At 42.3% G+C, this 70,104-nt stretch overlaps 7 protein-coding genes across 12 annotated transcripts in view; 3 read left to right on the forward strand and 4 right to left on the reverse strand.

Moving 5' to 3' along the window:
* LOC310803241 (sodium-dependent neutral amino acid transporter SLC6A17-like) overlaps positions 1-942 on the forward strand; it is a gene marked incomplete at both ends in the record, with an annotated part of 10,935 nt that extends 9,993 nt beyond the window's left edge. The window contains 2 exons of the mRNA XM_083667941.1: positions 19-181; positions 550-942. Coding sequence (XP_083524067.1) covers positions 19-181; positions 550-942 — 556 coding nt within the window. The remainder of the gene's footprint in view (positions 1-18; positions 182-549) is intronic.
* Positions 943-2,700: 1,758 nt separating this feature from the next.
* On the reverse strand, positions 2,701-9,069 carry LOC310803246 (tripartite motif-containing protein 16-like protein). Its single transcript, XM_083667948.1, has 7 exons — positions 8,741-9,069; positions 7,519-7,614; positions 7,059-7,292; positions 6,392-6,551; positions 6,238-6,300; positions 5,970-6,029; positions 2,701-5,688 (listed from the first exon to the last, which is right to left on the reverse strand). The coding sequence occupies exons 1-7, from the start codon at positions 8,945-8,947 to the stop codon at positions 5,129-5,131; spliced, it is 1,380 nt and encodes a 459-aa protein (XP_083524074.1). The 5' UTR covers positions 8,948-9,069; the 3' UTR covers positions 2,701-5,128.
* A 2,342-nt stretch (positions 9,070-11,411) lies between these two features.
* strip1 (striatin interacting protein 1) lies at positions 11,412-19,407 on the reverse strand (the record flags this gene model as incomplete). The annotated part of the gene is made up of 21 exons (XM_083667938.1): positions 11,412-13,015; positions 13,189-13,393; positions 13,582-13,686; positions 13,922-13,988; positions 14,195-14,295; positions 14,562-14,688; positions 14,902-14,999; positions 15,502-15,576; positions 15,745-15,816; positions 15,931-15,994; positions 16,104-16,169; positions 16,311-16,531; positions 16,832-17,014; positions 17,309-17,436; positions 17,520-17,626; positions 17,723-17,791; positions 17,944-18,064; positions 18,216-18,350; positions 18,625-18,699; positions 18,824-18,893; positions 19,306-19,407. The coding sequence occupies 21 exons, from the start codon at positions 19,405-19,407 to the stop codon at positions 12,768-12,770; spliced, it is 2,439 nt and encodes an 812-aa protein (XP_083524064.1). The 3' UTR covers positions 11,412-12,767.
* A 4,337-nt stretch (positions 19,408-23,744) lies between these two features.
* Positions 23,745-46,106, reverse strand: LOC310803244 (S-adenosylhomocysteine hydrolase-like protein 1). 3 transcript variants are annotated; one of them, XM_083667945.1, is made up of 17 exons: positions 45,653-46,106; positions 36,340-36,451; positions 36,105-36,233; positions 34,868-34,968; positions 34,262-34,364; positions 31,926-32,020; positions 31,257-31,363; positions 31,032-31,148; positions 30,387-30,450; positions 29,975-30,063; positions 29,557-29,627; positions 29,232-29,326; positions 28,913-29,011; positions 28,646-28,714; positions 27,075-27,153; positions 26,619-26,739; positions 23,745-26,419 (listed from the first exon to the last, which is right to left on the reverse strand). In XM_083667945.1, the coding sequence occupies exons 1-17, from the start codon at positions 45,833-45,835 to the stop codon at positions 26,413-26,415; spliced, it is 1,641 nt and encodes a 546-aa protein (XP_083524071.1). In that variant the 5' UTR covers positions 45,836-46,106; the 3' UTR covers positions 23,745-26,412. The 3 variants fall into 3 exon arrangements, with proteins under 3 accessions (XP_083524071.1, XP_083524070.1, XP_083524072.1); XM_083667944.1 differs by having other exon boundaries at positions 36,105-36,248; XM_083667946.1 differs by lacking the exon at positions 45,653-46,106 and adding an exon at positions 40,532-40,603 and having other exon boundaries at positions 36,105-36,248.
* A 401-nt stretch (positions 46,107-46,507) lies between these two features.
* On the reverse strand, positions 46,508-52,976 carry LOC310803251 (nuclear transcription factor Y subunit alpha-like). The gene is made up of 10 exons (XM_083667953.1): positions 52,837-52,976; positions 51,891-52,003; positions 50,690-50,833; positions 50,399-50,536; positions 50,180-50,288; positions 49,815-49,972; positions 49,534-49,707; positions 49,176-49,283; positions 48,576-48,605; positions 46,508-47,705 (listed from the first exon to the last, which is right to left on the reverse strand). Exons 2-9 carry the CDS (start codon positions 51,966-51,968, stop codon positions 48,594-48,596), a joined length of 921 nt encoding a protein of 306 aa, XP_083524079.1. The 5' UTR covers positions 51,969-52,003; positions 52,837-52,976; the 3' UTR covers positions 46,508-47,705; positions 48,576-48,593.
* A 1,796-nt stretch (positions 52,977-54,772) lies between these two features.
* srsf3b (serine and arginine rich splicing factor 3b) lies at positions 54,773-60,104 on the forward strand. Of its 3 annotated transcripts, none has more exons than XM_083667956.1 (7): positions 54,783-54,906; positions 55,890-55,953; positions 56,244-56,454; positions 56,704-56,847; positions 58,718-58,756; positions 59,094-59,180; positions 59,401-60,104. In XM_083667956.1, the coding sequence occupies exons 2-7, from the start codon at positions 55,947-55,949 to the stop codon at positions 59,426-59,428; spliced, it is 516 nt and encodes a 171-aa protein (XP_083524082.1). In that variant the 5' UTR covers positions 54,783-54,906; positions 55,890-55,946; the 3' UTR covers positions 59,429-60,104. The 3 variants fall into 3 exon arrangements, with proteins under 3 accessions (XP_083524084.1, XP_083524082.1, XP_083524083.1); XM_083667957.1 differs by having other exon boundaries at positions 54,835-54,916; XM_083667958.1 differs by lacking the exon at positions 55,890-55,953 and having other exon boundaries at positions 54,773-54,906.
* A 4,528-nt stretch (positions 60,105-64,632) lies between these two features.
* cdkn1a (cyclin dependent kinase inhibitor 1A) overlaps positions 64,633-70,104 on the forward strand; it is a 6,246-nt gene continuing 774 nt past the window's right edge. The window contains exons 1-3 of one of the 2 annotated variants that reach the window (XM_083667960.1): positions 64,633-64,744; positions 68,635-69,067; positions 69,222-70,104. The exon at positions 69,222-70,104 is cut by the window's right edge and continues 774 nt beyond it. In XM_083667960.1, coding sequence (XP_083524086.1) covers positions 68,644-69,067; positions 69,222-69,277 — 480 coding nt within the window. In that variant the 5' untranslated portion in view covers positions 64,633-64,744; positions 68,635-68,643 and the 3' untranslated portion in view covers positions 69,278-70,104. Of the gene's footprint in view, positions 64,745-67,654; positions 67,723-68,634; positions 69,068-69,221 lie in introns of those variants that run through there. The other variant, XM_083667959.1, reaches the window with a different exon arrangement.

Below are 70,104 nucleotides of genomic sequence, written 5' to 3' on the forward strand. Positions count from 1 at the left end.
CTTCCGTATGTGTCTCAGGTTTATGCAGGACCTGGAGGACATGCTAGGTTTCCGTCCACACATGTATTATTTCTACACGTGGAAGTACATCTCCCCTATCTGTCTCATCGTGCTCATCTCAGCCACAGTTATCGAGATGACTATTAGCCCGCCAGGATACAACGCCTGGGTCGAGGAACTGGTCAGTGATCTTGTGTCTTTGTCTGTGTGTGCGTGCGAGCGTGTGTGTGTGTGTGTGTGTGTGTGTGTGTGTGTGTGTGTGTGTGTGTGTGAGTGTGTGTGTATGTGTGTGTGTGTGTGTGTGTGTGTGTGTGTGTGTGTGTGTGTGTGTGTGTGTGTGAGCGTGTGTGTGTGTGTGTGTGTGTGTGTGTGTGTGTGTGTGTGTGTGTGTGTGTGTTTGTGTGTGTGTGTGTGTGTGTGTCTGTGTTTGAAATGTATATACTGTAAGCCATACAGGAGCATTTCTCTTTCACTTAAAACTCCTCATCTTCTCTCTGTGTATCTCTCCCCCCCTCCTCTCTCTCTCTCTCTCTCTCTCTCTCCCTCCAGGCTCAGGAGCGTTTCCAGAGCTACCCACCCTGGGCACTGGCCATGTGCTTTGCTCTCATCGTCGTGGCCATGCTTCCTCTTCCCATTGTCTTCATCTGCCGGCATTTCAACCTGCTGTCGGACGGCTCCAATAAGCTGTCCGTCTCCTACCGCAAGGGCTGCATGATGAAGGACATGTCCAACCTGGAGGAGCAGGACGAGTCACGTTTCATCCTCGGCGGCAAGAACCCCGGTGATACGCCCTCGCCCAATCCTGCCAACCGCAACTACCTGGGCCCCAGCCCCCTGGCGGACCCCAACTCCCTGTCCCCCAACAGCTGCTACCAGAGCTACCAGAACGCCATCAGCCCGACCACCCCGACCACCCCCACCACCCCAGAGTCCGACTCATGATCACCGTCTATCCTCTGTCTTTGTCCCCCCCCCTTCCCCAACCCTTAACCCCCCCTCCACCCCGCTCTCTCCCTCCCACAGGCCATCTCACCCATCAACCCTACAGAGTCTCTCCACCACCACCATCACCACCACCACCATCACCACCAGGGGGCTGTGCAGTGCTGCCTGAAACGCCACCACCGCCACCCTCGCCCACGCCTACGTTCTCAGTGACCTCATCACAGGACACAAACCCCCCCCTCAGCCCCGGAGGTCAGAGTTCACCGTGGCAGAGGAATGCTACACAAGCCCTCTGCTTAGACAAGTCATCACCTGTTACGGTGTCTGATATGTTGCAGTGGAGTGTCCCCCTATGAGGGGTATACAATGCTGGACATGAGTGTTTGGTCTGTATGTTTTTAGACTGGTAGGAGAAGAGACTCCATAGGAATGGATCCAAGCGAGAAGAATTAGTCTTAGTTTGTTTTTTATTTCTCACACATATTGATAGGTAACCATAACTAATACTATACAGTATGAGATTGACCATAACATGATAACAGGTAAACATTTCCACAGTCTTTCGCCATTTGGGAGTATTCTGTGGTCTGCTTTTCATTGCCTTAGCACAGGGACCCTCTGACAGGAACACTGACTTGAATTGCAGAGGCCCAGCAGTATACTTGTCCTGCTCTGTTCAGTGACACTAGAGGAATGTACAGTATAGGAAGCGAAATAACAACATATTATTATTTACAGTGATGTTAAAAAGCCACACTGAATGTGAGAATATGTTTTAGGGCAGGTTTGAAACTTTTGCTTTGCAGTCGTCCATAGCCATCCTCCTTATGAAATATTATAGCCATAAAGTGTGGTGATGCTTTTCCGAGATTTTGTGTGGAAAATTTCCTAGCAATGTAATGTGCGTGAGTCACTGAGTCAACCACTGCTCTTGATTACGCTTCCTTTAGCTTTGATAAGAGTGTGTTTTCGCAACAGGAGGCACCACCCCATATTGTTTGGCTTTGTTTTCAATGTCAACAGTCCAGAGGTCATTGTATATTTTAAAACGCTATGCTCAAGGCTGCTGTAAAGACACTGCCTGTGTTAGACGTTAACTAGCATTCACTCTAGGACATCCACATTAGCTAGCATTCACGCTAGGACATCCACATTAGCTGCCCTCACCAGGTGTCAGTCTCCTACTGTGTGTTTCGCCAATTCTTGTTCATAATGTAAGAGTTATATAATGTGATGCTACAGAAGATGTATATTATTGTGTCTGTAAGAGAGAGGGGGTCTAGTCACCTCCTTTGTACAGTATGTCCTTGTTAAACTATGCCGTAGGCCGCACATACAGTAGCTGGTGTCATAGACGCTCATCAACTTCAGTACCTCCACCAAAGAGTGAAAACTACATCATGAGCAAAAGCACATCTTCTTAGATTGTTGTTGACAACATCCTGTACATGCACCATAGAAAGGAATGAACTGATCACAATCACTGTCAGTAATCCAGGAAGAAAACACTCCAGTATGCTGCTCATAGATGTTGTGTAGAGGCTAGAATACTGCTCCAATAACAGAGGGCACAGATGAAGTACCTCCCTAACAAAAAACTTGATTAAAGTGTGAAATATTACACAATACATCTGATCAAATTAAAACTTATTGTTACAGTTTTTGCAATTAATTACTTTCAAGCACATGAAACAATTTAAAGATAGAATTGTGATACCCCAGTTGAAAATAATTTATTCGCACTTAAAAGGCACAGTTTGAGGTGGCATTTATATGTTTGTAAAAACTTTTTAATTGTATGGGAACAAATGTAAATCATGTTAGCGCAAGTAGGAACATATCGGGCACAAATACAGTTGTAAGGGCACAAGAGGCTTGTTTGGTCACAAATAGGTTTGTAATACAGAAAATATGATAATAAAGGCACAAACTAGGGTTGAAGCACAGTAATAATTCTGGGGCTCACAGCAAAATGTACAGTACACTTAAAATGCACCCCTTTAAGCACAACTGAAAGATCATATACAGAAAATACTTCCTCCTGTTATCCTCACCCTGAATCAATTAATTATGGACCAAACGATTTGGCAATCACTTTTGGAGCAAACATTCCAAATGTGATTGTTTAAAATTAAAGGATTTGTACCTTATATATTAATAAACCCATGCATTATTAACCTTGCAATGCTTAATCCAGATGTATTGATGCTTTCTATATAAGCAGCACAACAATGCTAACCATGTATGTCTTGATTTTAAAAAAGTCAAAACTAATCAAACCAGATGAAGAATTTTGATAAACAATCTGAAAGGATAAAGAAAGGAAAACATGATTCCTCAAACATGAGCCACTTTCATGAAACTTCACTTGGCCTGTCACATTTTATCTTATGATTTACACTGAGCTGTAAAGTCAAATTGATTCCATTTTAGCTGACTTTATTTTTTGAAGAGGATTCCTTCATTTATTTTTTTATCGCAATGTTCAAAGCCATGGTGTCAACGATTAAATGGACTATATTTATATTACTGTATACTATTCTATCTGTGTATGTATGGTGTACATTCTGTTTAATGACTTAATGAAGAAATATCTGTAAAGGTGACCAGGTGTATTCATCCTGTGTGATGTATATTTAATTGTATATTTGAAGATGTATCTATTTTGTAGTTGGTGTACCTTATCAATGATTACTGAAACGCGAAGGGAGTGGAGGAAGGGGAGGGTGGGGGGGTATGTTGACTGTGTTGTGTGATCCTAGTGTAGCCTCGTTTTGTGGTGTGTTACTCTCTCAGCTGCTTAAAGGGATGTCCCTCCTGAACAGAACGTATGGATAAGCGTCTCCATAGGTTAAGTGCACTATCCCACATGTCCATGTTTTAGGTTCTCTAGTCTAGTTTTGTTTTGGTTGTAGTCTTTGGCTCAGAGCCAGCCCCTCTTGTGATCGTACCATGTTGAAAATCCTTCTATCTAGAAATCTGTAAATATTCTTGTGTCTGTAAGATTCTACAACCAATGATGAAATTATCCTAAAGATAGAGCAAACGTGTGAAATATATACATGTCTTAACACTGCAGAACTGTTTTGAACATTTCATGTGGGAGAAATTACTTATTGAATGTGAATATGAATGCACTTTTTCACTTGAACTCCAAAAGAGTATTGTTTTTGTTTTTGTTTTGTTGTCTACATATTGGTAAGCTCAATGTTTGCCCTCGCTTGGGTTCAGTCTGTGTTGAAGCAATATCTTATTATATAAACTGCTGCAGCTACCTGTACAGTAGCTGGACGGGAGGCTAACATCTCTATAGGAAATATGAATAGTGGTTAGGAACTGCCCCTTGTAGCTAAAGTGTTGTACTGTAGTTACTCCTTAGACATGATACATGAGTGCACGCGTGTATGTATGTGTTTTTGTCTGTATGAGTGTGTGTGATAGTGAGTTTGTAGATTCCTTCTGATTATGTGTGGGTGCAGGGCCTTAACAAGCACAAGTTTCAAGCACTGTCTCATCATTGAAACGGAGGCACAACCAGATCTTCTCTATATATCCATCACAATAATGAGAAGTTCTCTCTCTGTCATAATGATTGTTCAGTATTGAAGCTTCATGTTAAAAGAATAATTATGAATTGTGGATATCACCAAAAATATCAATAAAGAATAAACAACCTGTCATGTGATTTCTCTTTTAACTTTTAGGACATTCAGCTCTCATGATAACAGCATTTGAGACAGGACACTGCCCTCTGGTGTATATATGGAGGAAAGAGTCAAAAACAGTCAGACATTATAAACAGTGGATAATGAACAACACATAATACAAAATGAATAAATATACTTGTTATTATCATGATCTGAGGAGCTTAAATAATTTCACAAGAGTTATGGATATCTCATGGTTTTGAGTTTTCCAGAGTAAATGCTCTTGTCCATTCAAATACTGACAGTTGACTAATGTCAAATACGGAGCCAGTGAAAATACACAAGGTAAGACTTTACTCACTTCATTTTTGTAAAAAGAAATAAACATTAGTTATAAAAATATTCTAATAAAGCATGTTTAATACAATACAAGTACACTGTAAAAATGTGGAGAAGGGAAACTTGAAAAGTCAATAAACCAAGATTTTCCCAAAACTAAAAGCAAGATGTTATAACAATAATAACGTTATTTTGACTCACTGTAAGGCCTGTTTCTCATGTCTCAGATCACATAGTCTGATGTAACTCTTCTCCCCAAGCCAAAACCCTGGATAGAGGGGCTCTGAGAATGTGGTCTGCTGAGTTTTATAGAGAAACTTCATGTTGTCCGAGACTTCGTAGAATGTCAGAGTTCCCTCCTTGAATTTGAGGTACACCCCTATTCTGCTCTGGCTGGGCCTTGCTTCGAGTAGAACACTTTGACTGTGGTGGGACACAGAATAGCCTTTGGAACGGTCCAGGCTCCAGGATATTTTATTGCCCCCAAAAGCGGACGATTCCATCTTTGATTTTCTTTTTATTCTTTTGTAGGTCAGGGCGATCTCAGCCTTGTCCCCGACCACTTCTACCTCCCAGTAACAGTGCTCAGCCTGAAGCCCCTCCTTACACAACACTTGGCGGCGTTGGGTGAACCTCTCGGGGTGAGGTAGGACAGAGTCCTTCAGTTTCTTAGGGTCCCGTCTCACCATCGTGTCCTCCTCTGAGAGAGAGAGGTCCTCATGGGCAGTGTTGGGGTCCAGAGTCAGCTCACAGGCATCTATAGACCACAATGGAAATAAGACTTTTGAGTAGTGTCCTTGATTATTTTATTCATGTACTGTACATGTAGGTTTTTTATGTGTGCTTTAAAAATGGTTGAATAAACTACACTAAAGAGGATGACAAAAACAGGGTTAATGATGATCAAATGACTGGTGATTGGTTCAGCCCCCTTTCATCTTTTAAATAGTCATCAACATCTCTTTAGTTTGTGTTGTTTTATTTAGATGTGTCACAAGTTTGCGAACAGAGGATATAGAAATAGGAAGTTTAACTCACATTGTAGAAACTCTGGTCTGGTTTTAGGCTCTGGGTTCAGTGCAGCATCATTGTTGTTATCTTTAAAGGAGAAAGATGCACAGACATTATATGTGTCGTGCTACTCATTACTGCAATAGGAATCTAATAGGAATGTGCTATGTAATAGTTTTAGCCACTATATCACCAAGAAATGAATAAAAATAAAGTATAACACCCAACTTAAGAAAGCTTGATGATAATGGGATATCATAAACCATAAATACATTTACTGTACTGTATGACTCACTTGAAACCTGCTTGGATCTGACCCGATATTCTGAAGAATGGGGGGGACTTCCAATGTTAGTCTCTGTTGAGACACACCATGAAAATATTAATACATGTGTAGTGTGTATGTGTAAAAAAACAAAAATCAAAATGTATCTGTGTGTTTCACTGACCAATTAGAGAGATGTTGATGATTTCCTCCTTACAGAAGGCCTCTAGTTTCTCAACCAAGTCTTTGACGGCTCTCTTTATGACCATATATGGAAGATGTGGATCCTCTGGGGTCGTAGACAAGTCATCGGCCTCAGAGAATGAAGATAGGGAATTCCATCTCTAAAGTTGGTGAGGAAATAACATGAGAGACGGATGGAGAGAGACATGAAATTGTCATGATTTTAAGTCATGGTTCATCATGTCATCACTTCTACAGTCGTACCTCTAAAGCCTGTAATACACAACTACCAGTGGGTGCTGGTGGAGTTAAAAATCTGAGGACAGACTTATTGTAATGCATGGAATGTGTAGAAGAAAATGCAGCTGGTCAAGGAGGGCCTCATGAGTGACAGTCTCTCCAAATTCCAAGGTGCACTCTCAGACAGAGAGGTCCTGTTAGTTAGATCATTCCAGTGAACATGGTATACAATTAACACTTGTGAGGTAAGTAATTGTGAGGTAGTATATCGTGATTAAGAATAGCAGCATAAACATGGAAATAAAATACAAGTGATTAGACACAAATAATAATAAGTGATTATTTCTTTCATTTACTTCCACAAATGGAATGAGAAATGGTATCAAACATGTGTACCTCCACCAGCCTCCACTGACAACTACATATACCTGGAGGAAGTGTTCATTATCGTCTGTGAGTGAGAGCTGGTCCAGCTCAGCATCTCTCTTCATCAGCCTAGTCAGGCCAAGCTCCAGCCTATCCAGGCAGCTCTCTGCCCGACCCACGGCTGCCCTCTCCTGAGCCCTGATCACCTCTCTCACTGTGGAGTAGCTATTCTGGAGGGAGTCTATCAGCATAGCCACGATGCCTTCACAGTGCTCATCAGCAGCCTTACTACCTGCCTACACACACACACACACACACACACACACACACACACACACACACACACACACACACACACACACACACACACACACACACACACATAGATGTAGGAGGTGAACATGACCAATAACTGGTTAAACCTTTCCCAACAACTTGGTTACAAAGCTAATTCTCTGCTTATAGAATTATTAAATAATATCAGGTTAAATACAGCATATTTATCAGGGAGTATATACTCACCCTGATCTCTTTGATGTTCTCCAACAGGTCCTTCTGATCGTTCTTTATTTTCTGGATCCTCTGTTTGTATTTCGTCCTCCTGTCCTGCAGCTCCTTCTGTGGAAGGACACATACAGTGCCCTGCATTAGTAATGGGACATGTCGAAAAATATGGACCTCCCTCAACCTGCAACGCCACCTGAAGTCCCTCGGCTGAGGGCACGGTGCTCCGGATTCATGGAGCTGGGCTGATAGAGGAACCAAAAGTATTCGACGGGATGCTGGACGGGGCCTCTCTAAATGTATATGAAGTCAGTTAGAGTAGGGATAGGGGTAAGGTTTTATTTCTTTTAATTTAATTTCTAATTTATTGAATTGCCATGCTGTAACGCTTAAAGCTCTAAATAAAGTATAAATATAGAGACAGACAGTGAAGCATTTTTTCTTCTTTTGGCTATACACTCCAAAAAGCAAACAATTTAAAGCAAAGAAATCATATAAGGTTTTAGGGTAATTTTAGATTACCCAAAAGTAATGGTACAATTGGCTTGACAGGTGTTTCTGGTAAGTCAGGTGTGTTCCGTCACATCATTTGGGCAGGCATAAGAGAGCTGACAATGTGCAGCATTGATTCTAGGTTTTGCATTTGCTTTTGGAGTTTGCTTTTGGTGTCTGTCAACATGAGGACCAACAAGGTGTCAATGACAGTCAAGGAAACCTGAACAATCAGAAACATAGCCATAACCTTAGGCTTGCAACATCAGCTTGGAACATCATTAAACTTTTTTTTTTAAATGAATTTCAGTTGAATCACTCTGTGATTAAAACGGAAGTCTGGGATTAAAAAAACAACAAAGCAGAAGTGCTGAGGGATGAGCCTGGAGAAATGTAACCATTCAAATTCATAGATGTAGCTATGGATGCAACGACTGACCATTCATGAGATCAAAATCACATGTTTTGAAGCTATACAGTGTTTGTTTACAATTACATTGTTTACAAACAATGGAGTAAAACAAGCTTATATTTTTGGTTCTGATGAGGTAAGATAGTTGAACTAAGCTGAGGAGGCATTTCTAAGTTATGTTCTTCAATAATCAATGGCTATATCATTAATTTGAAAGTAAAAAAAAAAAAAAAAAACTATTCCAGATTGGCCCTTTTAACTTTGCATAATTAACGCATCCACATACTGTAGCATACTTGCTGCTACAATTAAGTCCTGTACTAATTTACTCTTTACCTGGTACTTGTTCTGTGCCTCTCCTGCTAACATAGATTTGAAGCCGTAACTCTCCAGTGTTCTCCAGTGTGCTGTTGGGGTTCCAGTGATTCTGAGTCTCTTCATGGGAGTGGCCCAACCCTGAGCCTGACTGCTAGAAGCTGGCCTCCGCTTCCCCTCAGCACCAGTCCCATTTCCAGAAGTGGAGGTCTTTATACCCTTAATCATATCCGCCAGAATGATGTTTGGGGTCGGAGAAGGTCTTAGGGAGAAGGTTTCATTGCATGTAGGGCTTGGACAGCTGTAGAAAATACCATTCTGGGTTTCTTCCTTATTCCAGAAGTCCTGGATGCAACACTTGCAGTAGCTGTGCCCACAGGGAATAGTGACCGGATCCCTGAGCACTTTGAGGCATTTAGGACAGCTGAGGTGATCCTTCAAGGATCTACGAGACGATGCCATAACTGAGGACAGATAATGAGCGGATTGGCAAGTGTTTCTGGGTTGCGCCATCAGCAGAACAGTTTCGGTTCTCTGAAAGGGGGAGGAGGCACTTTATGTGGTTTCTGGGCAGAGTACATGGGGAGGGCTTAAGAAAGTTTTACGAGGTTTTTGTTGTGTGTTGTCTGTAACTAGCCCCACATAGGGCTCATCTAACGTGGATGCAGCAGCCGTGCTACTCGGTAGCGCTACTTGGTCACTGTCCTGGCGCCCCGCTGATGGGACGAGCTTCCCACTGCTGTCATGACTGCAGAGTCACTACCTATCTTCCACCGTAGACTGAAGACCATCTCTTTAGGCTACATCTTAACTGTCCCTCCTAAAGACCTCTTCATCCCAGCTACTCCTCTGTACAAGTTTCTCTCCTGTAAATAATGACTGTCAATACTTTTTCTTATGATGATATGGTAAATTTCGATAGAAAATAAAGATTCCTAATTCTACAAAGGAAATTTAGAGAGAGAATTAAGACCAGGATGGCCAGTGGTTGATTTGTGAGGGGAGAGTAGTGGAGATGTTTTAAAGGTTACGAGGAGGGAGCAAAGGTTGGAGAAAACAGATGACCAGGGCATGGGACAGTAGGATATGGTAAACAGAAAAGACTAGCGGATATACATTTTACCAGTTGTGAACATGACAGGACAAACAAGCTGAGAGCAGAACATGGAAATAAGATACACTTATTCCGTGAGAAAAACAGGATAAGGGAGTGAGGGTGTGAAGATTTATTAAAACCCTAATAAACACTGCGATTGAATCACAGGACTAAACACAATGAGCTCATCACCAACGTCAGGTAAGGTGAGATCTTTAGGAATGGGAGGAATGGGAATGGGAAACCAGGCCGTGACGAGATGTAGGAATTGAATATTATTGGTGGATGCAGCTGGGAAGTATGAATGATTTGCATTGGAGGGAGGTAACCTATTTGAAATGATAAAACGGTTGACTGAAAGAACAGCTTTTATTACTTGTGAATAAAAGTCTCTCGATAATCAGCTCTGGTTATTGGTATTTTTATTTCAAAGTATTTTAACTTGGAATTCCACCACAATGACTAATGGATAAATAATTCACTTCGTCAAATGTATTTGTTGTAAGTCGCTTTGGATAAAGGCGTCTGCTAAAGGCCATAAATGTAAATATAAATGTAATAATGAGAATTGCTGTACCTTAATGAGTTGATCTAATAACGAATAGGTATCTCTGGTTATTCACACCCTGAGGAAGGCTGTAATGGAAAAACCAGTATGTGTAATAATAATAGATTATGATCATTGATTGTGTTAGCATATATTTCTTTACTAATTGTATTGTGTGATTCTTTCTTTCAAGTAGTACTAGAACATTCCAAATTTTAACCCTCTAAACTGTGACATGATCCTGTGGCACCCTGGGGGATATCCTGTGCAAGCCTCCTAATCCATTGGGACCAGTAAACTTGAGCTCCTGCCCCAGGATACGACCCTATGACCAGGCCAGAGGGCAGTTACCCTGTCAACAGATTGCAAACTCTAATTTAGTGTGACGTTATATTTATATATATTATATATAGTCTGTAAAATGGAATTGACCAACCTCCCCAAATTAGTGACAGGAGCAGTTGAGAAAACACATTAGTGTCTTCTCAAAAGTTCAGACTGCCCCTAAGAGATAAAAACGTAAGACTTCTAACTACAGGACCATTGTTCTCCAGAGCTGCCCCCAGGATATTATCTAGGACTGCTGTAGATCATGCCACCTGTTTTCAAGGTTGTATATTGATATATGCCCATGTGAAAACCCCACCCTATCATCAGACCGTCTTAGGGGTATAAGGGGCTCTCTGTTCTTTAGGTGCAGAGTGCTATGCTTGCAACCATTATTAAAACCTACTAAACAGATATTGTGTTTGTGCATTTTTGCAAAGTCTCACTGAAATCGTTCTTGTGGTAAATCCCCTAGACAAAGATTTCCACCACAAGGCTATTGAGCAGAACTGTTAATGAATTAGTGGCAATGAGAGAAGAGTGTGTGACTTTAATTTTTCATTCACTTCGACCTATGTTCCATTAGTTATGTTCCTCACCCACTTCTCCTTGGGTGTGCGCTTTTCAGTCATGTTATCCCTGGTTACGACCATGTACTAGTTACGACCATATACTAGTTACTACCATATACTGCAGCAATAAAGACATGACAACAGACAGAGCAAGAGGGAGCATTGATTTAATACAGTTATAAAGTCATACAATTTAAAACAGATTGACAAAAGCCTTGATAAATAAGGGGTTTCCCCAACATCCAAACAGCATTGGATGTTTTCATTTTATTTAGCCATTTCGATATTCTTTCTTAACCATTGTAACAAAAACACAAAAGAAATAATACAAGCTGCAAAATAGTAAAAGCTCAAGAGATTGATTGAATGATCTTACAACCAAGGACATTTCGAGTGGGCAAAATTATTCCCTTGAGTAAAAAAACACCAGGTAAGCTGTGAGAACAACACATCTAGAACATGAGGCTCACTGTTTCTCTCACCCATTCACTCTGAGACATACCAACACCTACTGTGTGTTACACATACAACCACACACACACACACACACACGATTAAGGTTAATGTTCCCATTAGCACATTTCCCTGTTAAAACATTAGGCTGTAGTCTAATGACTGTTTGTATTTGACCGTCTCAACATCACACTACAGTACATGGTATCTAACCTGGGTAGAAACAGGTGTGACACACAAACAAGCCAATCAGCACTAAGTGAAAGTAACAGTGGGTGAAATGGCAATGCACCACAAGAGGAGAAGCCTGGTCAACAGGAAGTTAAAGCAGTAACCATAATACACATACATACTAAACACTCACACAACCCATCACTATCGCTCACACACAACACTCTATTTATTTTGCACTTGTTCCTAAGTAGTCCCTTGACATGAAGGGTGAATAAATGGTACTGTAGTGCTTGATGGTTAATGTACAATGGCAGGATGGGTGTTTGTGTCAGGGGTCAACGGAAAAAGTGGATTACAAAAGGTAGAGGTCCCTAGGGGAGGTTCAGATCTCTCTCTTTTACAAGGATAAGCATTAAATTAATTTATGTGATATATGTACATTAACCCTAAATAACTAAATGGGTTCAATCAAGGCCATGATTGTATAAATCACTTAGCTTGGTGCCTTGGTCCAGATAAACAGTACTATACTTGGTCCAACTGTGCTGGGGTAATTTGCCAGGTCAACACTTTGATGTTGAAATCCCTATGGGAGTGTTATTTGAACCCTAAGGGGTTTCACTCCTCTCCGTAAGTGACAACAAGGACAACACTTCGCCATTTGGACCTTGTCTGACAACTTCTCAAAACGAAATGCAGAATTCTACGGTTCGCTTGAATCTTCTCTTAAGTGTTGTTGGCCAAACGTACATGTATGGAGCTGTGAGGACATAGACAGTTGTTGCCCCCTGGCATGTTAGTTACAGTAGATCTGTTACTAGGACAGCTCCCCTATACCACCCCCACACCCAACCAACCAACCCCTGCCCCATCCATCTCTCATTGCAGTAGCTCCTCCCAGGATATGGGCTTGGAGAAGACCTCCCTCTCCAGCCAGAGGTCATAGTTCATCTGGAAGTCCTCGGGCAGATCAACCCGCTGTCCCAGCACACTCTGTAGGCAGTTGTCCACAGGCAGGAAATCTGGGTTGGTCTGGTTCTTGTCGTAGCGGCGGCTGTTAAAACGCTCAATGTTGGCCCGCAGAGCACACTCCTCTGCTTGGAAGTCCCAAGGTCGCGCATCCAGGTCTGCTGTCAAAAAACAACATGGAGCGCTCATGACTTGGTTCCTCTTTAAAACTTGTAAAGTGGATTGAACACATCCAAAGACCAGGTCTCTCATCTCAATGAGACTAACCTGGATAAATAAAGGTTCAATTCCAAAAAAAAACTAGACTGTTTTGTTGGCAGCGGCGACTCACCGTTACCGTAGGCCCAGTCGTCGTTGAGGCGATGGCGGACCTTCTGGTAGATGGCCGACATGGTCTTCATGTTGCTCTTCCTCCACTGGCGCCCCAGGTATTTGGTCTGCACCTTGAGCAACTTCAGGACGTATAGCTGCATCATGGCCTGTTTGACCTTCAGCGCCCTCTTCAGGATGGGGGCCGATTTAAAAACAACCAGCATCTGAGAGAGAGAGAGAAAGCCAAGGTAGAGGTAGGAAATACAATGAGTTACAGGATTCATAAGGAGTACACCGACCACAGCCCTCATGGATAACACATGCGTTGTAGTCTAAACATCCCTGATTAATTTCCCTCTCATGGTAAACATTAGTTTCACTCTTCTTTGTGGTTTGATCTCGGATCTCTCACCATGGTTCTGGAGTGTTTCCACTTGGTCAGCTTGTTGAGGATCCGCAGGAGGTTGATACAGGAGAACAGGTTCCTCCAACAGAACTGGTTGGTGTCTCCAGCCTCCTGCAGAGCACAGACACCCACTGATTTAGCACCAATATATGACCTCTTACTTTGGCTACTGTCCAATGTAATTAGTCAACCGGGAGTTTTTACCGCAGGCGGTGTATGTATATGTATATGTATATATACACACACACAATGTGTTCAGCCAGATAGCAGCTGCTATTGCTATCCATAATTCTTTGATACTTCCATATATAGTTCTGAAATTAAGATGGGAGAGCATGCCACTTACCAAACTCTCTGCAGTCAGCTCTGGGAGCTCATGCACCACACAGTAGGGGAAGTCCAGCACAGAAATACTGCAAGTGAGTGAGTGAGAGTGAGAGAGAGAGAGAAAGAGAGAGAGAGATGTTTACTGCACATTCAGTGCAGCTACAGCTAACAGGTATTTCCTATAAGTGGTGAGGTCATATTTGCAACATACAGGCAAGGAAGGTCATCGATGTTCTTAATAGGGTTAGCTGGGCCATGAAATTGATGAAAAAAACAAACCAACAGAACCTACCTGTTCTTGGCAGTGATGTAAGACATGATGTTCTGGTTGAAGAACTTAAGAATGAGTGGGATACAGTTGGCAAACACCAGGTGTTGGGCCATGTACTCAAACTGGAGAGAAGAAAGAGAAGAGGGTAAGGCAACACATTGGTGTGTGTGTGTGTGTGTGTGTGTGTGTGTGTGTGTGTGTGTGTGTGTGTGTGTGTGCGCACGGTGTATGAGACACAGACACAGAGAGAGAGCGAGAAAGAGAAAGAGAGAGAAAAAGTGAACTGGCAGATCCTTGGTTAAATGGTTATATCTGTGCTTGGTAGATACTGCAGGTTAAATGTGTCTGTGTCTGGGGGATGTGGTTGAGTGTGTGTTGTTGCCAGTACCTGGTAGATGTGGTTGAGTTTGAAGTGTTTGAGGAGCAGCAACAGGATGGCAGAGATGGCTTTCACAATTATCTCTTTGTGGCGGTTGACGTCCACACCAAGCTTCATGCTCTGCAACACTGTGGTCCTGCAGAGACAGACACAACAGAGGGCTTATTGACAAAGAGACACAACAAGGCTTTTTAGTATCAATAAAAAACCCTTATAAACTACAGCTCACTTTCCCTAGCCAGTGTTGCTATTGATCTAGTCATTGAGGATTCTGCCCTGGGTCTTTGACAGTTAAGCCTGTGAAAGCCAAGGGTGTGTACAAATCAAACTGTGTCGTTAGTGGACTCACGGCATCTCCTCAGGCAGCACGTCTGCCAGGATGTTGATGGAGTCGGTCTTGGCCTTGGAGGTTGGAGCTGCTGCCAGCAGGATCTTCAGCAAGGCAATCTGAGAGACAGATTGAGGGAGACCAGCAGAAAGATTAACTCTCTGTTGACAAATAAGGTCTGAAGGAAAACAAAACTGGAGACACTCATAATTCTTAGAGACAAGCTTCAGCATTAGGATTACTAGCAAAAGTAATCCAAGCGCTAACTAATTAACGGTAAATTTGTGTAAATACTGAATTTTCCTTACCTGGAAAGCTAAGTAAATCTTGGAGCAAAGCAGATCATTTTTACCGTTAGTCAGCTACTACGATTTACTTTTGCTATTAATCCGCACGCTGACGCTTGTTTTAAAAAATGACCATAGTGTCTCCAGTTATGTTACTTTCTGCAGCTTCAGACATATGGATTTTCATACAGTAGCTTATGGTGAGAAAGCTGATGTGTGCGTGTGTGGGAGAGAGGAACAGCTCTGTGGTGGACAGTTCCAGTTCATAAGTCATAGAAATGGTTGTGTGCTGTGAGAGTATATCAGTGTTACATAAGTAGAACAGGACACTCACCATGTACTGAGGCAAGCTGGGGAGAATGCCCTGGTATAGCAGCTCAGTGGAGCCCATCTCCACATCCTCTTCCCCCTGGCAACACACACACACACACACACACACACACACACACAGCAATCAATTCTCATCTTCCGATTGCTGGCCAGCCTCTCTAACCTCCAGGCCACCCACCCACCCACAAAACTTGTTGAAAAGCCCCTTCTCTGCAGACAGATTTCTTGGTATTCTTTCGGCACTCACCCCTGACAAAGGAGTTTTCTGAAACTCCTCCTCTTTGGAAATCTGAATTTCTGCTATAGAGATGTACTTATGCTGCAAGAAAAGACAGACAAAACTCAAATTGAAATGACACTTATATTTCACAACGCTTTCTTTTAGAACAAGTAGATGAACTGGCTAAGGTAACGACATGCAACAGTATGATACCTGTTTCAAGGTCCTGATGCTTTCATGGATCGGCCTGGGTAGGCCAACAACCGTATCTGTGTCACTGCAATAGCAACACAACAATAACCATGAGATCTAGGTCAGGGCTCACTTGTCGTATCTACTCCATCATGCAGTGCATCTGAATAAAACAAAACCCATTGAGAACTTACTTTCCAAGTGTATACCCGATGAATTTGCTTCTACTTGATTCCAGGAAATTTTCAATGTCCTTTTCCCTGTAATAGCATTAACCGAAACAAAAATCTAGTGTTATAGGAAAAACAAACAATAGAACAGCAGCAGTATAAAATGTTCTGTAGCGATAGAAGTGTATAGCGCCTCTTTTCGAATGGTACCGTTGGGTTACAAATGTGTACCTGACTTTGGGGGCCCAGGGCAGCCCCCTGGGGAAAGACACCCTCTCTGAGGGGGGATGTGGGATAGGGGGAGGCATGACCTCGTCCCTCTCCATTGGGAAAGGCTCCGCCTCCAAAGAGTTGTCATTGTCATCGTTGTCATCCTCATCCTCGCGTGGGTCGTCCGCCTTGTAGGGATCCTTCTCATTGAAGGCGTCCAGGTTGTCCTGTTTGATCAGGGCCTGTTTTGGAGAGAAGGGTTGAAAAATTGGTCTGAGATATGGGCAAAATCTCAGTCTTTCCTTGATTCATTTCTCCTTCTCAAAATGCATTGGAGGAGAATATTCAAGGGGAGGAACCTCAGGCCTTCTCCTCCAATGAACATTGAGAAAGAAGTGAGAATAGAGGAGGTAAGGAATCAAGTACAGACTTTTGAGAGTTTGCCATGGTGTCATAATAAAGAGATGTTAAACAGGGGACATTGTCTTCCTAACCCTGTGTTGAAGGCACAAAGACTACATTTAGAGAGAGGGAAAGGTCACCTTGTGTTCACGGCGCGCCCGTTTCTGCTGCTGCTCGATGAGGTCGGAGGCGGAGGCGGGGGGTGAAGCTGCCCTCATGCTCCTGATGACCCGGATGCTGTCCTCTGGGAGGGGGGGCAGACGCAACTCCTCTCGTTTATGCACCTTAATCTTCTGGAGCTGCTCGAACCCTCCGAGGGTGAACTGCGGAACAGGGAAGAGGTCAGGGGTAAGTCTGGGTATCTCCACGCCAGCCGTGTTACAACTCAGGATATCTCAGGGTTTCTAAAGTCCAGCCCTGCATGGGGACCCACTGGCTATGCAGGTTTTCATTACAGGCCAGTTAGTCCAATTAGGCTTACTCAATTAAATGGACTGGGAAAGGATCATGTTGTATTTTTTTATATGAAATCCAGCTCAGCAGTATACACTTCTGTGGTTAACACCACACCACCAAAGCAGCAGAATAAGGGGAAATGTTATCTCCCTCTCTCTCACCAGTATGCTCTTCCACAGCAGCAGCAGGACCTTCTTCATGGGGAAGTGAGGAGCGTGGCCACTGCAGAACTTGGTCACCATGCCAAAGAGCATGACAGAGATGGGTTCATTGTTGTACAGAGGAGAGCCTGGAGGAGAAGGACTAAATGATCAAACAGACAGCCTAATACCACAGAGATCTGTATCTTTATACACACACACACACACTTACCCAGTTCTGTTTTGAAGGTGTCTCTGGTGGCTACCCACTCAGGTGAATCTGCTGGGTCCTCCTGCTGGATGTTCTCCACCATCAGGTACATGATGTTGAGCAGCACCCTGCACCCGGGAAACACCCCAGCATGATCAGGGAAGGACAACTCACACACTGGTCAACTATAGAGCTACTGATGTGAACAGTGTTCATAATCTCACCTGAGGTCAGTGCTGTCTGCAAGAGAGATGGCTGGCTTTCTGACTGCACTGCTACAGGCAGCACTGTTACTGGAAGAGAGGGAGGGAGGTGAAGAAAGGGAGGGTAGATGATAGGGTGAATGAATGAGAGAATAAGGGACCTGCATCGGTGGCTTTTTGTGTTGCACCTAACTTTTAAAAGCAATCCCCAAGCATAATTAAATGTTACTGATATAACTTACTCTATCTCCATATTGAGCAGCTCCACCAGGGCCGTGAAGGTCCCGACCTCCAGCAGCAGGAAAATGTTGTACCTCATCCAGTGCTGCACCTCCGCCTCAGAGCTGCACTCCGCAAACGTTCCTACAGAGGCACAGGTGGGACAAAGGACTCATACAATGACAGTGTTTGCTATCTCACTGGAAAATCACAGACAGAAAACACATGATTTCTGATCACGTAGACTAGCGAACACAGTGAGAAATGGTCACGGTGCTGAGTGATGATGACTCACCCTGGGCCATGTAGAGGATGGCCCTGGCCACCTTTAGCCTCTTCTCCCGGGCAATCACCTCAAGTCCATCCAGCAGACGCATGGCGTGAGCTCTGTGCTGAGTTGCGTCCAGCTCTGTCCATTTCTTATCAGACACTGAAAGTCAAGAGGACCAAAAGCAATTAACTAGTAGAAGTAGACATGCAAAGGATCTACCACAGACACTCTCTCATACAACATGGACCCAAACACCATTGTTGGACAGCATTGGAAACTTCTTATTAGACAAAACTTGGGGATGAGCACAATATCCCTTTACCAACGGTGATTTATATCATTGGACACTAAGAGGTCTTGTAACAGTCACACTTCAAGAAAGCAGAGCTGGAGGAGAGATAAAGAAAAAAATATATAATTATGAAGTGCATACCTTGAGTTCTGAAGTCTTCCTCAAAGCATTTTCTATTGAGAAGAAACTCTGGTCCCTCTGTGTAACTGTATAACTCTGGAAAACATAATGCATTTAATACAAAACAGAACATACTGTATGACAGGAGGAGTCAATATGAAATATTGAAATCTAGGCAGTGTTCAGATACTCAGAGATTGAAAAATGAAGGACCCCTTACCTGACAGTTCTGCAGCCCACTTATCTGTGTCTGCATACTCAAACTCAAGGTCCGGAGATTCGGAGAAGCCCTTTGTTGGAGCACAGAGCAAAATATACCATTGCTATTTTTGGACCACAAGATATTGACAGGAAGAATGTAATCATTCAACATCATTCCACAATGTGAATAGCTAGCTAGTTAGCCAACTATTTTGGCTAGTAAGCTAGCTAGCTAGCTAGCTATTTGATTGATCTCGGTGAGGTGACAAATACAATGTTTGTACTGTAAGCAGTTCATTACCTAGCTGGCTACCTTCCCCACCCATAACTAGACTTGCTAGTGTGGGCTCAAAAGTAAGAAAAGCACATGAGCTAGCATGCTAACTAGCTAGCATAAGGAAGATGGCAGGATTGTTGACAACTGAAACGACAGCTGTGACAAGCTAGCTAGCTAGCTATATTGATTCAACATGTAAAGCATCGACTTCTCCTTTTCCTTACCTCCGAGTCTTTTCTTTGATTGCAGACGAATTCACCTCTGCTTTTGTTAGGTAACATAGCTCTCTGTTTATTATTGACAATCAATCCACCACCAACGTCCATCTTTGATTCACCACCACAAAAGTTTTTTTTGACACCTCAGAAAATAACCTATCGCGAGAGTCTCCTGCGCCACAAATCAAACTGTACCAATAGCCTCTTAACAATTTCTGACTGTACCAAGTTCGATTTTTCTCTTCGGTTTCCTATTTCCTAGCCCTTTTCTTTAGGAAGCTAGAATATCGAGTAGAATGGGATAGAATAGGAGCTGAAATGGAACAAAGCCAGGCTGATTTGAAGTTTAATAGACCTGCCTATTAATTTCTGAAGGTTGCACTGTAATTGTTCACGATACATAAATCTATATAGGCTACTAGTACATAAACCTAAATAAATCATGTCCAACCATAACAGATGCATTGGGCTATCTAGATTGGCCATAGCCCCTAGGTTATTGTTTTCATATCATCCCTCCCATTTATAATGAGGAAGGTATATTATACTTTTAAGTATATTATGCCAACAAAACAAAGCTTTGTCTACATGTAAAATGTAGCAATTAACAGCGTAGGCTAGTTAAATAAACGATTGTTTTGCTGTAAAATAAATAATGAAATAATAAAATAGTAATAGATAAATGCTGCTTCATGTTTCATTTGTGCATAAGTCTATTGCTTCAGAAACGAGGCCAGATTTCTCAGGCAAAAGTTGTAATTTTGCCTATCTGGGTAGGCATAATGCACTGACTTTGGCCAATGGAATATTTGCGCTCAAGCTGATCAAAATCAGGCCCCATCAATTATTTTTTACATCAAGTTTTATAAATAATGATATTTGCGAATGTTTATGTTGTTGTTTGTTTATTGATGTTTGTTTGACAACGACAAAACAATTGAGTTTCGGCGACGTAATAATCGAAAACACTCCAGAATCATTGATTGCTAACAAATCTGATCAAACATTATCCGCGAAAGCAGTAACGAATACATGCGAACAAATTAGCTCTTCTGTCTACAATTTATTTCCAACCTTATTTCCGAAATTATGCTCTATAACGAGGAAACTGTTGGGGTAAGATTAAATTACTTTATGTAAATAAGAAGCTTCTGTTTGAATAACAATATTTTTTACATTAACCAAACATTAACTCGGACTGTTTAGGTCATTTGCTCTGAGTGCAGCCCCAATAAGGAGTATTTGAGATCCATGCAGCTTTGCTGGGACAAGGCTTACTATGCCCACCAGGTAAGACCTAAAAGAGAATGAACTAATTATTGTGAAAAATGAAGAGTGTTGTTTTTTCTGTTCTCTTTATGCAAGACCCCTCATCTCTCTCTTTGCAGAGGATGGCCCTGATGCAGTTCATGGCCTTACAGGCCCAGAACAAGGTTGCACCTCATGTCACTGTTGAGGACATGAAGCAATGGCTCACCTCACAAGCAGGGGGGGCATTCAGGGAGAGGTGAGAGAATCTCTAGTTAGAATGTTCTTATCACCATTGAGAATACTTTTCTGTAGAGGTGGAGAGGCAGAGGTAGTGAGGAAGTTAGCATGATTTCCTTTGTTGCATCTTCAGATTTCAGAGAGACATCACAAAAGGCAGGGATCTCTGCATTGCTGAGCTGGTAAGCAATCCATAAGCCATTAGACAGTTGTTTCACAATGACAGCTAGTGAGCCAATAACCCAGGTGTCTATGTATGTGAACCTGTTGTTCACACACTGACGGCAATGACACAGTCAATACAGTATCATGTGGATGCATTCAAATGTAACATCTCAATGTTGATGCATTTTGGGATGTCTTGCACACAGGCCTGGGCGGTGAACACCCGGCTAAAGCTTCATGAGATGGAGAGGGAACTAGGACAGGGTGGGATGTTCTCCCTTCAGTCTGTAGGCCTACATAATTGTGACATCCTACCAACCAAGCTGCTCCATGGCCTTGGAGAGTCACAGTCTTCCTCCCTTTCCCCTTGCAACCTGTGAGTTTGGCTTAATACATCACTTAGTTCAATTGTCTGTTGGTTCTGCTTTATAAGTGTTGCTATAGAGGATTATGCACATTCCATTGTTTCTTGTTGTTTGTTGTTGCCTCTAAACTCTGACGTTTGTGGCATGTATTTCTCTTACAGTAGCATAAACCTTGCAAGTGGAGAGTCATCTGTGGTTCTGAGGAAACCAGTGGACTCTGAGGTCAACAGCCTGGTCCAAAAGGCCCTGGAGGACATACACTGTGACTTGACCTACCTTCCAGCTTCCCAACAACAGAGTGCAGCAGAGGTGGTGATAGACCTAGTCACTAATCTACTGCTCAGCATTGCCACCAACACTGCACACAAGGAGAGTTCTGATGGATCTTCTCCCAGCATGCCACTGGTGGACCTGATGATGTGGGTGGTGATGTCTGTGCTGATGGACCTCTCTGGTGCCCTACACTTCACGGATGCTTTCAACCACACCAAGCACCTCACGGTCTACTACTCCAAGCCTGTGGGCATCAGAACTGTGCGCTCCATACTTGATTACCTGCTGGATGTGGCTGGTGGTCCCGCTGCCCTGAGAGAGGCCCTTGATGCTGGAGATGGTCTTATTATTAGTACTATCCTGAGAGGCATCATGTTAAATGTCCACCAACTGATGAAATGGGACAGAAAAGGCCCCTTGGACATGACTGAGCCCTCCACCTGTGCGAACTCCTGCTTAGTCCAAAACTTGGACACTGAGTCAAGCCTTGGCAGGCAGTTCCCTATGCTCCATGGAGAGATCCCTGTGATTCATTTTGCAACATTGAACAACATTGTGGACAAACTGCTGGGCCAGATATTCTTTGACGCACCAAACAAGGATGCCACATTCCTCCTGTGGGACTGGCCCCTTCTCGCTGATCTGGAGAACCACCTGTCTGCGGTGATAGGGATGTCAGTGAGCAGAGGAAAGACAGAAGCTAACGTCTATTTGGAACCAGCCGAAGTGCAACAGATTGTAGACTCTGTCTATAACAAACTGGCCCAGGGCTCAGAGTCTAAGATGATACTGCAGACCATTGTCTCCTCTAGGAACCAAATGGTGTCTAGAGATATCACTTGCCTCATTGTGAGAGCCATGATGAAGCTTCTTCCCAGTGTGTACTCTGGAGGGTACGCCGTGAAACCTGATGACTGTGGAGAGCACTGCATAGTACATGAGCAAAAAGCAGAGAACTACTGGGCCCTAGTGTCCACTGGAACTGTCCCTGATGCCCTTCTTCTGCACATTATAGACAGATTAGTGTGTAACATCTTCCCGATGGACTCTGCCATGCAAGTGTTGGGTAAAGACATGAGGAAGCATTTTTGCTTATCACAGCAGCTTTGGATTGTTATCCAGGACAAGTTGGCCAAAGCTCCAAAGAGCCGAGCACTCCTCCGAGCACTGAAAAAACGACCTGCTTCTGAACAGAGCCTGGGGAACATGCATTTTGAGCTGGGAGATATGCTCTATTCCGAATATACAGAAGCATTTCCTTCCAAACAGCATATCGATATTGATGGCTTTATTGAGGACAAGGAGCTGTGTTTTCATGTCTCCAGCATGGTTGTTGAAAAGCTGCTTAATGACTGGACACCATCAGTGAGGTTCTCCTTCAACTATGAGTCTGACCCTCTCTCTCCAGTTGGTGCCAGATCAGAGGTTGTGGGGCAAAGAGCCACAGTAAGCACTCTACATACTGTACATCAATAGCAGTTTTATTAGACACACATAATTATACAAAATAATCTTAAATGGACTACAATGGTGTTTTTCTTCTTTTGTTTACAGTTTAGAGTCAGTTTCCCAGACGTTCATACATTTGGCAAGGTCGTGACAACACAGGAGAAACAGAGCTTCTCAACAAGTGAGTTCTCAAATGACATTTAAAGTCTCTGTATGGTGGTTTTGAATGTGAATCCAAACTATTTTTCAGAGGCTGACAAAAAGTCTTCCAAGAAGGGGATCCGAGGGTTCTTACGCAAGGTTTGGAGGACGATCTGTGGATGTGGACAGGCTGCTCCAGGCCTGGACTAGAGCTTCACTAGTGTAACTTGCCCTACATTACATTTCTTCTAAATATTTATAGTATTTTGTCATTAAAAGTATTATTAACATGAATAAATTGTTTATTCATCCAATTTCACAGTATCATGTGTCTCATTTACCAACTGTATTTGTGTGTACAAATATTCTATTAGATGTGGGGAAAACCCTCTTAAAGTATGCTAATTCTATGCACTTTACATCTCATCAGTCTCATACTAAACAAGGTTATACATCCACTTCACCAACAATCATGTCAATCTTACTATAATGGGCCCATTAAATCATCAATCATATCCTGACTTATTGGACTTGCTGACTTGAAGAATGTCACACTACCACCAGTTTTCAAATTCATACACAGAAAAGTTTATTAAAGGGATCGGTACACATCAACCAACGAATAGCAGAACAGAAATAAAAGCATGAGAAAGCTGTCACATAAGTGATTCACTGTGGGCTTAAGCCAAATTCTACAAATTACTCAGTGTGCAGAAAATTAACACATAGGCCTACTACTGAGTCTTTAACACTAAAATGTCAATATCAAAGCTCATGAAAGTCAGATAAATGTCTTGTGGAAACCATAGATACACATGCAAACCTTGTATCATATACATCACAGTGATAGTTGAGTTGCTTAGAGTAACGAAAGGGTCAAATTCATCTCCTCACTATACTGTACAGTAGCAGTACAAACAGTATCACAGAAATTGAACAGGAATTTTAAGCTCCAAATTAAAATATTTCAAAGTATTTTTTTATGCTGTCATAAGCATAATACAGCTGTGTGACTCACAAGATGCCCCCACAACTGATGCCTGGTAATGAGAAATTACATAACACTGCTGCAAACAGCAGCTGAATTGACCTAGCTTGAAAGCATAGCCAACTAACAATAAACAACTCTTCCCTGTTGATTTTGATAAACATGACACTCAGTGACTCATTATGGTTATGACAGCATAAACACGACTAAAATATGGAGATTCGATTAGGCAAAAACTAATTTGACATCAGAGGTATTAGAATACTTGAAGCTTAAGGCGCTCAACCAAAAAACTCTGTTTCATCAAAATCAAAATATCAAAAAACTGTAATCAAGCCAGTGCATATAAAGGCCTTCTGAACCATTCTGAGCCATTATAGTTTGTGGCATGCTTTTCCAGACAATAAGCAAGGTAGGAACCACAAACTGTACTGTGAACTACAGTGAAAAAGTGTCTGGTACTGCATGTTATCATTGAGAAGTTACAGTATATTAGTATGCTCACAACAGCAGTTTTGGTACCATAAAGAACGACAAAGCCATCAAAAGCAGGAGAAATTTAGCTTATACACACACATGTTGGTGCATAGTGATTATATTGCAGAATCAGAATACTGTTGGGCACTTGCACCAGAAGAACAAAAACTAGTAATGAATATGTGCAGGAACAGATGAGTCACAAGGCACTCTCACTTGACCAGTAACCATAGTTACAACACCCAATTGCCTGCCAACAATGTCCTTCTCAAACTAATGTTCTTGGCTATAATGCCCAAGAGCTTAATGAAGAGCAAAGATGAAAGCGCCTATCCTGACAGTTGACTGAATTAGCTAAAACTCTAACAGTGTTTGTTTCATACAGCTAAACTGGAACATTAAAAGGACAAAGAAAAAAAGTTTAAACCTTCCACCTAAACTCCTTGGACACTAGGTGCTACCTGTATCAAACTGACTGAGTGATCTCAGAGACCACCTGTTATGATGAGACAGCCGGGAATTGATACACAGAAAACACAGGAGGACAACTTTGGCCGTTAAGCGCAACCTAACAAGTCATAAAACTAAAACAATCAGCAAATAATTGCATTATCTCAATCATTTGATTAAACAAAGCGAATTTTACAAACCAATATAATTTGGTTCATGAATTTTGAATAGCTACAGTATATATATATCAATTATCATATCATTAGAGCCAGGAAAGGGAAAAGGGCAACTCCACAATGAATCCGTAAGCTGAATGGGCTATGACTCCAAAGAATGTCCAGTTAAGTGTTAGATGTTACACTTCAGCTAGCCTTCATTAACCAGGGTAGCACTGGGTCTTCTCTGATCTACTGAGTAAACCTACAGGGCCTACAGTACAGTATTTTACACTTCTAAATGCTGTGTGTGAACATTATTGCATTTGAGAATATGAGCCATCTTCCTTGGACTCATTTACTTAGGACTGGTAGTACTGCTAGTTCTTAACTAGAAAGAAAACTCTGAATAATAGCCCATCATTTACTGCACAGCTCTGTTTTCCAACATTTCAGAAAGAGAGATCAGGAAAATGAAGTGCTGGTAAAAACATCTAGGTCTGGGTATAAAAATGGTCCAGCAGGATAACATGACAACGTGTGGAACACTGAGGTTTGAGTTCTGAAGAAGCTGTTTCTCCCTGTTCCCTCAACTGGAATGTATACTTAGGGTTAGAGTAGAGTACAGCGACAACAATGCAAAGAGTGAAAAAAACAAAACATCTCAATCACAACCATTTCCCATCCCCACACAATCATTTGGCACAATATATTAACACATCATCTAATTATAATCATCATCTTATATAGTCATCTCATCATCAACAATTTCTTAAAAATAGCTACTCCAATAGTGAGTAGGTATGAAACCAGACATTTATGAAAAATGAACTATATTGCAAGTTCACAGCTGAGTGCTGTACTTTCGATTGGTCATTCATGGCCAGTGGGGCCCTGTCAGTTGTTTATTTTATTGTGGAGGTGGGGACTGTATGTACAGAAGCATGGTGGATCTAAACATTGTGTTCATGTTACACAAAACAGCAAGTGGAACAGGACAACACTTACTGTAGCTCAAGGAACATAGCTTCATTTTAAAAACAAAGACAGTCTCTCATGAAGTGTCTTTAAAATACAAAATAGAATTTCTCTCTTCCTCTGATTGGTAATTTCAGGCCTTGTCCAAGTCGAGGAGTGCAGAATTGTGGTCCACACATACAAGCTAATACCTGTGAATACAGAAGAAAAGCATAAATGTCCGTCATTTGTGTAATACAAGTCATGCGAATCATCACTCCACTTTTGGATCAGTGAAATTACATTTCAAGAGTTTGTGTACCAAATAGAGCTAATGGAGATGAATCAGGGTGGTATCTAAATTATCTAATTTGGGTGGTATCTAAAAGGACAGTAGGAGGACAATTATACCTGTAGTAGTTGGGTTTAAAGGGGCCGTTCTTGTTGAGGCCCAAGTACTTTGCCTGCTCATCCGAGAGCTCCGTCAGGTGGGCGTCAAAGGTGGGCAGGTGCAAGCTGGCAACATACTCATCTGTGACACACACACACATTTACGTAAGTAAAAAACAAGAGAATGCTTTTCTGTAAATGCTATTCAACTAAAGGACACTTATTTCCACCTGTGTGCCGGAATAACAAAAAGCCACAGCTTTAACTTGTAATGTCACATCGTTAACACCAGGGGGCATAAGTACAACCTTAGAGATAGGTGGAGGTAGTTTGCATTGCTGCCTTAATCCAACACTTGCGTGCACAGCAGATATGTTGAAAAAAAGGTTCCCTATTTACACAACTAACACCACAGCTAATATTACTCTGTATGATTTGCAGATAATATTCCAAAGAGAGAAGGAATTAATTTCTTACCCATCTTCTTGGGCAGGAGGTAGACATCCTGTTTGTAGCGGCCTTCTGGAGCATTGTACAACTCAATGAGGGCGAGGGCCTGTGTGTGTGGGTAAGAATACACAAGCATCAATAAAACAGTGTATTTTATGATGTGCGATCTCAAGAATGCACCCACAACACATACATTACGCAATGTACTGTGATTCAAGGGGTACTTTCCTCCAAATCCATTTTTATGTAGATGTCCCATCATTCCACCATGCATAGTCTACAAATGTTATTATGTAGCCAATTGGAGCCTCATAGATCACTTGACAGAAAGCCCAGGTTTACTTCGAGGAGTAGTGTAACCAAGCTCCAAATTTGTCATCAAATCACTCGTATGAACTTTTGACCCCCCTCTACTGTGCCTGCAGGTCCCAGAGAGCACCACGCGCCAGCTCTGTGCTGATGACTTTGCCTCCTGGGCTGTTGAGTGAGTAGATGGTGGGGAATTCAAATTATCTTGGACCGGAAGGGGATACTTTCTCTCTAGACAACAACAACAACTACTAGTTAGCTAGTATCGAAATGGGTACTGCATCTGGACGCGGTTATGACTTGGGAATTGTGGGTACTGTAGTCATTTATTCAGATGGGTTATGGTAGAAAGGGGATAAGCGAGACACAGTGCCCTCCATTTGTAATGGGACAGTGAAGAATGTTTTCTTCCTTTCACTCTATACTCCAAGTTTGGATTTGAAATCAAATAATTGCTATGAGGTTAAAGTAGAGATTCTCAGCTTTGTCACCTCTTCCGTCATCATGTGGACAGACACCAAGACCAAACACAAAGCCTAGAATCAATACTAGACATTGACAGCTCTCTTATACTGACTAACTAGAAACACCTGTCAAACCAATTCCCATTACTTCTGGTGCCCTGGAATCAAGGGGCTATGCAAATAAAAGCTGACAATCTATACTTTAACCTCATAATAACTGTTTGATTTCAAATCCACATTTTCAGAGTACAGAGCCAAAAGAAGGAAAAATGCTTTACTGACCCATTACTTACAGGAATACTGTATCTACAATACATTTAGAACCGCGATTTTTGCAGAATGTATCTAGAGTAGACCAATGCAAACAACAAGGACAATAGATTTGGAGTAAAGTACCCCTACTGTAACACATACAGTACAGTTCAAACACTGAGCATGGGAAAACATTCTATGAATACCGACACCAGTTGTATTGATCTAAACTACCCAGTTTTACAATCTCTCTTGTCGGCTGTTAGTCGTTCTCCACAAAGCGCTGAGATTCTCTCTTATCTTAATGAGATTTGGCCAGTTCAGATAAACTCTCGCCAAGCATCTCCCCCTGGTGTTTTATTATTAGGAGGAGGCATTCTGAGGTCAAGGCACACTCCTACCACCAGCCAGCATGACCTAATTCTGAAAGGGAAACAGATAGATACCAAAACCCACAGATTCTGCTATCTGCACAACTAGCTGGCTGTAGATATAGTCTCTTTCTACAGCCACTGTGTCAACTCTACTGCCTCTGAGTGGTTGAACATCAATCTAATCTAAATCTTGCATTACCTGAGTTGTGGCTGTGATTGACAGGACAAACGTGGGAACAGTGGAGCAGCTGAGGTTCAGAAGACGACCCTGAGGGGGAGACACACACACACACACACACACACACACACACACACAGGTTTAGTCTGCTACATCTCAGTACAGAACTCTTTTACATGAAGGTCCATGAATGTGTGTGAGGGCAATGTTATTTGAATGAGAGCGGTTTCTTGTCTGTTTTGTGTGCGTGTGCGTGTGCGTGTGCGTGTGTGTGTGCGTGTACAGTACCTCAGCCAGCAGGATGACCCTCTTGCCATCAGGCCAGATAACATGGTCCACCTGAGAGCGCACTCTTTCCCAGGTGAGTTCCGGGGTCCGCAGGCTCGCCTGGGAAACAGGGGTAAAGTCAGCATGGACTTAATCACACTGCTAAAATTGTGACTGTGCACACATTCTAAAATCACCATCAAAATGATTTATCATCTGGTGAAATTCCCAAAAATAAACAACAGAGAAATCTCCACGCAACATATGCAGAAATCTCCGTCCCTGATGTTCACTTTGTACTGCAGCCACTAGCGAGTGGTGACAAAGGCAAAATCCTCACCACGTCGATCTCTGTGTTAGAGTGGCCCATGTTGCACACGATGGAGCCGTTCTTCATACGGTCCAGCTGGTCCCTGGTCACCACGTTCTTGTTTCCTACAAAAGAAACCCATCAGCCTCTCCATCACTAGACCCGTGTCGGGCCGAACAGCAAATACCTTCCAGTGGATTACATCATGCAAAGGGCAATGAACATCAGAACATTTATTGATTGTGCCAGGCATGGATTAAAGCAATGTAGATTAATGTAATCCAATCCATCAAAAAATAAAACAGTCCCTTGCACATAAGAGTTGATTATATAAATGCGATTGTTCGATGCTTACCGGTACATGTGATGATGACGTCCACCTGGCGGATGATCTCGTTTAGCTTGACCACCCTGAACCCGTCCATGCTGTTCAGAGACATGAGGAACATTTAGTCCTGATCCAGGTGGGCCCACAGTTCATTTATTTCACAATTACAGCTCATTTATTTCCATTCAGGTTAGAATCCCCAATCAACTAATAAGACACCGTTTCCTTGTTCAATATAAGTCCATTGCCACACGAGTACTGGGTTTTATGGTTTCCTAGAGAATTTATGTTGTGATAGTTTTATCTTAAAGCGGGGACAAAGTGGCCCCTCTGCAAAAGGGGCCTTGTGGTTTTATTCATGGTGGCATTTCTCTCAGTCCACGGTGTCTGACATTTAGCGTATGCAGCACTTCCTGCATCCTACTTCCTGTTTCTTGTCCCTCACCAGGCCTGCAGGGCACAAATGGGATCAATCTCTGTGATGCAGACGATGGATCCCAGGGCTTTCAGTGCAGCGCAGCAGCCTTTTCCAACCTGCAGGGAGGGTACACCACATTACCATGACATTAATGTCGCACAATACAATGACTGACCTAAATCAATCGAGCGGACCACAGACCACATTGGACTCAATACAGAACCACCACCAAACTGTAGACCACCACGTTAGCCCTTTAAAGACCGATCACTCGCTCCATACAATACAGGCAACATCATGAACGCACATATTCATCATTCATCTTAGATTGAGCATAGCCTCAACAAAGAGTCAAACAAAACAACAGTCGGATTCCATACAAACTGACATAGTTGCTCTGTATGAAAGGAAAAAACGGAAAAAAAAGAAAAGAACGTACCTCTCCGTAACCACAGACAACCACCTGCTTTCCCCCAAACATGACATCTGTGGTCCTCTTGAGACTGCAGGCAGAGGGGAGAGGTTAGAGACAGGATGTCTGCTACCAGTTGTATAGTAGTACAGCAAAACCTCAGAGAGAAGTGGGCTCTCTCCAGTACAGTTTATTAAAAAAAAATCTCCGCCACTGGACCACTCAGGCCAGATAAGAGTGATTTATTGGGCTCGTTTATATACTGGTACATCATATTTTGCTTTGGGGGGGAAATCCAGCGACATGGCACATTGTTGTATTTGTGTAAATAGCCACGGCTTACTTTTCCTTGTTCTGTTTATTCATACTCTCATACAACGTATTTCTGTTTCGCTTGTTTAACACGTTTAGTCAATGGCACTTCTTGTCATGCTTGTCCTGTTTTGTGTGTTAATGGTTTCCCTTTGTCTCCCCCCAGACAACCACAACCTTGCTACATAAACACAACCTAACCACATTATCCAAAACAACCAACCCTGCTCATGTGCTTGTGTGCTTTTGGTTAAGCAAAGACAACAAAGACAACAAAAACTGTTTATTGGCCATGCAATCAATTCTCATCAATTGTCGGAATGTGGTGAGACAACACACACACACAGTGCACACACTCACCCGTCCAGGATAGACTCTCTGCAGCAGTAGAGGTTGTCAAACTTCTGCTTGGTCACAGAGTCATTCACATTCATGGCTGGCACACACAGCTTGCCTGCTTTGGACAGCTGATACAACCTGAGAGGCACAGAGAAAGTCTATGTTGATGTTCTTACTAACTAAGCTCTGTTGAGTGTGTGTGTGTGTGTGTGTGTGTGTGTGTGTTTAAATGTTAAATTAAATCACCTGTGGACCCCAGTAACACTCTCCTCCACAATGCCCCTGATCTTCTTGAAGACGTTGGGGTATTTCTTATACACCCAGTGGGTCAAGTCCCCTCCATCATCAAGGATCTATCAAAAACACAGCATTGTCAACACACACACAACACACCACACACACACACACAGATGAGGTACATAGAACATCTGTTAAAGGGACAATCTGGGATTCAAACAATAACAAAGGTTTTCTCCCTGACACTTTTTTTGGTAAACAGCTGAGGGATGGGGTTGGAGAAATGTATATTCGACTTGCTCCAACCAAGCCTCGAACTTGTGACCTCTGGCTTGCCAACACACGTGACTGTCTCCTCAAATACCCCAATGTAAACCAGCTACACTATCGAAAATCTAGCAATTCGACGGGTGGGGGTATTTCAAAGGAAGAGGAGTGAGTTTACCATCTCAACTCGGTTACGCTTACAATTACATTGTTTACAAACAATAGAATAAAACAAGCTTATATTCGGGGTTCTGATGGGGTAAGACTGTTGAACTAAGCTCATGAGGTATTTATAAGTTATATTCTTCAAGAATCAATGGCTATATATAAAAATATGTTGAGTCAAAAATTGGATGTACCCAGTTTGACCCTTCAACAATATTGTACACTCAGGTTGAGCTTTAAGGGTACCATGTTAGCCTGCCAACCCTCCATGTTGACACAGCGGTCGATACACCACCAGAAGTCATCCTCCGATTCCCCCTTCCAGGCAAAAACGGCCACACCTACAGTACAGAAATCAGTGTTGGGTTGAAAACTCATGCTTTACAGAAAAAAAGACAACATGTTCTCCAGATCAGAGACTCAGTGAGATCAGTGCTGTATTATCTAGGAGGAAAGTATCCAAAGCCATTTCTTAAAATGGCAGCATGGGGTCCCGTGAGCATTTTACATCATCGGCAGAAGGCTTGCTTGGCAAAGACCCCTCATTCCAGAGCAGGGAAGTCTGGTGGAGATAGAAATCAGAGGAAGGGCTCATTGTAAGGTATAGAATGGAATGAGGACATATGTGTTTGAATACCATTCCTCATTCCATGCATTACCCTTCCTACGATTTCCACCTCTACCAGCCTCCCCAGAGAAAACAGAACGGAGGTTGTTTGAACGCCCTGTGCTCCATGACGCTGTAATCTGCTTTAAAGCCATATTAATATCATGAGCGGAAGCTTAACTCCAGACATCTGGACCAGCACAACTGTCCGTCCACACACACACACACACACACACACACACACACACACACACACACTTGTTGAAAAGCCCTTTCTCTGCTGACAGTGAGTTCTTCAGATGTGCATTCGGCACTCACCCCTTACAATGGGGTTTTCTGAAACTCCTCCTCTTTGGAAATCTGAATTTCTGTAAAGCCTATAACAGTTCTCCCTCTGCTCCACATTACACCAGAAGTATCACTGTTACACAAGTCTACTCAGTAACAATTGAGCTCTTTATCATTAAACTTTAGCCCACTTCATGCTCTCATAATCATTCAAAAAACTTGTGAAAAGGGTTAGGTTAGCCATAAGCATATATTGAATATGAGATATAAAGCTACAGTAGCATGTCAAAGCTAGCTTGACAGCTTGCTAGTACAAATTGCTCGCTGCAACATCTAATCACATGGGATGAACTGACATTTACGTGCCAAATGGAAATGCTTTTAACATTGTGTGTGTCTCACTTATAAAAGCATAATGTCGGCTTTTTGCCTGAAGGTCTGCGGAAACTATTCTCTCTGTCTGTTTCCTAGACCCTGATGGGATAATAACAATAGGCAGTCTGTCTCTTGTCCTTGTCATCTTGTGTGTTTCTTATCTCTGGTGCTCATGCTCTGACTCAACTGAAGGCAGAATTCAGACAGCAGGTGATCGCTAGCCTTCAGCCAGCATCCGTCGTTTTCACGGCAGATTGAAAGAGCAGTAAGAATCCCGCTGCCAGAGGACACAGCCCTTTCATCTGTTCGCGGAGAGATTTCTCTCCACAGAAACCTGGCCCGACGGTTTATTAGAATGAGATACTCTGACAGATGGGGCTTTGCAGAACTATGTGGAAAGGGGAGGGCTTACGGGGGGGAAAAAAATGAAGAAGAAAAAATGGTGTGGTACGTTAAAAACAATCCTGACTCCTGCTATGGGATTTGGGGAGATTTGGTCTGACACGCTATCATGACCTCAACCCTGGGTCAAGGCTCAGCCTGGCACCTCTCTTGTATGACCATACTGCTGCAAGGCACACTGCATCTGGGTATGGGATCAACACATTATACTGCCTCAGTAAATGTTTGGTGGACTGTGTTGGTTGGTGGACTGTGTGTGTGTGTGTGTGTGTGTGTGCCATAAACTCTAAACCCAATTTCAACACTGCACAGCTTGTGTGACAGTTCCTCTCACAGCCTGTGCTCTTCGGTGATATTTAATTAAATGTGATCTGACTCTGGTGTGAAACCTTTCAGGCTAACAAGCCGTGAACAGAAGAGAGCCCCTGCTACGTGAAACGCATACACTTAAGAATCACCTAGAAACCACATGAGATATGTATCTTAGTGCTGTAGTTCATTGACTCGATGGAAAATCCGATGTTTTCTTTGTCTCAGCAGTAGTTTGTTTTCCAAGAGTTAACAGAGAGCGTCCCCCTAAACGTCCCCTTGGTTTCAAAGGACACAGTGCAGCAAATCACCCTTCACACCTCCACAGAAAAAAAAACATGTGATTCATTACACAAAAATCATTAAACAAATATGTAACTGATACGAATGCAAGATGAACGAACCACAACTTTCAGGAACCCTCTTGTGAAGTACATTTGTCACTCACACTCCTTTCTCAATACAAGCTTGTACTACAACACAGATCAATTATTCCTGAAAAAAATCAAACAGTTTATAATCAGCATTTAATGGACAGAGCAGTGTAAGCCATGGATTTTGGTCTCCTAAACAAACTGTGAATCATTTCTCTGCTCCTCACCGATCTCTGACAGGGCAGCTGCCACCTCGTTCTGTGTGGAGTAGATATTACAGGCAGTCCAGCGACACTGAGCCCCCAGAGCCACCAGAGTCTCAATCAAGACCTGAGGGCAGAGACACAGAAGAGGAGCTGGAGTCAAAGACATAGACAGACTTATAGAGGACAGACAGACAGATGCACAAGAACTCCAAGAAACAAAAAATATCCTGCCCATCTCGATCACAGCAAAAAGACCTTACTACATAGCATCCAACATTGAACGCATCCTAAGAGACAAGCAGAGAAACACTGCATCCATTATTGACAATCTGCCATGATAGCTACCACTCTTAATCACAGAACTAGATACTGTGCTGCAGAATAAGTGGTGGGAGGGAGAGAGATCAGCATGCGGCCTGGGAGGTGAAGGGTTAGGTGTTGGACGCAGAGCAAAGTAATGTGAAAGGGTCAAGGCAATTGGAGGAGATGTCTCTCCTAAATTCAGTGATACCGTATGTGGTCTTTAAATCATATCATATTATACTGGGAGAGAGACGACACACCGCAGGGTATATTTGGGGTATGCTGGTATTTGGGGTGAGAGAGAGAGAGAGAGAGCTATCTTACTGCAGTCTGGGCAGTGATGTGAGTGCAGCCCACGATCTTGGCTCCGGCCAGTGGCTTCTCTCCCTGGGCTCTCTTCCTGAGTGAAATCAATGCTGACATATCTGACAGGGGGAGAAAATGAGGGGGGGGGGGGGGGGGGGGAGTGAAAAAGAGAGGAAGAAAGCATGAGAAAAAGATTAAAAACTTAGGCCTACATTCACATAGTATGGAAGACCAACCAAGATGGATGAAGATACTGTACAGCCCTTCCAACTCTAACATCTTGCTCACAAATGTCTCTCATAATTGAGGGATCTCAGACTTTCGTGTCAGCAATACAAACACATTTTTATTGTTCACGTCATGCTGTGTACTGCAACACTTAATCCTTGTGCTTTGGATATTACGTCCCGTTCCCAGGCAATGATGGCCAAGGTCGCTGGGGGGTACATTGTGTCTAACAAATGCCACGTCTGACGTGCTGTGCACAGCACATAACATTAAAAGTGTTGTAATGTTGAAGATCAGACATCAGAATGACAGAATCAGGACCCTTGACAAATAATTATCTTAGCTACATTTCAAAAACCTGAGGTTAGCTTCATGATACTGAAGGTGTTTTAAGTGGTAAATCCTTCTTTAATCTCGGTGTAATATCCCATTCTCTCTCTCTGTGTCTCTTTCTCTCTGCCTTGCCTTGTTTGTATATAAATAGATTTAATATTTCTTTGGCTTGAACATCAAATTCATGAACATCAAAATCACAGACCAATACGACAATGGAGTCATTTAAGTAGAGGCATAGTGGTAGAAAATCAAGCAGATTGGTGGAGGTCAATCTAAGTTTAGCAAACAAGCTACACTAAATCAGACATCCAGAGAACTGAGAACTGCTGTTCTTTTCTTATCCCAGACTCCCAACTCAGCTCAACGTCTCTATAAATATGACTTTGACAATTCCTGGCCTTGGAACCTGGAACTTGAGCACATTTCTAAGCATAGCAACCCAAAGTCCTGGCAGGAGCAATGTATTCCTCATGTCTGAATGTGGTTGTTACTGGTTTTATTTATATACCCTGATTTCAAAGCAGAATGGGTCAGAGACCAATAAACTTGGGTTCATGCCATAGAGCAAGCTCCAAGAACAAGTCATAAATAATCAACGAGTACTTTACTCCGGGGCACCTTATGAAAGTTATGATGTTTATCAGGACAGTAGTCACTTCAGATTAGCATGTGAAGCCATGCGGTATTCTACCTTGTTCTGCAATCTCAATCTCACGACGGCCAAATTCAGCCTGTTTGATGTTCTTCACACAGAAGTCGCTGTTGCCCTTGGTGTTGGCCTGTGTTTTGTCCCTCGGTGAAGTCTCATCATCGGAGCTGTCTGTGTAGGAGGCAGCTGGGTGAGAAGGGTAGGGAGAGAAACATCAGCAAATAAGGGTCTAGTGTTGAGGGTCACTGATGATTATCGGGCTGTGTGTGTGTGTTACCTGAGCTGTAGCTGTCAGTGGATGACTGAGAAATGGATCGGGACAGGGAGCGTCGTCCAGCCTTGGTAGGGAACCTGCTGAACTCCTGTTTGTCCTCCACAAACTGGATTTGCTAAAGGAGCAGAAGAGCAGAGACATGAATTGACTTGAATTCTCTTGAAACCCCCATCAGCATAATAGTCTACCAGAGTTCCAGACTGTATGTAAGGTCAAGAGGAAAAGGGCTTCACCATGAGAGATCCTTCCATGGAAAAGATTGCAGAGTTAAGGCTAATGTCAATATTTAATTGTCAATACATATGTATGCTAGGGGTCATTAGTGTGTGGCCTGGTCTGTTTACATACTGCCTATTGATATGGTGTGGAGTGGAGAAAGAGAAGTATGTGTTTGGTACAGTATGAATATGCTGACATGATAATACTGTCTTGTTTTTACTAGCTTCTTTTTTCTATTGCATAGTGCCCCAAGTAGATGGCACATTCCCCAACAGACATCAGTTCATTAAGACATGCCCTCACTGATGAGGTCAAACTGAGCCAGAAGCATGGATTGCACTGCAGAAGAGGTATGAAATACTGAGACATGGAAGGCATACAGAAATAGAGTTCTACTGAACTGGCATGGCTATTCAAAGTGTTATATACTGTATACAGTAAATGGTCTGTCCAGATGTCCACTTCTGACATGGGCTAAACAGAACATTGACAAACATCTTGTTTCAAGAAATAGGTGTGAATTTGAACATCTGAAATTCCATTGAACTCTGATTCAAAATGGCCATTCTCCATAGGCTCCAGAAAGAGGGGGGTCCTGAGGGTCCAGCCCCCCCCCCCCACACACACACACACACATACATTTGATCAAACCCTCAATAGAAAGGTATGGAAATAATATATCTAATAATATCAAATGCATACCCTGGCCCCCCACTTCAAAATAGATTATGGCACCCTTGCCATTCTCTTTGTGGTGATGCCAGACTTTATGTTTCATAATGAAACCCAGTTTAAAAACAGCAACTCAGCTCTCCAACACAACACAGAGAAACACGTCATCAGTCTATTTTGGACTCTCCTCAAGGGAAATGTGTGACGTTCTGTCTCAGATTCACATGAGAAACATCTGGCTCATCCCAAGCATTTCGCACACTCAGGTCCATACTGCCGTTAATAAATTCAATGAGGCAGTGTGTTCAGCTGTATTACAGTAGAGGCATCACAGAAATCGATGTCACATTCCATTATTCAGACCCTTGCTTCAGTGTAGTCACGCAAGACAGTAATGCCAAAACACAGCCTTGAACAGACATCCTGAATGAAGAGCTTAAGGCATAATACATACTGTATACACACCCTTTCCACAATAAGCCTACTTATCATTCAGAACGGACAATATGAGTGTCTGGTGTGCTGTGTTGATGAATACATCGGAATTGGCTCCACTTTTGTATAACAAAAGCAAACAACTGCTAAAAAGGGGTATATCACGTTGATTCTCATGTCAATGTTCCTCCTCGTTATTTACTTTCTCTGTCCTCTCCAATCAAAACGGATCATCCGTAATCGTTCCAAGAGACAGAGGGTTTCATAATAATTGAAATAATTAAGTCAAGGACTAGGCTACAGGGAGGCTGTGAGTGCAATGCTGTTTCTGAGTAGGAGTTAAGAGCTTTAGTGCAACGCCATGCACTAATATACACAAAACAAACACTTACACACTTATACAATCTCTAAGACCGTGTTTCTCAAACAAACGTCACTTTATAGCAGAAATGACTTTCCCTCGTTTGAAGGTGGACAGAGGTCTTGAGGAAGTGATAAGACCAACGGCCCCACCAGACATCAGGCGACCGCTCTACAGCTTCTGACGTCTGCACAACTTGGAACCGGCATGACAAGTGCTTTGCAAACTACAACTGTAATATCAGAATCCCTTAATCATTGTAAGCAGATTAGCTCTCAGACGGCATTACGCAACCGTAACCACTTGCAGGACATGCTTGTCTGGTCCACCCTGTTTCCTGCATACGGTCACTGGGGAGGCCAGACAGAGCCAGAGGTGAATTTGGGATAATCCTTTCAGTATTTAAAGAATCCAATGAGAAAATAAGTACTGTGGCTGGGGGCCAAAGGGGAACATTGGATATATACTGTAAGTATGTGAGCAGCATGCCAGTGGGTCTTTACATGAATTAAGGGCAGCTCAAAACCAATACCTTGTTTGGCTTTTACTCCACTTTGAGATATAAGACTAAATCTATCATAATGCATTGCAGCAAGTTCCTATTCCTACCCAATTATATGATGAGATGCCCTGTTTTATCGAACAGATAAGACTAGACAAAACTAATAAACAACTTGGTATACAGTGGCTAAGACATCAATTGGGAATGGAAAAGCATAGTCATGTGAACCCAATCAATAGAGCTCTATTCACATTTAACAGAGGTTTACATTGAGTTGACCGTGGTGGGAACTGTGGTGGAGTGTACATTATTTTCAATAAAGTCAAAGAGATTTAACCATAGAATGTTCACATGAATACCGGCACACACACACAAACATATAAACACATGAACCAAATAACGACACACACACATTCCTCAGGACTGCAACCATAGTGAGCTGAGCACACCTATGTCAGCTTATGTCAGCCCTAGTAGCATTCAACCAACTGTGTAAAAATGGTTCGACTAAACAATTGTAAAAACATTTGTCACTGAAGAATGGTGTAAGCTAGACAATGACTGGCATTTGGTTTTAGATGACTCTTGCATATACAGTATACAGATAATCACACAGTGACTGCATTGTGGCAGTCACTTCATAAACTTTGTTTTGGTTTTGCTGTCCAGTTGAGGTCGGAGCCAAATTGGCTGGGTCTCCAGTAAGTCAAGACATAGTGACCTTTTCATGGAGTGTCACAGGGATGGCTGAGTGTGCATCAGTGAGAGTGTGGGTGTCTACGTTTGGAGTATATCCACCACCATCAGCAAACGTTTTGCTCACAACAGCATCCTGTGTCATCGGTGGCAAAACCAAATACTTGGCTTTTTTATTACCATCAGTAGCCAGGAATCTTGAGTGCGTCACACCCTCACAACTTGAGATGCTGAGGTGAATCCTGTGTCGGTCTGTAAGCCGAGCAGGGAGGGATGGATAGGAAGCTTTCCGCACGAACTGTCTTTGGAATGCTGGTCTTTTCATTTCTGCAAGGTGCCAGAGCCAAATCTGTTCTTACATACATTCAGCCACCACACACAACAAGGTCTCAGTGTTAAAAAGCACCAGAGCGCAAAGTCCAGAAACACTGACATACTGTAGCACTGTGAGCACAGAGAGATTTGAAGAGGATTAGACATTGGCTTTCCATGGTTCATGTGTGTGCGTGTGTGTGTGTGTCTTCTACTTTTTGATATGAACATGAGGCCTCGTCTGTTTTGCTATTACGCCACAAGGTTCTAGTCAACACAGCATTTTCTAATGGTGAGCTTTGTTTTCTACACAGCAACCTTCCCACTTTATCTTCCTCTTTTTATTTATTTTTTAACTTATCTTGCTCTCTATCTCAGTGCCACACACTCTATACACACATCTTCCTTTTTAATCCTCACAGTGATCTGACCAGTTGGCTTCCACTTCCCTTTCATGCTGCGCATTTGAATGAGTGTCCCCATTCCAGACCAACAGGACAGAGGGGCAGGGAGCTTCCCTCTCCTCTCCATTCAGCTAGTTATTCACTCTTTTGTTTCAGATGTTAGGGCCAGAATAACAACAGTGAAATTCAGCAATGGCAGTAATCTCCTTATAGGAAGCCCGACTTCCATCAAATGCAAACAAACCAAAACATTATATTATATTACATTATATAACAAATATATAGGTATATTTCTTCTTTCTCCCTTCACGACAACTGAGCTAGTCAGAGTTAAATGGTTGCACTGTAACTTTTCTACAACGTGACTCAAAAGTTTTTGAAGGTCCTTGAAGCTCTCAACCTCCATACAACATTACACTGCCCTCAGAGCAAAACTCCAAGAACTGCACTTTCAATGGATCAAATAACCTACTGTCTGTCTTCTTAAACGAGACGAGCACAAGATTCCGAGTAGGGTTTCTATGGAGCTGTATTCAGACCTAAAGGGTACACCCCCTGGGGGGGTCTCACTGTCTCTGGGTCAATCTCACTCACCCTGGAGTGCCTCATGGCTCTCTCTGGTCGGTCCATGTTTCACCAGCGTTCCAACTCTTCTCCTAAGTGTTTTCACATCCAACGCCTGTTATCATGGCAATCTCCAAACCAGGGGGGGCCAAAAGAGGGCTGTGCCACAGCCTTCACCTGACCCAACCCTTTTGTTCCCTCCTCTACTTTTTCCCTATCCTTTCCTTGAGTGGTTCTCGCTGTTTGCTGTCTCTGTCCCTCTCTTTCTCTCTGGTTGTGAAAGAGCTCTATTCCCTCAGATTCTGGGAGATCTATGGCCCCTTCCTCCTCTTCCCACCCTGTGTAATCTGGCAGTGCCTGGCTGCTGATAGAACCCAAAGTCGCTGGGTAATAAAACAGATTCAAAGGAAATTAAAACCTGTTGCCATAAGCCTAAAAGCACTACAGCACTTTCGACACAAGCCCACAGATCCAATCCCAACTAAAAATACACACCATGCTGACCTTTCCTTATACTCTCACACATATGGTTCACACCTAACATGCATGCTAACATGGGGCTTAGGACGCAGTGGCAAAGTCTTTCCTTGATTCCTGATGTCCTCCTGGCCTCCTTCACAAAATGCATTGGAGGAGAATGTCCAAGGGGAGGAACCTCGGACCTTCTTCTCCAATGAACATTGAGTAGGTCATTCCAAAGGGCTAATGCTAGGTAATGCTTATATCAACACCTAGCCACCAAGCCAACGCCCATTAAGTCAATTACTATGGTGAGGATCAAGGCTGAACCCGATGACCTCATTACATTATGAAACATTAATGAACGCACTGCCACAGTGAGGGAAATGTACTCTTTTTTTGGCCCATTTTGGGCATATTGAGGTGTTTCCAGGGCACTGTAATTCATGGATGAAAAACTGAAATACAAACTCTATAAACATTTCTAAAGGCAAGCATTCACTCAATTAATTAAATTATTACTTGAGAGAATATGAGAAATTTAAATCTTAGGCTACAAGAAATATGTACAGTAGGTCTAGGCTACAGTGAAGAGCACATTTAATTCAAGCAGGCTTGAAGCTTCCTTAGTTCTAGTTAGTTCAACTACCTTCAAGAAAAATTTATAAAAATAAAATGAATAAAAGGTCACACTTAATTTGCATAGTCCTCTTCAGTTGCTCAAACTACCATATCAACAAATTATCAACTGCAACTCAAAAGGCAGTTTATTTGTAAGTGGGTATTTCAGTGGCTGACTGAAGATTTGCCACTGTCAAGAAACTGCATCTAAGATAGTTCTATCAAAGAAAAAGATTATAGGTAGATTGTGGAATTACTACCAGGCTGTGCTTTGAGCTGTATTTAGCCAAGGTCATCCCTGGAGGTTGCCTTCTCCATTTAGCTCACTCTATGCTAGGTACTGTCCAGTTTAATGGACAGGTGTCGGCTTCCAATCAGCAGTGAGGTCACCGTTCCGCCTCCCTGACTGTTTCCATGATGGCAGGATTAATTCTCAAATCAGACAATCCGTCAGCAGGGTGTTGTGGGAATTTTGAAACAAGCTGTTCCCGCTCTCAGTGCTGACCGTGTGTGTGTGTGTGTAAACAAAAGAAAACAAACAAAACTGGATTGCTTCTCTCACTCAGATATGCGACATTCCTGTTGTTTCCACTGAAGATGGATTGGAAAATATTACCATCAATCCACACATAATTCCACATAATGACAAAGTGAAAACAATTTTTTAGAAATTAATAATTTATTAAAATTGAAATACAGAAATACCCCATTAACATAAGTATTCAGACCCTTTGCTATGACACTCTTAAAATTAGCTCAAATGCAAAAATGCTGTCAACAAGTCACTCAATAAATTGAACTGAGTCCATCTTAATGCAAGGATAATAGTTCATGTGATTTTGGAATTAATATCTTTGTTTTTATAGGGTCTCTGATTTTCATAGGAATCAATTACACACTGTGTGGATCAGGTTGTCACAAACTGAGCAATTGGAGAGGAACAAAACTGCTCAGGAATGCAACCCTGAGGCCTGGGGAGACTTACAAAAATCTACAAAGTTGAATGGGAAAAAGTCGATCATCTCAGACACTCTACAAAATTGGTCTATAACCAAGTGGACAAAAATAATCCCTTAATGGAAAATAATCTCTCTCACATGCATAATTGTGAACACAATTATGTTTAGTGCAAATTCAGCACATGCAATGCAGTCTCCACACCACCTCTCATATGAAGAACAGTGGTAGCTGCGTCATCTTATGGGTATGTTTGTCATCGGCAGGGGCTGGAGAAAATTATGAAATTTGCTGAGTTGGTAGTGACAGATACAAACCAGAGACTATTAAAATATTAATTCCGAAATCACATGAACTATTCTCCTTGCACTCAGATGGACTCAATTGAACTTGTTGAGTGACATGTTTAACACATTTTAGCATAGGGTCTGAATACTTATGCAAATTAGGTATTTCTGTATTTCAATTTTAATAAATTTGCAAACATTTCTAAAAACGTGTTTTCACTTTGTCATTATGGGGTATTGTGTGTGGATTGATGGCAAACATTTTTTTATTTTATCTATTTTAAATTGAGTCTATAACACAACAAAAATGTGGAAAAAGTGAAGGGGTCTGAATACTTTCCGATGCCACTGTATTGCCTAAATAATCGGTCTGTTCTTTTGCTAAAGCTAATGGCATGAGAGGCTCCAGAAACAGGCTCTGTTGTATAACTGTGTGCTGAGCACTGACACATACCTAGTGGGCTGAGTTGAAGTAGTACGCTAGAGCAGAGCACACCCACACACAGCTAGGGTTCAAGTCTCAGCATCACTGCTCACCCACAGCTCCCCGTCTGTCTGCCCGTCCTACCATTTTCTCTCAACACATTTTATAGGCCTACATTGCACTGGTATGATCATGTCAGCTAGTGGAAATTGATTAACCATTTCAGGAATGTTCATGTGAACCTACTACAATGTAAACATAACAAATCAGTTACACAGATGCCTTTCTCTTTCTGAGATTGAATTACTTCTCTACCGCTCTCTCTCTCTCTCTGGAGAGCCCAGAAGGCTGAACATCCTACTTGACTCACACCATCGTTGCATAATGGCCTCTAAATGTGTTTGTGTGTGTGTGTGTGTGTGTGCCAATGCATTCGTAATTGCCTATGTGAGTGCATGAAACATTACACGCCCGGCTTGCGTAACATGCCAGGCTGCTCCTAGGTGCTGATACAGGAGGGGGCTTCAAGCTAATGTTTATTGAGAGCAAGTGAGCGTAATGTAGCTTAACAAGCCCCTGGAAAGCAGTTGAAAGCAAAGGGGCTAAACTTCTCTTTGTTGGGAGAGGCCAACAATGCCCTTGGTCCTGAGTGATACAAGCAGGAATCCAAGTCTAAACACCAGTGGAGGATTGGTGAATCATGAGGCTCATGTTAATCATCAAAAGAACTACGGATCCCTTTAATCCCAATCAAGATCCATTTTTGAGGTTCCTGTATTAGGACATACATTAGAAATATGCAGTAGACTGTAGTACATTTATGGACAATAATTTCTGTCATTGTCGTTGTTTCAGTAGATACATAAGACACTCTGAAAATAATACACTTCTGTCAGTGCGGGTTGTGCAGTCAAGTTGTTATTAGGCTCAACATGCTGGCACACTTTCTTTTCCATTCCCTTCATACTGCCTGATTTCTTTGTAAATTGCAGGGTCCTGACCGGAGGACTCTTTGTGTGCAGATTAGCTCAGCGTGTAGCTGTACGCTCCCATAGTACAAAGGCGAGACTAAATCGCCACAAATAATTGAGTTGTTAATTACAACCCTTGTCCTTTACGGCAGGGGACTTGAAAGCTCTATCAAGAACAGGGTTGAATTGTGAGGCGTGCTCCCATTTTGAATAGGCCTGTAGACACAATCCACATAAAACTGGATGGGTAAGTAGTGATGAATAAAACCTACCACTCCCATCCCAGCAGTCCATCTGATAGGAAATGTACTGCAGCCGGTTATTTACTCTCATTTGAAGTGGCCTATATTTCTAGCTATAGAAATGTGTAAAACGCATTGTGATGTGTGTTGTATGAGCCTCAGCCGTGTTCATTTTGTGAAAAACGAACAAAAATCGTGTCCACAAAGAGGAAATTATTTTAAAGTCATTGGTAGAACTGGGACACAGAGACCTCCCCTGGCTACACAGCTGGATTAGAGTCAACAGATTGAGGTTATAGTGCAGATACAAAGACCACCAGGCCATGCTGAGTTTAACTTTAAGGGGAACCGCCATCATTACATTGGCTGTTGTCAATTGTTGAATGCAGGTTCAGTATTACAAACGCATCATGGGGATTCAATAAGGAACACAGTGGGCAACTCCACCTGAAATAACTACTCAATGTTCTTCAACAGGTGAGCATTGGATATAGTATGGACTCAAACAATACAGTTCAAGAAATGGACAATGGTATCCTCTGTCAAGGAAGAGAGGAGACTGGTTTTAAACATTCCACTGTTACTTTTCCTCCTTCCTTACCAGCATGACAGTTGAAATTTGAGAGTTGAATCCTTGTAGAAGAGCCAGAGTGAGAGAGAAAGAGGAAAGAGAGAGGGAGAGAGAGAGAGAGAGAGAGAGAGAGAGAGAGAGAGAGAGACATCATAGGCACAAAGCCCAGGACTAGAGGGTAAAAAAAAGAGACTCATGAAACTGACTCGATGGGTCCTGCCTAACTACGTTGATTTTGTGTATGTGTATGTGTGTGTGTTTTGTCTGGCCATAGATCATTTTGTTGCTACCGTGCTGAAGATCATCCCCTATAATACATTTAAACGCATTCTAACTGCAGCTGTGGTAGTGAATAAATCATATTCCGTACACCGACATGAGGAGTGGGTGATATGGAACAACGTACAGTCAGTAGGCTGTAGGATGTGTTCGCGGTTGGATTGCATCTGCTTGTCAGTACTGTCAAACGACGACTAATTGCATTAACGTCAGATTTACCTTGATGGGACATCCGGACAAAAGCACCAAGTATAGCTCACTAACCAGCAGAACAATTGTAATTGTGAATACATTCTAGGCAACTACTACGATGGGCTGTCAGTCACGTCATGCATCTTACCTTTTTGACAGGTTTGTGAGTAGGGACAGCGGTAAAAGCAGAGGACGACAGTTCACCCATGGTCACTTCGCTATTCTTGCTCACTGTCATGGCTGAGTATTTTTCCGCCACGTTCTCACTCTCCTTTACTTCTTTGCTTGCTTGTTTCAGCTCCAACTTTCCGTCCCCTGCAGAGTCCGTCATTTCGGATGAATAACGAAGTTTTAGTTAATCAGATACGTCGTTGCTAGTTATTTGCCAGTTGTTCCCGTTCGGTAATTTGCGGAAGAGGGATTTCGGTGTGTGCTGAGACTGTAGTAGAAGAAGACTACAATTCGTAACAATATAGGAAGCAGAAATGAACAAATGCTTAATTTATCAATTGGTAGGTGTCTTTATAAAAACGGTGTCGTTTAGTGCGCAGTTCCTCGTAGCAGCGTGCAGCAGGCAATCTGCGGACTGTCCGTTTGCTCGAGCTGTCACCTGAAATTGTGGGCGGGGAAAAGAGCGCGAGCCTCTTTCTAAACTCGCTGTTGAAGTACAGATACAGATCCAGGATCGGGTTAGTCTCCACATTTCCCAGTCTTAATCCTACAATGCAATATCGCAAAACGGATCTTGGATCAGTTTAAACTGTCACACAGTTCGTATGTTTTTTTTTGTTTGTTTTTTTAAACACTGCCCCTTGTTTATAACACTGCTGTAAAGCATCTATAAACAATCAGCTCCGGGGAATGAAGGTCTCAATCTATAAATAAGTGACATTTGTTTATGCATCTGCAAACTCATTTACTGCTCCATTATCTCCTCTTTAACAATAATGTATTGTGTCTTGAGTACTATATTAAGAAGTTCGCCAATAACTCCATAGAATATTCCAAGTTTATTCAATGTCAAGTTGTCAGTATACACTTCATGCAATGTATTTTCCAAAGACACACTTATAATACAAACATGTACACTCTTACAAGACTTCCAGGTTTCCTGGACACAGATTAAGTCTACTGCTGGACTAAAAAGCATCTTCAATAAAGCATCTTCAATGAGCAATATAGTCAGATATTTGGCTTAATCCGTGTCTGGGAAACTTCCCCAAAATGTTTAAGAAACCAGAATAAAAAAATGCAGGGGTAATAGCCCTTTCATTATTGCTATTTTCACCAAGAATATTGCATTTATACAAATGACACGCATACCTGGTATAAATCAGCACAACTACGGCATCTGTGTGCTAAGTTATCTGTACTTGCACTGACGTGCATTTTACAGGGGTACATCTAGAGCACTTGGTGTGTTAGTACATAAACCAGTAACTAGGAAGCTATAGTAATGGTAATTGATGCAACTGAGACAATGGTGTTAAAAATAATAAATATGCAAAGACAGCAAAGTGATAATGGTTAGAATATGTATTTATCAACTGACAATATGAACTACTTTTCTTATCTTTTCTTGTATATGTTTGCAAAGGAGAAATTGGGCCAACAATAACAAACAATACATTGCTGTCTCTGAAGAGCTTTAGAAAGGAAACAATTGTGTACCACTTTAGGCGTATAGGGGGAGGATACAAGGTTTTGTGTCTTCATCAAGCTCTTGTGTAACATGCCTAAAGGCAAAGTTTAAAGACATGGAATAAGTAAGGAAAGATCAATAGTGAATACTGTACAAACATGTTGCTTTAAAAGATTACCCCTCAATTCAGTTACGCATTGTAAATGAAGGTCTGTAAAACTTGATATAATCCGAGCCTTTCTCCAGAGTGTTTCCATGGTTACAGTTAAGTATTGAAGGACATATCTGTGGTAAGCTCTGAGAGCTGGCAATCTCTTCACCAGTCTGTCCTGCTCTCCATCACACTCCTGGACATGAGAGCTGGTTGTAAAATCCCTTGTAGAGAGAGGAGACTAAAATGCACTGGCTTGTAAGGGACACATGACACGCCTTCACACACAGAAACAACCCTACAAGCGCACACACACAAACGCCCGCCTCCCAGGGCAGCTGGGGGTTAGGACACGCTGATCATCTGCCCGACGGCCTCCTCTCCAGCCTGTTGCTGCTCTGCCTGTACCTGGCGAGAGGAAGAGGATAGGTCAGCCTTCACAAATGGCCACACCTTACAGCAGCCAGCCACCATCATCTAAAGGCTTAATTATGTGTTTGATATGATTGGGTATGGAAGTTGACATGGTGCTAATTGTCAATGACATTGTGGTATGCACAGTTCCCTCATACTAAGAGGTCCTAAGTAATCTATACATGCTTTTATTCTAGAAATGGTTTCTTTTCTGTGCTTACGAGTACAACTTTGACATTGGCAAGAAAATCCTGCATATCTCCGTATTCTATTGGGTCCTCGGCGGGACAGTGTGTAAATGGTGTGAGGGCTTTGCTTCTTATAAGAAACCAATACAATTTGGATCCGTGTGATTGCCTTAGAAAGTCCATAAGTTTGCATCATGTTTAATAGATACTGAGACTTTCCTTAGAGAAAAGTTAAAAACTGAAAGCCAGGTCTTTATTCATTCATACAAAAAGATCCAAAAAGACACAAGCGTTCATGGACAATGACAGGTGATTATGACAGAAAATGGCAGCATTGACTCATATAAAATATCTCAAACAAAATGGAAACAGGAATCATGCAAAAACACAGCCATTATCTTTAAGCCTTGAGGGAACGTAAATAATACAGTTGGAAAATTCAGGCTTAATGGGCGAATACATAGTGCATACATAGCATTGATGTCTCTTGCATTTTCTCTAAGGGGATTGCGTGAATGGCACTCATGTTGAATATTTAAAAAGAGAGTAGCAAAATCAAAAGATGGGGGATTAAGTCTGGTGGTGCAAGAGATTCATATCATAATGCATCATTGACACAAGTTTGGAAATACTACAGTTCCTTTTTTTGCTTTTTAGTGAGAAAATCATACAGTACCTTTAAACCACCCCCATCCTAGCCCTGCAACTGTTAAAAGAACACAGGGGTTAAGAGAGAGGTTTCCAGCATGATATTACCACAACACAGAGAGGCAAAGCAGAGCAAAGCACAACAGCAATGAAGCAACACTGGGATGGACAAAAATAACAACATTCAACAATAAGGTCCTGTAGTTTTGGTAAGTAAGACTCTTCTGGTATGTACAGCTATATATAAATGGTGTGGTTTGTACACACACGTTGACAGAGGAAAGATACCACACTAAAGCATTAAAAATATACAAGCATATAAAAAAAGATCAAATTATTTTACAGACCAAAAAAGTGATTCAAAATAAAATACAAAAATACATAAATCGTTCATACAAAATGAGGTAGCTGATACAATTGACAGTAGCCTAAGCATACAGAGAGAAGCAGCTAGGACGATGGTTACAAGGATGCAAGGAATAGGTGGGCACAGTGGACAGGTGCGAGTGAGCGAGGGGAGAAATGAGGTGCAGCTTGCTGGTTAGCCAAGGGATGGAGCAGAAGTGGCTGCCCAATGAGAGTTGAGTTCGAAATCCCTAAACTCCTCTTGTTTGAGGGCTCCCCTCACCTGCATGGCCAACGCCATCTCCTCCTTCTCCTTTGGCGAGAAGAAGCGTCCACCATCCCCCCTCTTCCGCTTCATGGCGTGGCGGTGCCGTGACTCATGCAGGTATTTCTGTGGGAAAAGCAAGACCCCACTAAGGTTTTAATACGGTGAACAAACTACTGCAGAACTCTAGACAAACATGCACCCACCACAGGTACACAAATACACACCCTTCACTGCCCTCATACTCAATACACTTTTCATTTCACTGAAAGATTCATGCTAGAACATTCTTCCACAAACACCGGTACAAACCCAACGACACTTGGCTCTCTCTTTTATCTAAAAAACAACCGCACACAAATCTTCTGACACTCACCCTCCTCTCTTTGGGGATCTTGCCCTCAGCCTCTAGCTTGGCGCGGGCCTGCCGTCTCTTCAGGATGCGGTGGTACTGCTTAGCATTGACATACAAAGGCTCCTCCTCCAGCATCTCTGCCCCGGGTAGAGGGATCCGCTGCATGGCAGGCACAGTACTACCACCCGGAACCATCTAAACCAGAAACACACACAGGGATCAGACACTTGTCCACACACACACACACACACACACTGAGCCAGTGTCTATGTCTGCATTCATCTCATGAGGAGGGACCTTACCATGACCATGCCGCCAGCGTTGACCATGTTCCCCGACATGGCAGACATGGGCAGTGTGACAGTCACAGTGCCCTGGCCACTATTGGTTGTGGTGGTGTTGGTGCCCGCCTGTACAATCTGGGCACCTGCCAGACTGGAGGCAGGGATGGTGATCATACCTGAGGGATCAGCAGGGGTTTATATTCACTGCTTTATATTTCTCCTGGACTTAAAAACAAAACGACAAAGCTCACCTAGATCTAAATCAGATGCCCACTAAAAAGGGGAGATGAGCAAGAACCAGCATGCTCTAGTAGTCTAACTTCAATAACCTGCTCTCCATCAGAATACTACAAGACTCCCTGTTGTGATTGTGAGAAGGTTACCTCCTTGCTGGAGAATGGTGCCATCAGCGTTGACTGGCTGATACACTATGGTCTGGCCCTCAGCAGTCTGCGCGACCTGCTGCCCGGCTTGCACTGTGATTTGCTGGCCCTGAGGAACAACCCACAACAACCCCAACAACAGCAACCATTACCACTCACATGTTGCATTACGTTGTATTACGATAACACCCATTATCTATGCGTGTGTGTTCACTGTACCTGGTTTTGTCCTGCGGTCACAGCAGTTTGAGGCTGCTGGATAATGATCTGCTGGGTTTGGCCTTGCCCCCCCTGGAGCTGGATAGTCTGCCCCCCCTGGAGCTGTAGAGTCTGCCCCCCCTGCTGCACCAGCTGGATCTACATCAGAGGGGACAACAGAGAACAAACGTCAGTCTTCTCCCTGAAACATTACCATCTATCAACAGTTCTATAATATTAATATCTTGTTATAGCAGCGGAACATTTCCTAGGTTTAGAGAAGGTGTGGCAGTGTTAAGACAGTAATCTCACCTGTTGGAGTCCCTGAGTTCCAGACATAGGCACCTGCATGATGGTCTGCCCCTGCCCCCCCATGGACTGCACCATTATGGGCTGGCCCGAGGAGGTGATGAGCTGACCCCCGCTCACCTGCACCATCAGAGGCTGCCCCTGCATCTGGGAGAGAGAGAGAGGGGGAAGTAGAAGAGAAAGAAGCAGAGGGTGAAAAGAGGCAAAATGAGAGTCAGGGAAAGAGAACGAGGCCACATCAACGACATTTACATTGAAAGGGCAGCCGTGCAGTGAAGACCATTCCACACATCCATGCAAAGCATGTGTACCACAGAGGAACCTTAGCCTTAGCCTCGAAACACAACCTCTTAGACATGATTCACTTAACAAAACCGAAAACAGATAAAGCTTTCATGACACTGAAGGTCAGTGCACCCGTAGCACGTTCAACGATCTCCACGAGATGTTGAGTGAGCGAGTGTGCACATGAGCAAAAGAAGGCACAACCAAAAAAAATATCACGTACAACACACAACATATACGACAATCCTGACTTCCGGAACGCATGCTAATATTCCGCCTGGTCACGCAACTTTGTTCTAGTTGTGGAGCCGCCGCACCTCCTGTGGGACAGGGTAAGGATGAAACCAACTCCTTGGAGTTGGATGGGATCTCAGGCGGTGAAGACAGCAAGATGGACACAGTGACATGGATGGAGTTCTGCTGCCTAACTGAGTGACAGCCACTCAAGATGACGCTACGATCACAGGCTCTAGTGCTAAAGATGTTGACGAGTGTCCGTACACAACTGAGCACCAGAGGGGAGATAGGGATGAGTGCACATGCAGGGGGGAAAGACAGGGAGAAGTGTAAGGGCTTGGAGGTCCAACCACTACCTGGAGTGTCTGAACCTGTTGGCCTGAGGCAGGGGGCTCAGCCTGCAACTGCACCGCAGTCACTGTGCCCTGAGCCAGAGATAGTGTTGGTGTTAAGGAGCTACACACACCTACACATAAAAACACACAGAGCCTACATCGCCCAGAACCCAGGCACTTATGCCACCATTGGAATATGAATATACTTCCATTGGAACATGAATATACTTCCCGGTGACAATTTAACAGTGATTCTGACAGAGAGATAATCTATGAACAGAGCAATATAAAGTAAATACTTAGGCCCACTCGGTTATCTCTGTGAAAGGCCTTGGGCCTAAAATTACCTGTTGAAGCTGACCGCCAGCTGTCTGGACCACTATCTGCTGCTCCCCATTGGCATTGGTGGTTGTGTACTGCTCCATTGTCACTGCACTCGAGATCTTGGTCTCACTTCAGTCTGAAAACAACAACAGTATGATTGGTAACAGTAATACAGTCTGTGAGGTGTTACTCTTGGGCCAGTCACGGTTAAAATGGACAAGCTCCCAGCTTAAAGTTAGACCAAAACACCAATGCTTTGTCTGTCTGTCTGTCTGCTGAGCCTGACATGTAAGCTAATGTTGTAGCTATGTTACAGTAAGCCAATTTTTTCTTCTTTACATGTGTGATTAATTCCACATTTGAGTACTGTATGGTCAAGGTTATGACTATAACTTCTTCTGGGAGGTCCTTTGCGCGGGGTGGAGATGATAACTGGCTAGGTGGCTAGGCTACTGACTCTCCTTTGTCTACAATACTTAGCTAGCTGAAAGACACCGCTTATACTCATGTGACTTGTCTGTGAGGTAAACTAGGGACCTTTGCCTGAAACTTTGCAATAAGATACATTTATTCAGAGAGCCAGGCTATTTTGTGGAAAAGAAAGTAGCTAGCTAAGCCAGCTAGTAATGAGACACAAAAAGGGGAGCCTGCTGAGTGACACACGCTACCTAGCTAGCTAGCTATATGACTTAGCTCGACATAAAAAAAAAACCAAGCCTTGTGTGCCTTAGCTGGCTACCTACAACGTTACGAGCTATGAAATAAAATATGCATTCAGAGGCTACACACGATTGTGATTGTTAAAGTGTTTAGACTCCATACAGCTAAATATTCTGTTATTGGCTAGCAAGCTATCTCATTGCCCGCGCTAGCAGTTGTGGCCTTTTAGCTAATTTGGTTGGTCAATAACACACCAATCCCCGTCTACCGGGATCCTCAGCCGTGAAGCAAGCCTGCAGCAACTCTCACCGTTTCTCTATCGCCCGGTTCCCCTGATTGGCTCCAATGATAGACAAAACCCAATCACGATTCACGACTTTTTCGATGAACCCGTCCAACAAATGGAATCAGTCGAGCGCTGTGAATTCGAGTACCCCCCTCTGTCTTCACTTCGCCCCTCCCCTTTTGGGGAGGCGAGAGAGAGACTGAATGGTGTGGGTCAAAAAAACAAGAACAACACTTTGTTTTCCACTGTGTGTGTGTGTTTGGTTTTCCATGGGTTTGCTCAGTCTCAGGTTTGCTATACTTTTCTTGCTGGCATTGTTGTTCACACACACACACACACACACACACACACATTCAGTCTTTGTCCTAGACTAGTATGAACATAAACATGTGTTTTCGTTTTCTTTATGTCTGTCTGGTCCTCAGAATATGACTTCCAACAGGAGCATTTCAGCACCAGACACGGCGCTGGCGGCCCATTACAATAACTTTATTTTTCCTGTTTCGCTGCACTCTATTCTTATTGGGCTTACCATTCCCATAGGTCTATAATATTACAACAATAGTCAAACTGCTGCTAGATCCTTGTCATTCAACTTTAGTACTTCGTCTGTGGGTAAATGCTAAGTGGGGTGGTTGGGATGAACCGATTCTCACAGGGTTGGATCGTTCAAAGGATCACACTTACCCATCTACCCTCGCCTCGACTTTGAGCGTGTTTGAGAGGATACATTTTGAGCAGTTGCTGATTAGTACCTTTCAATACCTGTTGCATGATGAAGATAAAATGTGAGTGAGAGATAGCCCGAACAACCGCTAGTGGTCACTGTTTCATACCTGTCTGTGTACATCAAAAGACATGTATGAAACAGAATAACAAACTAACGGTTGTTCGGCTGTGTTGAATGAATTGCAATGAATTGTAGTATAACCTTCGTCCTGAAGGGATATTTTGTTGACTTGGTGAAGGGGATATTTGGAGGGGACAGAATTCCCTGGAATCGCCCTGCTGTTTGCCACCATCTTACACCCAGGTATAACAGGGATTCCCCCTTAAGTGAAGGGAAGGAAATGCACTGCAGCAAACATTTATTTTGGAATGGAAAGGAGCCCCAGTCACTTCTCACCCACTGCATGGAGCAGCAATCACCTTCAGTGTGGGAGGCACTTGTCATGACCAATCACAGGAATGTTTTCTTGATACATGTAATCGAATTGGGGGAAAAATATGCCTCGATGTGTAGACTGTGGTAGGATACAAATCATTATGTTATTTGAGAGTTCTAATGATTGCACATATATGTTGGTGGTTGTGTCATGTGGTGCGGTTTATTCAAAGATAATTCACAGGACGATCTATTGAGGATTTTAGAAACAATAGCAGCCATGTAGTCACTGCCAGGTTTTCAAGCCATGCAGTCCGAATTTCACTTCATTGTCCAACTTGAGACTGCACAGTACAGTGTACACCAGAGTGGTCCTCTGTGGCTCCGTTGGTAGAGCATGGCGTTAACAACAAGGTTCAAGATTCAAGATTCAAGATTCTTTATTTGTCACGTGCATACAAGTATACAGTGAAATGCAAAAGTGACAGTGCCACAGAGTAGTGCAACAATACAATAAGTTTTAAAATAGAATAAAATAAAATAGAAGTACTAAAAAATGTACGAACAGTAGGCCGATGAACAGTATAAACAATATGAACAGTATAAGCAGTATAAGCAATATAAACAGCAGATGGATGATCATGTGTGTGCATATGTGTTATGATGTCAGTGAGTGTGTGAGTGACTTGAGGGGGGCACTGGGGGTTGTGGGTTTGATTCCCGCTGGGACCATATATACTGAAAAATGTATGCATTCATGGCATATATTATTATGATATTATTACACCGCCCCGCCTGTTTTCTAGCTCAAACAAGCTCTTTTACTGGGCGTGCTCGCCTGACAGATCCGTGAGTGAGGACGGACCATCCGGTTGCGGTAGGATTTCCTGTGTCTTCTCACGCCATTTTTTTGTGTGCAAGCTTTCGACGACGAAGGACACGATCACCGAGTAGACTCTTGGTTTCACGGTAGCAATCCAATAACACGGTAAATAACGGTACACATATAAATGATGTCGTCACTGTTCTGTATTCTGCAGTCGTTATTGTATTTGTGATATTCTCGTCAGATAAGCTGTCACTTCTGCCCAAACATGTGCTGCTTTTTGCCAGCCCGGGTCACTGTAGCTCGCTAAGCTAAACCTGTTGTTGTAGCGGGCTAACGCGCCAGTCGTGTTCGTTGAATGCTGCATGTATCTCTGTCACAACGAACACTGGCAATGCTGCAATTAACATGCAATTGAATGTTCCCTGTCATTGCTACGTGTCTTTGCTGTAGCTACATGCGCGTACTCTCCGTGGTATGCTAACTTATCTTGCAATCTTGGTTGTTTTTAGCTAACTGATATCTCGTCATCCAGCCATTCTGCCATTTTGAGTTGTTGTGAACAAAGGCGAAGGGGGGTGTGAATGATGTTCCAATGCAGACCTTGCTTACACATGTTGTTATTATTTTTTACCAACGTTTCTTTTGCTAATTCTTTTGCTAATCTCTCATATATATATATATATTTATATATATATTTATATATATATAAAGCTAAAGGCCAAGTTAGCTAACTGTGTTACGCTTTTTCATTAGCTGTGATCACTGATCACAGTAATCAGTTAGCTAGATACAGTATGTCATGGAAATGAGAAGAGTTCCCGCAATGCATTTCCATGTTCTATGCATTTCCACACCATACACCTGCCTAAGCCCGAGCCATTCATCTCTTCTGGCCGATTATCGCCTTCTCCAAATTCTACCAGAATGATACCAAACATCTGCTTGCTTGTCGTACACACATCTGGCTGTTTGAATGTGGCTTTGTGTAGGGGGGAAATTGAATCTTTAGACAGACCTAATCAATTCAAAGAAAAATAATAATTGTTGATGAACATGGATACGATATTTCAATTTACATTGTTGTCATGATGTGTGGAAAATGTGTTCTACATGAAAATCTAAATGGACAATTCTTCTTTCAGTTTGTCATTCACGTTTGCGGACTATCAATTTTGTTTTGAAAATTGAGGCCTGTTGAAATGGCAGGTAATTACTTGTGTTTTCGTACCTTGCATGCTAATTACATTGTGTGCATATGAAACGCCAAGCAGATTGTCACAAGACCAAACCATAGGCCTACGCTGCTGGCACATTCCAGAACTGCTTGAAGTAGCTTTTCTGGTTTGTCTCTTATATGTAACTGATTGGGAACCTTTCACATAGAAATGTCATTATGGGTGGAATGCATGTTACGTTTAAATTGCTCATGTTGCTGCCGCCCCTTAATGATCAGGAGTTGAACCAAATGTATGAAATCTGCACTGTTCTGTTATCAGATCCAGCCATGCACAGAGACTGTCCCCTGGACTGCAAGGTCTATGTGGGGAACCTGGGGAACAATGGCAACAAAACAGAGCTGGAGAGGTCCTTTGGCTACTATGGACCACTCCGCAGCGTTTGGGTGGCTAGGAACCCCCCAGGCTTTGCTTTTGTAGAATTTGAAGACCCCAGAGATGCAACAGATGCCGTGAGGGAGCTTGACGGAAGGTAAAGATGCCTGGTGAAATAAACTTGGTTGTGATGGATATTACGATTAGAAAACACGTTTGTTTCTAGCCTACTCACCCTGTGATTGAAAAGATTGTGATTAAGTTGTTTGGACTCGATGGCTATTTGTCGATGAGCTACCTCCATCCTCTAAAGGGAATGAATCGAGGCCATGTCGATCAATATGTATTTGGTTGCTTTTTCTGACTGCATGTCCTAGGACTAAATCCTTATTGATCTGCTGCACAGGACGCTATGTGGTTGCCGGGTGCGTGTAGAGCTGTCCAACGGCGAGAAGCGCACCCGCACCCGGGGGCCTCCCCCTTCCTGGAGCAGGCGCCCTGGTCGAGATGATTACAGGCGTGGGCGTGGTAGCCCACCAGCCAGGCGCAGGTAACTCATCACCCCACACAGTGATTTATGATAAACAATGCCCTACATAGACCACTAATCCCTTTCTGTCCCCCTTTCTTAGTTTAACTCTTTTAGTTCCTGTTTCCTCTCTCCAAACTGGGTCTCCTGTATTTTTGCAACATGTGTTGATAGCCTAGCTCTGACTGTTTGGTAACCTTTGGTTCCATGGTAATCTACAGTCATGACTGTGTTGTGATCCTGAAGGCATGCAGTTTTCATCTTCATTGCCATTGTTGATCATTTTAACATGAGTTCCAGGAAGCTTAAGATCCAGGCGGTGGGTAGAATGTAAATTGAAAGGAGTGTGCTGCTTTGTATGCCAAATAGTATATTTGCATTTACTGCTGCTACATCTTTCTCTAAAATTGGCTTCTCACTGTTGTCTGAAGCACCAAATGTATTTGAAAGTGTACAATATCCTGTGCACTTTCAAGACAATTTGAGGCTTTGGCAAAGTGTAAAATTCACAGCTAGCTTTTTGAAGTAAGTGATTAACATTTCAAAGCAGGACCTCTTTATATGAGAAGAGTGGGGTGGGAGGGGAGGTTGATGATGCTAGATCGGTTGTGATGCCAGTTTTTTTGTTGAAACTTTTTTATTTACCATCTATATTAATAAAAATGAACCCCGTTGCAGAGTCACCACCATGCCTCTTCTCACCACCCTCTGAGTCAGTCAACTAGTCCTCTTTCAGCATCATGTGACCGCTGACCAGCGTGCCCCAATCCGCTTGGCTGGTGTGCACATGACCCAGGCATGGCCACTCGTCAGGTTGCACCAGCCCATTGGTTCCTGAGCATGCCGTTCTCAGCCTCCTCCTCCTCCTCCAACCTTAACCCAATCGGCAGCGGCCCACCTCACATTCCCGACCAATCAGCGTTTTACGCTCCCAAATGTCTACACTACAACCTACCAGCAGCAGCCCTCGGCTAACCAATAAAAGCAGGAAAAATCCACAGCCAGCCCCCATCCGCCAGCCAACTAATCACCTTGCAGCATCTGGCCAGTCCTATTCAGCCAATTCTGCCTACCCAGCCTACAGTCTGCCTCCCCTTCGTCATTTCTAGCTTGTTGAAAACCAAAAGACTAGTAAGTTTTTCCTGCTTCATACAGTACACTGCTGATTACAGTTTTAAAAGTGAAGAGACAGCTGGTTAAAAAAGGTTCTCCTTTTTTTTATTTGAATCGTACATGGTTGATTTTTCTCACTTTACTACTGTAATTCATTGTTAAAGGGGAATGGCTCAACATCCAGTGCCTAAAACCCACACATTTTCAGAAATTTGGATGATATATAACCATCTTGGTTAATCTTGGGGGTCTGAACATAATTGTGAAGGTTTTTCTATTCTGATCAGTGCTTCCCTTTCGAAAGGTTACTGTATGTCCCTCCCTGGTTGGGTCACAGTGATCCAATCTGGTGTTTGCTTTTTTCGCTTGTTCTCAGTGGGTAACCTTGAGTTTACTGCAGTATTAAGAGCCCCTTTACCCACTATTTTACCATTGGTTATGTTACAACCCTCCATTTCCTTACCCCTTCCCATTTGATGTAATTGTACTTCTTTCTCAAAGCAGTTTTTGCCATTCACCCAGCCGGCAGTATTAACCAACCATGACATTTTAAGGAAGATGATGACTGAATTTCAGTAACAAATGCCCTCTCCACAGTTTCCTATTGCCACCCCGTGTAGAGTAGCTTGATGCCCGCTGAGGGGCTGTGTTAAGACGGTACTGTCTAGGGTTTGGGGGAGGGGGAGGGAGGGGCAGGTCATTTTGGAAGGGGTTGGGTATCACTGGGCCGCCAACGCATCCTGCTCTGTTTGTAACGCCGTCTCGCTTGTCCCCTCAGATCCCCACGTAGGAGGAGCTTCAGCCGCAGTCGCAGCAGGTATGTAAACAGTTGAAGATGCATATTAGGCACCCCTGAACAACCTCACAGCTATACTATGAGTTAACTATATTAACACTTAGATGAAGGAGCTTCTTCTGAAGCCTGTCTCTGTGTCTGATCCTATGAATCCACTGATTTAATTGTGTGAAACCTTGAAAACATCTATTGCATGTTTTAAAGGGGAATTAATGTCCTGTGACACATTGGATTCTATTGAGTTTGTCTTTTCGGTATGACTTTTAACAAGTATTGTTTTCAAACCTGAAGGCAGCTAACATATACTTCCAGGATCTAGATTGGTTTAGTTAATTGTCTTGTTGTTTTTTCCCTACAGATCTCTCTCCAGAGACAGGAGGAGGGAGAGATCTCTGTCCCGGGACAGGAACCATAAACCCTCAAGATCCTTCTCTAGATCAAGGAGGTAAGCAGGGGAGGGTATTTACAGACGTTGAATAGCTATGGTATTATAGCAGATATATATGAATGTCACAATGAAACCACTATAGTTGTGGCAGTAATGTGATGGTACAGTGCCACAATTTAGATCCGGAAGGAAATGCCACCATGTCACATTGTTCACAGAGCTTGTGAATGTTTTAGATCAACATTTAGAATAACAACTCTCACTTTCTTTTCCACAGCCGCTCCCGATCTAACGAGAGAAAGTAAGAAGTCACGTTTGAAGGCGAGGATGAATGAACGGTCGTCTCTTAATCGAGAGTTGTTTCATGTGATGGACTTCTAAAATGAACACCCACAGGGTGTTTTTTTTTTTGTTTTTTTTATCTTTGTTTTTTTTTCATTTTCAAAAACAATCAAATAGATTAGTGGTTTAGGTTTTTTTTTTCTCTGACATGCAAAGTATCCAATTCCTCTGTAAATAGGTGGGTGTAATGCAGCTGTAATGTTTGACTCAAAAGTCCTGTTAGTTCTGTCAGTGCTGATACATAGTTGTCCCCAGCAAATTCCATTTCATCAATATCACCCGAAGCTTTCTGTCTCTGTATATATGTCTATGAATGTACCACGTTACTGAAACATGCTGTTCTAAGTTGAGTACTTCTCAATGGTCAAAGTTCCTCGGTCAGCAGGATTGTTGTGTATGAAGGGGGTACGGGGGGATCAACTATCCTATCCTATTCTGACCCTTTGTTTGAATCTTGTCTGAAGTCAAATCAATGGCACTCTGATTCAGGATATTGAAACTATAAGACAAAAGGAGAAATATCAGGCAATGAATACATTTAGTCACAATTTTGACTTTACAAGATTCCAATGTTTTTCTTTTCCTTGATATTTGTACTATTTGTAATGTTCTCTGAATTAAAAAAACTGGTTGTAGAAAGGTCTTGTCTCATGCTTTATTACAATTTCCAATTTAAGTGCAAAGTATACCTTTCTGATTGTTAAGTACTATGTTAGGATTGCTCCTCACTCACCTCTGATTCTTACAGCTTAGGTTTCTATGATTTACCACAAGAGGTCACTATTGCATTGAAGAAGTTTTGGCTTTCTATTGGGGAATTTCTGACTGCATTCAGACTCTTCCCTTTCCAGGAGGTGTATGCTTTTGCACCCCCCTACCTGGATTAAAGAGCATTGAATTGGTGGAAGAGCCCATGCTTACACCAATCCTATGATTTTTTTTAAATTAATTTCAGGGAGTGCATAGATGCACACTTTAGGGCAGTGCGTGTAAAACTTGAACTCTAGGTTGTTGTATAGATAGGCACTTGGACCGATTAGAAAGTAACCGGACCGGTCCAGTTGTCATATTATTAGAAGGCAGGTTGTGCACTGAAGTGGTCGAATGCCACTGGATTATGGATTATTTGGATTATAGCAAAATATCTGGTCTGATATGTTGAAGGCGATTCAATTGGAAAAATTCCCCAACATTGGCACTAATCTCAGGACCCAGAAGTTGCAATGGTGGCTGTTCCAGTCTGACATTCATTAGAAAGGGGCAACATTCTGTGTGGTTAGTAGGCTATCAAACACCAAGCCAACCTCCTTATCTTCTCCGCTTAATTCAAGTCTTTTTATCCCCTGTGGAATTCTAACCCAACATACAATATGAATGGCTCCATATGAATTCTCCTAGCAGTTCTCAGACAACTATTGTAGCAGTAGGTCTCCCAGCTGTGGCACTGAAAATGGTCACCTGACTTTCTAATTTATCACAATGTAATTCATTCTTTACTTCAGACAGTTTTCTCACTGCACCTGCACATGTGTGCTCTGCTCATTCACATTGCACTGATTGTTGATTATAAGTCACCTTTGATAGTGCCTATTTAATGTATCACCATTACAATAACTGACATACAGTAAATCACATCTAATTGACTGCCACGGATGGATGACATTTAGGGAAAGTTCACCAATTACACTATTAGTGGTGGAAATTAAATAAAAAGTACTGAAAAAAAGTTACCTTAATTGGTAGGTCACAAGACAAATAGTTACACTACTTCAGGGTGGTGACCTTCCAAGTATCCTGCAAAAGTAGTGTGTATTCCGCGTGTCTGTGTATGGTATATGATCAAAGTGGAGTGGGAGTTTAACCCTTTCATCGAAATATCAGTCTGATCAAGTTCTATCTAAAATAACACTCAATCACACATTTCATATTAGACAATGGCCAGAGTAGTCCTGAAAATTGTGACTATTGTAGGTTATTGCCCTTCTTCTAAAACGGGTTTCCAAGCTTTTTTTGTCTTGCAACCCCAAATTGACATCAATAATTTCCTGTGACCCTAACAACTTGATTGCGGGCTATGCCAACACATTTTAATGACATCCAAGTGTCAATACCAAGTGTATTCTAATCACCTAAAAGCTGCTCTAATTGGTTGAATATGAACCGCAAAACACTGCAATATAGGCTACAGATGCAATACACAGACAATGTCTATCTTCATACAAAATACAAATGTTTGTGTCTTATTTATCAAATCATAGAGGTTAACTAAACAAAACAATAATTTATGAGTTTTTGGGTTAGCAAATACAAACTAACCAACCTAGAGCAGCCTATTGCATAGATGGGCAAATCAAACCTTTTCCAAGAAGTTTAAGAACAATTTGAGGGCTAAACTTACAGCTTCAGCACTTATAATAAACAATCTACTGCAATAATGAAATACGTTAAAATGCTCCAACTAATATCAACAAACACGCATACCAGTAGCCTTCATTAACAAATGTGGCGGGAGAAAATACTGCAGAGCTTTGGTGAAGAATGCTCAGCATGCTCAAATTTCAGCACAATGGACATACCCATGGCAGGAGTAGCTGAATAGCCTCTAGCCTAGATATCTATGATATCTTTATTTATCAAATCATAGAGGTCAGTCTGATATTCTCAGGGGACCTCAATTTGAAATCAGGGGACCCCACATGGGGTCCCGACCGCCAAATTCGGGAACTGCTGTTCTAAAGGATTATGTAGCCTTGGTCTATAATGGACCAGGGCTTGAAGGGTTAAACTCATTTCTCCCACTGTGGAGGGTTAGGGTTGCGCCACTTCACCCCTAGTGAAGAACCCCTACCAACCACAGCAGAGCAGTGACCCACAGGCCTGGGAAATAAATGTCCTGTATAAACAGTTCACACAGGACATAAATTATGTCTTGGTGACATAATCTAGACCTACTGCACAGGCACCACTGATTTCCATGTTGTGTAATAAGACTGCCTGCCTTGAATGGTTGTTTTCTTGTTCCTGACTTTCAAGCTTGGATTGATCCCCACCCTCCCAAGTCACCCACTCTCCTGCATTGAATAATTGCATTAATTCAGTCCTACCACTTCCCCCAACCCACAGCTCCCACTTCACGCACATGTCCATGTGAAACGTGGACATTCTCAATCTGTTCATTAAAGTGCAACTAAACCTTTAAATCTGCCTCAGTCAAAAGTTAAACTGTTGTCACAACCTCTCTCTCTCTCTCTCTCTCTCTCTATGGAATGGGATCAATTTCAACATAATCAGGGGATTATCTCACTATTTTGTAATTTACTGTAAATTTTTGATTGTTTTAGACGTTGAAGGATTGTTTGGGGATTGTTAAGGGTCGGAAAAAAAGTTTTTATATTGTATATCTTTTAATATATTACCAACAAATATTGTTTTAGATCTACTGTGTAACATTTTTGCTGTTGTTGTTTAGCCTACATAAACAAGGTCACATTAATAGCAAGATCTAGCTAGCAGATTAAACTGCTGGATTTGAGTAGCCCATGAAGATGATAGGTAAAATCTAATATTTTCCTGATAATGTTTTGACTTATATTGACAGTAGGACCTAATCACCATCACTATTTATATTGTTCAAGGCTTTTACAGCCTAGGGAACATCGCAGGGGCAGGTGGAACAGAATGCAATTACAAACACTAACCAACAATGTCATGCCTATAGCAGTCAGTTGCATAGATGGGCAAGTCAAACCTTTTCCAAGAAGTTTAAGAACAATTTGAAGGCTAAACTTATAGCTTCGACACGTTTAATAAACAATATACCGCAAGAATGAAATACGTTAAAATGCCCCGACTGACGTCAACAAACACGCCTACTAGTAGCCTTCATTTAAAATGTGGCGGGAGAAAATACTGTAGAGGTTACTGGAAGACCCTGCCCACTTACTATACGTCTGAAAGTCGTGTGAGCCAGCGAAGATACTGTCATGAGTCATTTGTGAGTCATTTGTTTAACATGTTTGACCTATATATCTATATCTATATCTATATCTATCTATCTATCTATCTATCTATCTATCTATCTATCTATCTATCTATCTATCTATCTATATATCTATCTATCTATCTATCTATCTATCTATCTATCTATATATATATACATACATATATATATATGTGATTAAAAGCAGTGCAAGCTACACACACACACACACACACACACACACATATATATATATATATATATATATATATATATATATATATGTGTGTGTGTGTGTGTGTGTATGTGTGTAGCTTGCACTGCTTTTAATCACATATATATGTATATATATATATATATATATATATATATATATATATATATATATATATATATATATATAGATAGATAGACAGACAGACAGATAGATATAGATAGATAGATAGATAGATATAGATATAGATATAGATATAGATATAGATATAGATATATAGGTCAAACATGTTAAACAAATGACTCACAAATGACTCATGGCAGTATCTTCGCTTCGCTATATACACATATATGTGTGTGTGTGTGTGTGTGTGTGTGTGTGTGTGTGTGTGTGTGTGTGTGTGTGTGTGTGTATGATTAAAAACAGAATTGCACTCACAATCAGTCTTACTAAATAATCTAAATAACAAACCAGTTTAAAGTAATATGCTAATGTATTTATGTTGACACAATTATGTATGTCTAGCAATGTAGGTCACTGCAACACCATGGTGACATCTGGAACAGTGGAACTAAGGAGTCCAAAGAATTGGCCCTAGGTCTAGATTTGATAGATGCAAATAACAAATGAAGACCGTCGAATTGAGACCATCAAGGCAAATTAGTGAGTTGTGAGTTGGTGGGAGTGGGCCCACTGGAATGTCACCCGAACAATGAGCCCTAAATTGTGTGGAGGGGGCCAGGACTGGAATTTCCTCACACAGGAAAACGTAGATGCACGTGCTTTACTGAACAGGCTCCGCCTTTTCAAGAGTGAAGACGAGTCACTACTACCGAAGTTTATAAAGTTCTGCGCCTGTCTTTGCGAAAACACTTGGAGAAGATACCAAGCAAATAAGTGACAGAAGAGCCCGTGTGAGGGATTGAATGACGTATTTGTATTTACTTTTAAGAACAACTTTCGTGCGGTGAAAAGTGATCTTGAAAGTGAGAGTTTAGACGGTTTACGGAGGATAACATATCCATTCACATCTCTTCAAAAAGAACACCTTTCAGCGTTGCCTTACGGTGGGATTACAGTTCAAATGTAAGTTTAAAAAAAAGCCGTATTTTTTTCCCACGTACTATATGCATGTTATTGTTTACATCAGTCGGAAATTTGAAAGTATTCCATTAGCAGTAGAAGGGTTGAAACCTGTATCGCCCCTTAAATTGTTCTTCAACTTATTGAAAAATATTTGATTTTCCTATCTAGGCAATAGATAGGCATGACATTGTTGGTTACAGTAGGCATTTGCTAGACCATTGGTTATCTATTTTATTATATACAGTACCAGTCAAAAGTTTGGACACAAACTTGCCAAGAGTGTCCAAAGCTGTCATCAAAGCAAAAGGTGGCTACTTTGAAGAATCTAAAATATAAAACATATTCTGGTTTAAATATAAAACATATTTTTTGTTTACTACATAATTCCATATGTGTTCCTTCATAGTTTTGATGTCTTCAATATTAATCTACAATGTAGAAAATAATTTAAAAAATAAAGAAAAACCGTTGAATGAGAACGTGTGTCCAAACGTTTGACTGGTACTGTATATTTGGTTCTATATTTGTTGGGGGTTAATGTCTGGAAAAGGGGAAAGTTCCATGACAGACCAGTATCTCCGCTGGCTCACACGGGATTGAGACACACGTGGAGGCTGGGAGTAAGTGGGCAGGGTCTTCACCACTGAGTCCCGTAGTATTTGCTCCCGCCACATTTCTTTTGTAATGAAGCCTACTGGTATGCCAATATAGTGTCACACTGACGTGCATAGGAAGCGTAGTGAAAGGCCGTGGTAGTAAGTGGGCATGCACTGAGATGCCGCGTGGGCGCCTTCACGTGGACCTATTCTCCCGCCACTCGATTCAATCTCCGACCTCGTGCGACGCCCTGTTACATGACGTCAAACCCTCGAGGTCCCCTATGGGCAGCGGTGTCTCTTGGTCGCCGCCAGGGGTCCGCGATTTCCCCATATTTATTTAGTTATTCATTTATTTATTTTAGTAATGCAGCTTTTATGTATCTAATAATGAATTCTCACTTGGAGGGTATAGCTTTTGGAGAAAGGACCGTTACTGTGAGCCAATTAGAAGACGATACCACGCTTTTCTTGAAGAATAAGGACCACATTTCAAAAGCCGTTAACGCCATCAGGGATTTTCAAGGGCTTGTCGGTTATACCTCAATGAAATGTGAACTACTACCTTGCTGTAGGATCAAATTCAGATCTTGACATTTGTAATGTCCCTGTAAAAAAAAGAAAACAGGTACAATATCTGGGAATAATTATTAAAAGTATTAAAAGGAATAATTCTAGATTTTATATGGAAAAATAAGAATAATCTCATGAAGAAATCTCTTATTATGTCTCATAGAAAGGATGGCAGATACAACACTACAGTATTAACCCGGAATGTTCCTCCTGTAATACATATTAAGAGACTAAAGATTTTGATATGAATGAAGTTTGTCGACTTTGGTTTAACGACTGGCAATATCTGTAACAATGAGGCAGCAGCATTCTTAATCAATCCTATTGCTATTTCTAGCCAAATATTATCTACACCAATGCAAATTCAAAAAGATTTAGAACAATATACACTTACAACAGAGAATAAAGCCTACATAGTTAACATAGTTGTTTTCTCATTCTTGCTCTTTTTTTGGTCATTTTATAAAACCAGACTGATTTTGTAAACATGACTTGTGCATGCCTTCAATACAGTCAGCATAGAGCTCTTTAGTCATTGGGGCCTGCCTTCAGATTCTCAGACATGCCTCATGGAATGACCTCAGGCTAGCTCTGCCCTACCCCACCCCGTGTGAGTGTACAGCCCTGTCAGGTGATCTCAGCAGACAGGGAGGGGAAACAGAGAGAACAAGTGGAGCAATGGAATTCAGAGGAACTTTTGGATCCCCTTGGGATATGGTTTATGTTCCGTTTTTGAACAGAATGAATTTGGTAAATTGGGAAATGGAGTTGATGTTGCTGAAGAGGATATAGGATTGGAAAGGTTTATTGTAAAAGAGATTCTACTTCCAGTTTTGTCTGTGGGAAACCACCCTCATCTCAAAGGGGCCATACACTGCCGGAAATCTCTGAGCAATTAAGTCATGGTTATTCCCCCCCAGCACTCATCCCTTACCTTCAGATGGCAGTAAACTTGTAGGAAACAAGTTTAATTTAGAGCAATGGACGTGTCATGTTCTGTCCAGAATGATTGATTTTCTTGTACGGTTAAGGATAAAGGAATACGTTTCCCTGTTGAAAAGCACATGTCCCCATCTAAGGCAGTTAGCCCAACTTTCTGATTGGGTTTCCCACTAATTGTGATAGGGCCCCCATCCTTCCCCCCAGGGCAGGCTTCATTGTGGGTTCATAGTATGGGAAACTTAAGACCCAAACTGCCCAACCCTCCCTGCTACAAAGCACTTTTCCACCATTGTCTGTCTGGTCAGTGGGTGGTCTGGTACTGCAGCTATCATCTTACAGGATCATTGTCTGTTCTAATTGTCATGTTCTAATGGAATGATATGGGTTGTATATGTATGTATCTTTTGATATCTTATGAAACAAAATATCTTCTCTTAAAACTTCAGACATATGTTTTATTCTCTGTTGAGGGAATACAACATGTAGCCTATAATGTCACGAAATTATACAATTCACCAGGAAATGATACATTGTTTCAAGGTCCAGTAGTAGACCATAGTAATGATTGATGTTTCACTGTAATTTTCAAAGCCGCTAATACGGATGAATACGGCCTCCTAGTGGCCTGGTTTTCAAACTACAACCATTTAGAGCTCTCCTCTTGCTCCAGGACGTGTCTCTACATGTCGCTGGAGAGAGATTTGCCCAGGCATATACTTGACTTGGCAAACAGGAGGGCCTGATGAATCACTGCCTGATAGCTGGCTTTAAATAGCACCGCCTCCGTTCTAGCATTATCCACTTCTTTCTGAGCACTGATGAGGAGAGGTTGTGTTAGTATCCAAGGAGAAACTTTGTACAGCAATGGTGAGCTACTTATTGGATTTTTAAAAGTATTTTTAATTTCGAAATATAATTTTCTATTTTGATTATATTGCGTTATTAGAACATTTGCTTTCAGATTACATTATGTTAGTTTGTTTAATGTCATGGTGCTGAAGATTATGTAGTTGTATTTGTCTTATCCTTTGTACTAAATATATTTAAATATTTTGTACATTATTCGTCTTGTGTGGATCCCCTCCATAAATATTTGTACTGGTAGTCGGCTTACTGTTTGTTTGTTTATCTCCTTGTTTTATAAGACAAGTTAAGCCATCTCATAACATGGGGGTATTGTATCTCTTTTTTGTGTATTTCGTGTTTTGGTATGCTGTAGATGAAAAGATTAAGTGACGTGATCTTTCAATAAACGGAGCATTTCGAAGTCAGACTTGTTCAACTGAGGCTTGGAGTCCAGATCCGGCCCACCCATCAATTTAGACTGTCCCTTTGATGAGTTTTGAACATGAATAAATCAGATATTTGGTGCCAAAATGAGCCCGAATTTAATTTCCTCCAATAGGAGAAGCTGTGTTGAACTGTTGTCCCGCCCATTAAGTACTGTCAATCAATATCACCAAGGTACCAGTTTACAGCCAATCAGAAGAATCGCCAGTTTTGGACTTTGTATTTTTCAATGCTGCTGACTGATCTGAGGCAGGCGCCTCAGTCTGTGGGCTGTGCAAAGTTTTGGACTGAGCATGTCAAGAATATAGTTGAATAGCCCTGGTCTAAGTCATCAGCTAAGTAGACTACACAATGTGTCTACGTTTCACATGATCTGAGTTTATGATGCCATTGGTTCCTGCCTAGTGCCTCAGATCCTAACCCATTATCCAATGTGAATATAGATATTTACCACTTGTTTAACCAGTCCTCCTCTTGTGTTCCCTGCAGTGTAAGACCATGGCCACTCGCAAGCGCATCCCGAGCTGTCTAAGGAGCCACCCTACCCGGCGGAACCTGTTTGGCCCTGTGGACCACGAGCAGCTGCAGCTGGAGTACAAAAACGCCCTGCGCAAAGACCTGGAGGACACGTCACGTCGCTGGAGCTTCGACTTCCTCGCAGAGAAGCCTCTGAAAGGGGGAAACTTCCACTGGGAGGTAGTTCCAGGCACCAATGTGCCTCTCCCCTACTGGCCCTGCCAGATTCAGGGGGAGACACAGAGGGCATCTACAGCTGGGAAGGTCGAGGTGGGGCCATCGCAGAGTGGGAAGAAGAACGTCCCACGCACCCCTGAGAGGTACAGCGGCAACTTCCAGAACCTGGAGAAAACACCAGGAAAGGGAGAGAACAACACGCTGAAGAGAAAACAGACCAACCTTACAGGTATGAGCTCAGGTGTGGGTGAATGGATAGACAGGGGGCATGACATTTGGGTGGGTCTTTATTGATATGGCGCTGTGGTTTAACTGACAGTAAGAGAAGTTTTGTATGTGGTTTAGTGCTAACAAAGACTTCCATTGTTGTCTTTTGTCTACAGATTTTTACCAGGCCAAGAAAAGAGTGGTGGGCACACCGCGGAAATCAGGCCAGTGATTTTTAGGGCGGAGGTGAAGGTGCCAACAGTCCCAACAGAAGCACAGCAAACAACACTACTTCTCTCAGGAAATCCACATTCTGCATAAACTCTGCACAGACACTCACTTGGAGGACATGTACATAATGAATACACTAAAACACTAGGGAAACCTCTCTTGTTTTTATGCTATTGTATGGTATGTACTGTATTTAACCCAAGTGGGCTTGTGTTTGCCCAGTGGGGTATTCAACCAGTTGAAATAATGAGAGTCCCATCTCTCCACCCTCGATGACTGTTTGGACCAAGGGGACTGGAAACGCACACTGTCTGGATGGTTACGCTCCTGTCCTACATTCCACAGCACTGAAATGGACCAATCACAACCCTGCCTCTGGGTCTACATGTAAACCCTCTTGAAGACGTCACCAGGATGAAGCCATACTGTTGACAGTTTAGGTTGAATCAGATAACTACTACTCCTAAACAGTTTGCCTTGACTGTTATACAGTATCACATTGAGAGGACTTAGAGGACTAGCTAAAACACAATGTTGTGCCAAAACAAAAGCCTCTACAAAGTTCCTTAGGTTGTCTTTATGCTGTATCTCATTTGAAGAGGGTTAGGACATTTCAAAGGACATTTTTCTTCTGTCTTTTGCAAGCACTTACTGTCTTTTTTTGTTGTAGATTTGTCCATTTTGAAATCTCATGTATCTCAGCATGTACTCATAGGAAACAGCTTGACTACTGTTAGTGCATGAGATTGTTACACTTGTAGTGTTAATTCCATTTTAGTTATGTCAGTGTCCCCCTCCACCCTACCAGGCCTTGGAGCTGTACAAATG

This window comes from Argentina silus (genome assembly GCF_951799395.1).
Source record: "Argentina silus genome assembly, chromosome: 4".
NCBI lineage: Eukaryota > Metazoa > Chordata > Actinopteri > Argentiniformes > Argentinidae > Argentina > Argentina silus.

What these genes read in the sequence shown, in the direction of transcription:
- LOC310803246 (XM_083667948.1), bottom strand. Translation starts at nt 8,947, where the DNA reads ATGATTAAGGGTATAAAGACCTCCACTTCTGGAAATGGGACTGGTGCT. An exon ending in CATCAACATCTCTCTAATTG is followed by an intron (nt 6,301 to 6,391) that starts GTCAGTGAAACA and finishes GTGTCTCAACAG; the next exon opens with AGACTAACATTGGAAGTCCC. An exon ending in CAGACCAGAGTTTCTACAAT is followed by an intron (nt 5,689 to 5,969) that starts GTGAGTTAAACT and finishes TGTGGTCTATAG; the next exon opens with ATGCCTGTGAGCTGACTCTG.
- LOC310803244 (XM_083667944.1), bottom strand. Translation starts at nt 45,835, where the DNA reads ATGACGGACTCTGCAGGGGACGGAAAGTTGGAGCTGAAACAAGCAAGC. An exon ending in ATTTGTGCCCTGCAGGCCTG is followed by an intron (nt 29,628 to 29,974) that starts GTGAGGGACAAG and finishes GTCTCTGAACAG; the next exon opens with CATGGACGGGTTCAGGGTGG. An exon ending in GGGTCATCCTGCTGGCTGAG is followed by an intron (nt 28,715 to 28,912) that starts GTACTGTACACG and finishes TCTCCCCCTCAG; the next exon opens with GGTCGTCTTCTGAACCTCAG.
- LOC310803251 (XM_083667953.1), bottom strand. Translation starts at nt 51,968, where the DNA reads ATGGAGCAGTACACAACCACCAATGCCAATGGGGAGCAGCAGATAGTG. An exon ending in GAACTCAGGGACTCCAACAG is followed by an intron (nt 50,537 to 50,689) that starts GTGAGATTACTG and finishes CCTCTGATGTAG; the next exon opens with ATCCAGCTGGTGCAGCAGGG. An exon ending in ACGCTGGCGGCATGGTCATG is followed by an intron (nt 49,708 to 49,814) that starts GTAAGGTCCCTC and finishes TTTCTGGTTTAG; the next exon opens with ATGGTTCCGGGTGGTAGTAC.
- srsf3b (XM_083667956.1), top strand. An exon ending in AGCCCACCAGCCAGGCGCAG is followed by an intron (nt 56,848 to 58,717) that starts GTAACTCATCAC and finishes TTGTCCCCTCAG; the next exon opens with ATCCCCACGTAGGAGGAGCT. An exon ending in TCCTTCTCTAGATCAAGGAG is followed by an intron (nt 59,181 to 59,400) that starts GTAAGCAGGGGA and finishes TCTTTTCCACAG; the next exon opens with CCGCTCCCGATCTAACGAGA.